Source organism: Balaenoptera acutorostrata, chromosome 5 (assembly GCF_949987535.1).
Source record: "Balaenoptera acutorostrata chromosome 5, mBalAcu1.1, whole genome shotgun sequence".
Classification (NCBI taxonomy): Eukaryota; Metazoa; Chordata; class Mammalia; order Artiodactyla; family Balaenopteridae; genus Balaenoptera; species Balaenoptera acutorostrata.
The window spans coordinates 131,431,561-131,503,649 of NC_080068.1; positions in this window are offsets into that span (position 1 = coordinate 131,431,561).

A 72,089-nucleotide genomic window follows, 5' to 3' on the forward strand; every position below is an offset into this window, starting at 1 on the left:
GACTAATGCCACTTAGTTATAATTTGAAGTATTTGGAATATTTTTACTTTGTTAATACTTGGCCAGAGTGCTCAAAATAGAGATACGTGTCAAATGGAGCTTTGTGTTATATGCCAGTAGATTAAAGGTCTCTAATGATTTGGGAAGAGACAGAACATGCTGTGGTTTGGAAAAAATTTACCTAACCTTCAGGTTCATTCCTTCTTTTTTTTTAAATTATAGAAGGAGTATTATAGTGCCTTTCTCTATGGTGCCAAAGGGCTCATCATAATGTCTGCAAATTATATATATTTTTAGATTATTAGACTGTTATATCTGCTCTGTCAGACCTCAGTCTTTAACATAAAATCTATGCATGTGAACAGTTTCTCCAGCTCCAGATATTTATCTCTATTTTTGCAATCTCCTTACGTTAGGATTATAGTCCTTTTGAGTAGCTGTTTAAATCAGGTATTTTTGTTTACTAAATTACTGCTCTAGTGTACAATATCCCTTTCTTCCCCATCAGTATATCTGATTTGTTGGATCTGTAGTCCTTATTAGGTAGAACTGATCTAACCCCAGTCTCGTTTTCACTTACCGCCTGTGTGACTTTGAACAAGTCATTTACCACTTCTAAACCTCAGTTTTTAAGTCTCCAAAGTAATGAGGTGAAACCCAGTCATCTCTCACATGACCTAATCTAACCTCCAAGGACCAGTATGCTGAGTTTCTAAGATTCTGGTAATACTAGTATAACTAATACTTACTGAATACTTAATTGTGTGCTAGGCACTCTTTCTAAGTACTTGTATGAAAGCCTTTAGTCTTTGTCAAAACGATGAGATGGATATTATAATTTTTCATTTTATAGGTGAGGAAAATTAGACACAGAAACGTTAAGGAACTAGCCATGGGTCACACAGCTTAGAAGTGGCAGAGCTGGGATTTGAATGCAGAGATCAGGATCCAGAGTTCACTTGCTTACCGGCTGTATCAGAATCCTTTTTTGGTAGCTAGCTACGCTTCCTGTTGGAGCCAGCCTTAGACAAATCACAAAGTAGACCATGTTCCTTCTACTCCAGAGGGCATTTTCCTTCTTACTTCAAGTTTGTCAAGTGCCTCATGCTGCTCCCCCATATCCAGAGCTTGCCACTCTGAAACTTTTCCATGTATGGAAGAGGTATGCACTTCTTCTGTTTCCAACCTTGAGTGCTGTTTCTTTAGGATTCTGCTTTATGCTGAAAAACTGCTAAGCAAATTCAAAGCAAGGGCAAAACAACATGTTTAAAGGGGAGAGATGTTTCAGAAAGAAAAATATCTTTCTCTGAAACTAAATTTAAATATATATGTCACTACCTGTGTGATTTAGCATTTGACCCATGTCTGGGTTCTTTTGACACATACCAGTAAAATTAAGAATTTTTTCATGTCCCTTTCTGCCTCCCAGTAAAACCAGAAATGGATGCCAGATGTCTGCCTCTTTTAAAACATCCTGAGTTTTCTTGGGATGTTTTAAATTTCACCTGGATCTTTGGTGCTGCATTGATATGTACCTTGAAAAGAGAAGAGTGTGATTTTTTTTTTTTTTTTAATGAATAAATGCATTGTATTCACAGACTGCTAATCTGGAGTTCACCCTTACTGTTCTGCTTTTTTCTTTTTTAATTTTTATTTATTTATTTATTTATTTATTTATTTATGGCTGTGTTGGGTCTTCGTTTCTGTGCGAGGGCTTTCTCTAGTTGCAGCAAGTGGGGGCCACTCTTCATCGCGGTGCGCGGGCCTCTCACTGTCGCGGCCTCTCCTGTTGCGGAGCACAGGCTCCAGACGCGCAGGCTCAGCAATTGTGGCTCACGGGCCCAGTTGCTCCGCGGCATGTGGGATCCTCCCAGACCAGGGCTCGAACCCGTGTCCCCTGCATTGGCAGGCAGATTCTCAACCACTGCGCTACCAGGGAAGCCCGAAGAGTGTGATTTTAAGCATGCATTCCTTAGAGTCATAATTAGAAATAAAGCTAAAAATTAAGAACTTTCCATTTTAAGTTGTAATATCTTTATAAAAAGTCAAGAAGGAACATTTTATTAAAGTTATTTTACTGAACTAAGACCTAAAGGGGTTATAGTTTAAATAAATTTAATATACTTTTAGTCCTTGAGCCTTGTAATTGCAAGCTCACTGAAACACAGTATTAATTTAAAAACTCTTGCAAAACTGTTTGATTTACACCATTCTTGTTTTGTCAAGTTTGTGACTAGATAATCCTTTAGAGACAATTTTGAACTATTTGAACAAGCCTACTCTGAGATCATGTATAAACAATTTATTTATGTGTCATTATACCATCCACACTATTTTCTTTTCCTTTGCTCTTTATTTTTCCAGAGGATTATAGCAGATGTTTTAGATTTTGTGAGAAAGGTCAGGTTGTTCTCTTCTCTAATTGCCATTAGGAAGAATTCCAGTGAAAAGCTATTTGTTATACTATGCTTAGACAGTTGCATTTATACACTCGAAAATCAAGTTTACTTTGGGACAGTTATGGATGAAGTAATGGCTGCATTACTTAAACTGTGAAGAGTAGGAGCTCTTGATCCACAGTAGAAATAAAAATTGAAGTGCTTCTTTGGTACCTTGTGCACAGCTTCAATCTTGGCACTATTCACTCTACTCACGTTGCCCATCTCCTTGTCTATCCCTTTGTTACACTGGGAGCTCCTCAAGACAGGAATTGTTTTTACTCAGGGGAGCATCTGCCTTTCTCAGCACAGAACCTACACCACCACAAGGTACTCATCCAATGTTTTTTTGAAGGAATGAATAAATAAATGAATTAATTTTTTGCCATTTCAATTAGTAAGTCACATTTATTTTTCTAGCAAACCAGTTACCATATCATGGGTGGGCATGGTGAGATACATTCACAATCTGTTTGTGTGTGTGTACATGTGTAAGAAATAATGCATAAGTATTGAGAGGGATGGTGGTTTTGTAAAGGTATAAGATAATATGTAATAGAATACATATGTAATTGAATAACATAATAAAGGTGTATGATAGATTTGGGTGGAGAGAGCACCTATTTAGGCTATAATTTTCTGAGAAATCAGAAAACGAAGACATGATTTTATATATACTAGTGAAGGCTTGGTTTAGTTTTTCTTTTTTTGTGTGTGACTTTTGAGTATTTTTAGCAAGTAGAGAAAAATCAATCTTTGAGGACCTGTTGTGTTTGGGGAGCGGTATAGCTAAGAAATCAGTACCAAATAACTCTGAAGATGTGGTTCCAGTGGTTCTGTTGTAGTAAGGATACTCAGGAAGGAAAGCACCCTCAGCTGGTCAAGGGGCTGATGCCTCACTGACACATCTACATCTTGAAATTTCTCTGTCTTTGATCTAGCCTGACTTAATCTAACTGGACTAAGCCTAACTTAGTCATCTTAGACAAGCTTTATACTTCCTCCCAGTAAGTCATTTGTTTCAAAAGGAGGGAGCAATTTATGCAGCCTACAGAAGATGTTCGGTTTAATTTATGTTTTTATTTAGTTTTTTATTAATAGAGATAGTCCTCGCTAGTTTTCAGAATTCAACAGGAATGACTGTTGGTGCGGAATAATGAAAGGCATGATGATTAATGGGAAAACTAATAAATCTTATTGACAATTCCCCAACAATTTTATGGTGTCTTCAATAGTACCATCCTCATTTGTAATTGTATTTAGTTTTGATACTTGTCTTTCTCCACTACTAAACAATGAACTCTTTGAAGGCAGGGTCCACTTTATCTTAGCGCAGCGCCTCATTGATTGAAAGGATACCTGAGGTAAGATAGAACAAGAATATAGTTCCTATTGACAAACTGCTTGAAATTAAGCTTAACTTTTGTCTAATGCAGTCGTCTCTAATCATATGATTATTGCCCATTGCTGGGCTGGCAATGATCGAGACTGCACTTTGTGATACAGTTTAGATCTTGTCAGGTCATCTTAAGGTGAGGTCTATAAAAATTAAGGAGTTCTTAAAACCTGGAATAGTTCAGACAAACCATGGATCATTGATCCATGATCCTTGGTTACTTCCATAGAAATTCAGTTGGAGAGGTTTTACCAAGTAAACTGGCACATGCTACTCTTCTTTCGCCTTAATAATATCATAGTAAATTCTAACTCATAGCTCCAAGTCTACTTGCTTTCATGCAAGTGAATTCTATAACTATTGTGTGTCAGCTCAGTGACTATAAAATAACCACTGACAGAGAATGAAATTACAACATAGATATCTCAACCATTATCACTTGACTTTGTTTTTAGTAGATAACCTAATCTTATTATCTGATAAAGGGCAACCTGGATCCCATGCATTTTTTTCTGAGAAAAAATATTCATGCAGAAGTAGGTTTCAGGGGACTTTTATCATTAAAACTTTTGCTAGAAATGACCAAAAATCAGGACATTGGAAGGTAATTCCATATGAGATGATTATTTATCTGTGGTTTCTCAGCGCCACTCCTGTCATACTTTTCTCTGTCTGCACAAGCTTGGCTCAGATTTTTAATGTACATTTTCCAGGATCTCTTGCCAGCTTGCCTGCTGCTATGTCTATCGATAGGGGATATTGTTAGAAAATCAGAAGGCTAGAAATTGGGAAAACTTCCTGTTTTGGGCTTCAATGACATTGCAGTTGTTGGCAGTCCCTGGAATTTTCTGGGAGTTTCTGGAGCAGCAGAAGTGGTGAAGTGACTCTGGGCTCCAGTAGCCTGGATAGGAAAAAAAAAAAAAATCTTTTCAGTAGTTCCTACCCAGGTCCAGGTGGCACATATTTGACAGATCTGGAACTGACTACACCAGCATCTCTAAAGTGGAGTAGCAGGTACAGACTGATGGGTTCCAGCCTAGAAGTGTTAGCAGGCTCTGATTTCAACTCTCCTTCTCATTCTTTTCCATCCACCCTTCCAATATAACTCATTCCCTGTATTAACTTCCCTCTGTTTGATATACCTAGAGTGCATTATGGTTTTTTTGAGCAGACACTGTCCTTCTAGATATCTTTAGATGTCTATTCATTAAACAAAAAATTACCAAATACCAATGTGTACAGTGTGTACAAAGACATATGTATAAGCATGGCTAAATTTCTGTTTGTTTTGAGAATGAATCTCCAAACATGCTGTTGAGTTTTACATATTGTAAAAGCAAAGCCCATATACAATTGCATTATTTCTTGGTTCTCTCAATGATAATATCTAACTTCCATCACTGGGTTGTGAGCTTTGGGGGGATGAGAACTGTACTTTATTTTTATATTCCCAGAAATTAACTTAGTGACACAGTGACCCTTTTTCCCCCTTGTAATCCATTCTCAGACTATAGGCAGTGTGGTTTATAGAGTAAATCTCCTCTTTACTACTTTAGATCATTCCATGTCTCTTCACTGACCTTAGAATAAAAATCCAAGTTTTTTAGTGTGGCTTGCTTGGATCTTTAAGTTTTGAGCATTGTTTACCTTTCCAGCTTCATCTCTTGCCTCTTGATCAGACTCCAAACTTTTTGTTCTACCTGGACTGAACAACTTACAGTTCTGCCGAAGTCCCACACTGTGTCTCACCTCTGGGCATTGTCATATAGATGACCCTTTAAATCTGAACACTGTCTTCTCTTATTTCACCCCTGTTTTCCAATGTATTTTCCCTATGTGTGCATAAGTTTTCAGCTTTTTAAGTATTGTTTTTTCTTCATACTTTCCCAAGTCCTCCAGTCTGGCTTAGAAACCTTTCTAAATACTCCCAGTGCATTCTTCCCCTCTGTTATCATAGTATTTAACATACTGCTTTGCAATTTCCTGCTTAATTACATCACAGCATGTTCAATAGGACTTTTTGTTATGTAGGGATATCAGATAAATGCCTAAAGCTGAAGAAGATCAGTACACCTGCATTCTAAAGATGCCAGAAATCTGTTTCCAAGCTTATCATGCTTTTCAGACTTCCCTGTAATCCTCACTATCAACCCTACTAACCTTTAACCAACCTGCGTAAAGAGGAGTCTAGACATCCAGAGGAATGGATGGATGTCTTTTCTTGGTTGGAACAAGAAAGTCAATGAGAGATAGTGTGACATAGATCCAGAGGAAGTACTTTGAATTTTTATTTCTTATTTGGGAGAGAAGTAAAAAGGCAGTCTTTCTCTTTTCAGGCAAATTAAGAAAGTTTGCTGGTTGAGTTTATGTGTCAACTTGGCTGGCCACAGTGCTCAGATATGTGGTCAAACTTTATTTTGAATATTTTTGTGAGAGGTTTTTTTTTTGGATGAGATTAACACTTAAATGGGTGGATTTTGAGTAAAGCAGATTGTCTTCTGTAAGGTGGGTGGGTCTCATTAAATAAGTTGAAGGGCTGAATAGAAGGACAGACTGACCTTCCCCAAGCAAGAGGGAATTCTGCCATCAGACAGCCTTCAGACTTGAACTGCAGTATTGGCTCTCCTGGGTCTCTAGCCTATTGATCTTTGGACCAGAACTGCAGCATCAGCATTCCTGGGTCTTCAGTCTGCCAGCCCACCCTGCAGATTTTGGACTTGCCAGCCTCCTTAATCATGTGAGGCAGTTACTTAAAATATATACATCTATCTATCTATCTATCTATCTAGATATATATTTATCTTAATCACCTATTGATTCTGTTTCTGTGGAGAAGCCTGATTAATACTGAGGGTTATCAAGGGCTTGAATGTATGTGTAAGCGTGGAAGACTGATATCTCATTCATTGTCTGCATGTTTTCTGTGCTTCACTTGTAAGCTCACCCGAAAAGTAACAGAGTGGAGCACAGCGAGAGAGTTGTTGCCCAAGGAGGTCCCATGGTTCCTGAAGATTAGGGCCACTGAAGAACAGAAGACCAATGCCAACCGCTTTCCTGGAGCATTCTAAAGGCAGGATGTTTGTTGGCTGGAGCAGCCCGCTATGGCAAGAGGAGCAGAAAGGGCAGCAGTGTTGCAGTGTGAAGTCCTTCCATTTGGTGTGGCAAGTATTCCTGGGACTCCTGTGACCATGTAGACACCGTGGAAAAGAACCAGGCTCAAGAACTGCTTGAAGGCGCCCTTCTCAAGGCATTATACTGATGGAATAAGAAGATCTAAACAGTAAAAGTGATGCAGTATAATGTCAGGGCACAGATCCTCTTGCGGTCACTCAGCCTACACTTGTGCAACTCAAAATGTCTGTCACATAGGGTTCCTGCCACACAGGGGTGGATTATAACAGTGTCACATAAAACATTTGTTTTCTTTCCTCTTTTTACTCTTATAAACGGAATGAGCCAGAAGCTCCATGATGAGAAAGAGGAAGAAAACACCCTCAGCCTAGCCAAGGTCAGGCTTGTCCCAGTGGTATGATAGTAGGACAACTGTTTTGTATTGGATACCATGAGGTTAGCCAACTGTGAGGTTTGGGGGCACAGTACACGCAAGGCTTCTCACCACTGGTACAAATTTTAAATACAAGTGTTTACCTAAACCACTCTCAGTTTCAGTAATTTGTTAGAAGGACTCAGAACTCACTGAAAGATGTTATAGTCACAGTTATAGTTTTTTCCAGCTAAAGAATACTGATTAGAATCAGCCAAGAGAACACGTGCATAGGGAAGAGGAAAAGTACCAAAAGTGGAGATTCTGTTGTCCTTTCCCCATGGAGTCACAACAACATTACTTACTTGGCACTGATGTGTGACAGTATGTGTGGCGTACTGCCAACCAGGGAGACTCACCTGAGCCTTGTTCAGAATTTTAATTGAGGCTCCGTGGTTTACTATCCAATGGCTGACCTGAATCTCCATCCCCTCTGGAGGTAGAGTGGATACTGTGTGGCCCAAAGCCCTCATCATAAATCACTTGTTAGTCTGGTGGCCAAGGCCCCCAGGTAAACAAAGATATTCTTCTGAGAGATCACCTCCCAGATGAGACAAAGGCAAGACCTCTCTTTGGGTAAGGTTATATTCTTTGCTACACAGATATAAATTTTGATTTAAGAATTTCTGGTCACTGATAGGGACATGTAGATAGAACATGTTTGAATAAAGGCATTCCTTGAAAGCAGTTTTTACATCTATTGAATTTAGACTTAAGATATACATGCATAACTGGATTATTCTCAACTAGAAGTGAGCTCTGTGAAAATAAGGATGATATCTTTTTTGTCTCCACAGCCCAGCACAGATAGTATAGGCCCTAAAGAAATATTTGTCGAATGAATGAATAAAGACCTATCACAAAACACTAAGTAGACTATCACTGCAGAGCTATTCTGGTATGATACAAGTACTCCTGATGATCATGATAGAGTTATAAATGGTCAGAGCCTCAGTGATAAAGTCACCACCTTCAGTCTAAATAAAATAAAGAGAAAGAAGACTATGATATTCCATTCATTACCTTATTAGCCTTGTAGAGGTAGCAAAAATATCTAGGAGTTACTGTAGAGAGACAACAACTGCTTGTAAGTTTCAGATGCAGCCTTTGTCTCTTCCTTTTGTTTAAAATAATTTATGACCAGAGCCAAGCAGTTAATAACATAGGATTTATGTCCTGGAAGCTTCAAAAGACAGGTGATGCTGCTCTGGAAGGACTCTTTCAGGATGGCTTTAAGCCAGCGTATGTGTGGTGTGGCATGACAAGTGCATTCCAAAGTGTATAGAGTTCACCGTTAGTTTTTTATTTTTTTTAATTTTATTTATTTATTTATTTATTTATGGCTGTGTTGGGTCTTCGTTTCTGTGCGAGGGCTTTCTCTAGTTGCAGCAAGTGGGGGCCACTCTTCATCGCGGTGCGCGGGCCTCTCACTATCGCGGCCTCTCTTGTTGCGGAGCACAGGCTCCAGACGCGCAGGCTCAGCAATTGTGGCTCACGGGCCTAGTTGCTCCGCGGCATGTGGGATCTTCCCAGACCAGGGCTCGTACCCGTGTGCCCTGCATTGGCAGGCAGATTCTCAACCACTGCACCACCAGGGAAGCCCCACCATTAGTTTTAATACTGACATATGGGGACAGATTATAAAGTTTTGACAAAAACGATATTTTATGACTAAGATTCATGAATAATGCCTTTTAAATAAACTTCCGATTTTAGAATAGTTTTACGTTTATAGAAAAGTTGTGAAGATTGTACAAAGAATTCCCATATACCCTGTACCAAATTTCCCTTATTATTATTATTATTTTTGAAAATTTATCTTTGGCTGCTTTGGGTCTTCGTTGTTGCTTGCGGGCTTTCTCTAGTTGTGGCGAGTGGGGGCTACTCTTCGTAGTGGTGCGCGGGTTTCTCACTGCGGTGGATTCTCTTGTTGCGGAGCATGGGTTCTAGGCGCACGGGCCTCAGTAGTTGTGGTGCACGGGCTTAGTTGCTCTCCGGCATGTGGGATCCTCCCCGGCCAGGGCTCGAACCCATGTCCCCTGCATTGGCAGGCAGATTCTCAACCACTGCGCCACCAGGGAAGCCCCTTCCCTTATTATTAAGATCTTAGATTAATATGGCACACTTGTCAAAATTAATGAATGAATTAATGAATTAATGAATTAATGAATTACTGTTAATTAAAGTTTATACTTTAATTAAAGTTTATACTTTATTCAGATTTTCTTAGTTTTTACCTAATGTTCTTTTTTAGTTTCAGGATCCCACTTTATATTTAATCAACATGTCTCTTGAGGCTCCTCTTGGCTGTGACAGTTTCTCAGACTTTCTTTTCATTCTTTTTTTTTTAAATAGCCTTGACAGTATGGTCCAACTATTTTGTAGAATGTTTCTCAGTGGCATTTGCCTGATGTTTTCTCATGATTAAACTAGGGATATGCATTTTTGGTAGAAAGACCACAGAGCTAAAGTGCTATTTTCATCACATCATAAAAAAGGTGCATGCTATCCGCATAACTTATCACTGTTGACCTTTGTGACCTTGAACGCTTATTTTCAATGAGGATGGAAAGAAACTCACTGTGCAGTGCACACTCAAGGAGTGGAGAGTTATGCTTTACCTCTTTGAGGGTGGGTTATCCACATTATTTTGGATTTTTCTAGGTGAGATATTTGTCTGTTTTCCTCCATGTATTCAATTATTTATTAATATCAGTATAGACTCATAGATATTTATATTACACATTAAGTTCTAATCCAATCCTGCTTTATTATGTTGCTCTAATTGTTTTCTCTTTAGAAATTGGGACCTCATTCATTTGCCTTCCATGTCCATTTGACATATCTCTAACATGGTGTTTTTTGTTGAGCACTTCCTTAATTTTTGGCAGAGCAAGAAGATCCAGGCTTGTCGTATATATTTCTTGCCCCAGCTCTGGAGCTCCAAGGAGCCCTGGTTCCTTTTACTGGAGAATAGTAGTAGAAACCAAGTGCTTTGTGATAGGTGTGCTTGCTGTTGCTGGTGCATCATTTTTTTCTGATTTGTCAGTGCAAGGAAATATATGTATATATACCAACCTCTTTATATATACATATCTATAAATATTTCTATGTGTATCCATCTTCTATTGATATTAGGCTAAAAATGAGTTTGTAATATATCTGGCTCTAATCAATCCATTACATGTTTCATTCAAGCCTTCTCTCCTTGCTTATCACAATCTTCCACTCCAAAGTGAGAAACATGACTTACCTTCTGCCATCTATTTACTTAATTGTCCAGTTCCAGTACAGTGGTTTCAGAATTGCTAACCCATATCCCTATGGAAACAACTTTATTTAGATTACACTGCTTATATGTACTCCTTCTGCCTTTTTTCTTATAATCTCTACACTTCTACAAAGTTACAAGGGTCAGCATGTTTTTCCCCCAACCTGTTTAGTGAGATTGTTTCATACACGTGCGATAGGATTAGATCTTTTTGTTATAGTTCATCCTGGAATACCAGGAACTCCTAAATGAGTTTGCCTATGTACACTACATTGTACTCTTTGTGCTGTAGATTCTATGGGTTTTTACAAATGCATAGTATCGTATAACCAGTATTACAGTATCATACAGAATAATCTTACTGCCCCCCTGAATCCCATGTGCTTCACTTAGTCAATCCTCCTCTTCCCCCAACTCCTGTTCCATTTGCCATTCCTATGTTTTATCTTTCCCATAATGTCATATAAATGGGGTCATATAGTAGGTAGTCTTTTCAAACTGACTTTTTCTACCTAGCAATGTATATTTAAGAGTACTCCTTTTTTGTATATTTTATTCCACACAAATAAAGTCTAGATTTTTTCCATCTGTATTTAGGAAGAAATTTTATCTTAGGGGATATAAACTAGCTCAAAGAAATGTAACACACTGTGAAATTCAGACTATGCTAAATATCTTCTGTTTGCCCTGGCAAATCAACTTTTCACATTTCTCTTCTGTATTCGAATCCTGGAAGGCTGACTTGCGTGAAGTTCATTGATGGCCTCCTTTGTCCTCTGATCTTGAATAGACTAAGCCAATGCACATTGCACCCTGAAGCTATAGAAGACGAGACTTATTCTGAAGCTTTATAGGAACTTACTGGCTTTGATAATATTCCTTTAGCTGGCAATTAGCTGTCCTGAACCTGTCATTTTCTTTTAGCAAGACCTCCAAGCCATAAAGAGCAGCTGCCCTATACCACAATTCTCTCAATTATTATTGCTCCCATATCAATCACATGCAACTTTATTGTGATACCACTCATTCCAGTGGAATTACCTACTTATCGCCAGCAACGGGGTCTCTAAGATTGATTATGTATTCCAAAAATCCCACCTTGAGGATCAGCTTGGTACAGCCACTCTTGGTACCAATTGTCTTAGCCTGGATTTTCTAGTAAAATAGCCTGAGGCAAAGCACTCAGAGTTAAACATTAATTAATTAATTAGCTAGTTAGTTAATTAGACTTTTTAATCCCGGAGCAGTAAGAGTGAGGGGAAAAACAGAAGTAAGATAAAGAAAAAAAAAAAATCAAATATAAGCTAGTGTGTGACTGAGCTGCCATATTGTTTTACAAGAAAATACTACACAGCCAGTTGCTTGGTCACACACAATGTCTCTGGAGAGGTAGTATGATACTACTGTAATTTTCATAAGTCCATTGTGGGGGAGGGAGGCTGAAGACTTTATCTACTGGCTCCGCCTTGTCTTTATCTCTCAATGGTCAAAGTTCACCTTATAGGGCATTAATTCCCTTACACTTCTAAATTATGTTTCCCTTCCTCTTTGGGGAATCAGAGAGATTTAATGCCAGGTGCTGTGGCTCTTCAACTGAGCATAGAAATGGTGCTAGTAAATAAATCCTCCTTGGATTTATTCAGATAAGACTTGGGCACTGCAGCTGCTCTGCTTCCTGCCAAGGCGGGGGCATGATGCAGGCCAGGCTGTAACCCAGCTCTAGTTACTCCAGTTTCCATCTCCTTAGGTGGTGGCAGCTAGGGCTTTTCATCGAGCAAGTATCAGAGGGTGTTGATTGCAGGTGGGAATGAGGAAATCTCTGAAGACACATAAATTTGCTCTCATACAATAATGAAATAGAAAACTATTAAGAAAATTAATCAATGCAAAAACTATAGTAACAACAAATTATTTTTCCTTTCTGTCTCTTTCAATACTTTCCTAAATTTAGCTAATAAATTAGCTATTTATTGCATATTTATTGTGTACCAGGTATTCTGATAAACCTTTTACATATATTATCTCCTTTCATTTTTTTCAACAATGTAAGAAAGTCCCTACTTACTATTGCCCTTCTAAATATAATGAAGTTAAGACTTAGAGGGGTGAAGGAACATGCCCAAGTTTATATAGCTAGGAAGCAGTGGGGCTGGAGGAAATTTCAACCTAGCTAGTGGGCCTCCAGATCGTCTTTTCGGTAGAGATGTGAGCAGTGCACATGGTTCTTATAGATCTTGTTCACCGTTTGCAGTTTTCATCTTTATCTTCGTATAAAGCCTAGGAAAAAAAAACCCTAGAAAGCCTTAAGATAATAAGGTATATAGTACTATAGTAAGGTTAAAATTAAGATAACAGTATTACTTACATCATAGTTGTGATAAAGTTGTGGTAAATAAATTAATCCAGGAGAAAAGCTTAGTTTATTTCTGGTAAACAGTAAGAGCTCAGTACCAGTTAGCTATTACTACTCTTATTATTGCCATTATTATTACTATTAAAGTGGGTCATTTCTCTTACAGAAATCTAAGCATGCTGTATTAGATGGACGATGAATAAAGGTCATTCAGAAAGAGTGATGCTTCTTATACTGAGTGATTGATAAAAGCAAATTGTAGATGTTTCAGTCCTAAGGGAGGACATCGTGTTATCCTCCCTGTTCCCACCCTGGTCACTCTTAACTTGCCTCTCTTTTTTTTTTTTTTTTTTTTTTTACTGAATCCTAAACTTTCTTGACTCCATTTCATAGAGTCTTGTCCTCTGGCCTTGAGCTTTGTCTCTGTTCCCATTTTAAGACCTGCTTTCTGGGCTCTTACTGCTTAAATGAAATTGGGGACTCAATCCTGACCCATTTGGCCCATCAGAACATAACCCTGGTTTGTACTAGCTCTCGGCTTGGCCCTCCTCTCTTGAGGTTTTTTCTGTGCATTCCATGCAGTAACATATTGTTCTTTTCCTCTGTGATCCTGATATCAGCAGAGAGAGGGTCACTCAGTCATTCCTCACGCATTACTGAACACTTACATTTTGACCAGCAGCTTCTAGACTCTGAGCCTTGCGCTAAGCACTTCAGAGGGGTGCTCCTATTTTGCCAAGTGATTACACCAGTTTTAGAAAAAATTATACTTATTTCTTGGAATCTCGAGTTTAGAACTACACAGGCCCTTCTTGGTAATCTCTGAATGCCCAGAACGTTATCTAGGAACACAGACCTGGGCCCTCAATAGGGTTGTCAAACTTTGCAAATAAAAACACAGGACTCACAATTAAATGTGAATTTCAGATAAATGAGAATTTTTCAAAGTATGAACTAGATCCCAACGATTGCCTGAGACATATTTATACTAAGAAATTATTCCTTGATTATCTGAAATTCAGATTTAATGGAAGTCCTCTACTGTATCTGGCAACCTTATCGCAGAAGGGCACCTCCTGCCGCATTTATCATTAGAGACAATCGTTTAGGTCCCTGTTACCTGACAACAATTGAGAAATAGTCATTCCTCCTATAACTTGTTTTTATCTTGATCTTGACTATCTCCTTAGGGTGAAACTGTCCTAGGGTGACCTTACATCTTGTTTTGTGTGGAAAGTCTCACTTTGTTTCCGTTGTCTTGACACAATTGCTAACTATCCTCTTTCCCTCTCAGATGTGTCGTGGTTTGGATGATAAATTATATGGTGTCACGGATGCCTCATTCCACCCTCGAATTCCTGCTGACCCTATTGGTAAGTAAATTTTCAGCTTCTTTCCCTCAAAGCCACACTCTAATCTCCAGCAGGTGCCACCATCCTGATGAACCCTCACTTCATTTCCACAAAGCACCAGGTTGCACCATGCTGCTTAAGCTAACGTAGACAAATAAATGACTCCTGAACAACTTTCTGTACTGTTTACCATGTGTACAGAGAACAGCAGAACTGAGCAAATGTTGGATGAATTCAGTGAATATGGGCGATAACGCAGATGTCAGGTGAAAAGTATTCAAATGCCATTTGTTTGAAAGTATTTAGGTAATTTGCACTTCCGTTTGTAAACACGTGATGAAGATGATGTCTATGTATGATACACAGCACCAGTTGATTAGACTACATTTTTAGAGTAATTGTGCAGAAGTGAAATAATTTTCTTTATATTGCCTTAGGTCACTATTTCCATTTCACAGTGTCAACTAAACACAGTTCTTGTATCAAACAATAAAATATTCAGTCAAATAATAAAGTTGCAATTTTATTCCTATGAAATGTCAAATAACTTGAATGATTGATTTCTCCCCTTGATTTATCCATTTATATTATATTTCAGGTGTACATGTGTTTGAGAAAAAGTCTTATAGACACAGACTTTTATGCACACCCATAACAGTATGATGCTGAGTCAGAATCATCCTTTTATAAGCATCACATAAATAGAGTCAGGTCCCATCAGAAACAAAAATAACTGTCTCCATCTTTTAACAAAATAATGAGGGAAAAATGCTGCTCTTAGTTAATATGATTTTTTTTACATGTATTGATTTCATATAAGCCAAAATATAGAGTGTTCAAAACAGAAGGAAAAAGAACATCTCTCAGTAAGAATTCATACTGTAAATATATTTATTTCTAAATGTATCTTTCACTTAAGTGTTAAAAAGGTATTTAGAATTACTAGAGGAAAACAAATATGTCATTATATTTCCTTTATGTTAACTCATCCAATATAAATAAATGAAATGCATTATTATATCTTAGCAACCATGATTGGATTTTATTTTTAGATAGTAAGATAATAGTTGTCTTATTAAATCTAAATCAAAGGCTCTTTAGGAAAGCTTAATCTGAAATATTGCTGCTAATTTTACCAGTATTTTAATGACCTCCAAGGAAAAACTGTGAACATTTTATGAATATTTAGAAATAATGCAGATATTTCAAGAAGAAAAATGGAAATAAAAGGAAAAAGGCGTCATGTCATAGTTACTACATCAGTGTAGAGAAGGCATCACTAAGAAAATTCCAGGTGAATTGAAAATGATCTTATGAGGAGCAAACATTAAGATGACCCCGACTGTAGCATGGAGAATGGATAGGAGGCGGGTTCAAAGGCAGGAGAAGAGAGAACAAATTATAAACATTAAATATACCCAGTCTTTTTGTATATCAGTTTTTTTAATGTCAGTTATATTCAATAAAGCTGTTTTAGAAAACATTAAAAAGGACTATTGCAGTAATTCTAGTGAAACATGGTTTTGTTTTGTAGCAGAATGATTGTGGAAATGAAGATAGAGAATGATTAGATTAGAGAAATATTTTAGAGGTGGAATTTGTGGGTGTTGTTGAATGATTGAGTAAAGAGGGGGAAGTGTAGGGAATGCTGAAGAACCAAGAATGACTTCTAGATTTCTTAAATGAACAGGAAAAGAATGCTGGTACCATGTGTAGAAGGGGAAGCCTAGAGGAGGAACACATTTCTGGGGGTAGGAATCAAGAGTTCACTTTTGGACAAGGTAGATCTGCAGCATCACTGATCTTGCCAACAGAGCTGTTGGTTGACCTCAACATACACATGGTCTTTTATATCATGGGGGCTGATGAGATCACCTAGGGAGAGAACACGGAGAGAGGAGAGAAGACAGCCAAAGCCCAATTCTGAGGAGGGCAGTATTTAGGTGCTGTTAGGAAAGAAGGAATGGATTCAGGAGAGGGAAGTCAGGATGGTTTGGGGAAACCCTAGAGAGTGTGATGAGAAGAGAGAAGTCAAGAGGTTGCAAGGCTTCAAAACTCAGAAATCCATCTGGATGGTCTTGTAGGATAAGAATGGGATATGTGAATTCTTTGGATTCAGGAATTTCAGGATATTGGTGAACATACCAGTACCAGAGTTGGGGGACAGGTTTGGCTAGAAACCAGATTGGAGGACGTGAAGTGTGGGTTTGCGGAGAGGAGGAGGTCGCTGTGCACATATAAAGCATGGTCTGTGCTGTCATAGCTCTGCGGCAGGAGCACAGAGAAGGTCTGACAGTTCACGGAAGGCTGCACAGCTGAGGAGGTGACAGCAGTGTTGTGTCGGTACACCCGTCTAGCTTACTGTTTTATGTTCTGAGAGATACTCATTTAAAATACGTTTATGTGGAGTTGTGAAATGTGTTACACATCCGCTGCCTTCTTCCACTGAGGATGCCAAGCATGATGCAACTGTTGGTCACAGTGACTGCCTCTTTCTTCTCTTTGACAGGCTTCAGGTCTTCTGAGTTAAAGAAAGACACCGAACTTGTATTCTAAATGGTTTCAGATATCTATGCTTTAGACTTCCTGGGTGTGTATTCATGCGTGTATGCATGTGGGTGTGCACATGTATGTGTGTATGAGAGAGAGGAAAATGCGACCTGGGACTCAAATCCAGGTTTGTCAGCCTCCAAAACCCATGCCCTTTTCACTATTCCAGTCCATTTCTCTAACTAGTAATGAGACTTATTCATTCAATAAATATTTTTGATTACTTTCTAAAATAACAAAATAATCATGACAGCTAACCTACATAAAAGCTTACTTATGTGGGCAGGTAATGTTTTTAAGTACTTTATATGTATTATCTCATTGAATCCTCACAACAATCATATAAGATTCCTTTCTACAGGTGGAGCAATTGAGACTTGGAATGAGTATATAAATGTTTAGAGGTTCCACATCTAGGGAGGGGTGAAATCAGGTTTCTAACCAGGCTATTTTGCTCCAGAGTTCTTTACTCTAAGATACTACTAAAATGGAAATTTTGACAGGCAAATGGAAAAGGAAACGCAGAAAGAAAGTCATTATTTCTTGAGTGTAGTAAGCTGAGAGAGGTAAGCAAAGAGGCCACAGGGGGAGGCAATTGGCATTTCATCACTAGCCTTTTAAGCCCTGTTCAAGAGTTTGGATTTTAATCCAAGCAGTGGCAGTGCCTTGGTGAATTCCGAGCAGTCAGTGATGAGATTTGCTTCTAATCTCTGGTTGGCATCGAGCATAAAAAGTGAGCAGTTTCTTCTGTAGAAGTGTAATTCACATAAGCTTTGAAACAGCTATTATAGACATGGAGGCTTTTCTTGTCCTCATCTTATTTCTTAGACCCTCTCACTGTGTGATGTCTTGGTTAAAACGATAATTACGATTCCAACAATACCAAAGCTACAAATGCAAAAGCGGTTAATAATAGTAATCAGAAACTTGAAGGGAGAAAAGTAAAAGAAATCTCCACACAAAGTCAGCTTAAGTCATAGTTTACACATTTTTTTTTTTTTTGAATTCCTCTTAGGTTCTAAATAAATGTTTCATGAATGTGTTCAAATGCAACTTCTTCGGTGAAAATCTTAACTCCCCATTCAGCATTAGTTGCTGCATCTTATGTTTTCTCATAATAATCTGTTTGACTTCTATTTAACCAGTTATTATCCTGTACTATCATTTGTCTGTTTACATGTATAACACAGTTTGTTTCAGTTTGGTTCAGCAAAGATTTGTGTTGCACTTTCAGTGAAGTAGTCACTATGCTAAGGTCTCCACCTCATGTACTAAGTGACTTAGAGGCCTATAATCAACACTGAGTTATTGTAAATAGGATATGCAGATCTTTTAAATTTGTTACCTAGCAAAACCCAAGTATAATATATATGAGAAAATGGAACTCTTTATTATCCTCACTTGATGCACACTTTTTAGAAATATTTAATTCAGTCTTTAACTTTCTCTTATTTGTTGGTCAAATCTTGAATAATTCCAGAGTCAAGATTCATAAAGACAGTATACTTATAAATACATGCATATTTAAAAGGGCAAATATGTCTTGACCTTTAGAAAAGCAAATCCCTGAATTTTGAAAAGGAAGACAAGTTTTAACATTGTATTTTATCAGATAGATATAGCCTGTCAGTAAACTGATTGTCAAATAAGCCCTTCTACCCTTGCAAAATTGGCAAGAAAGAAAAATGTGTCTGTAGTGTTGATTGTCTTCTACTGGAAAGTATAATTATATTTCACTAGGCTAAGTGGAACTTAACGACTACCTGATTATGATACTCAGGAAGAAAGAGATTGTCTACTTACAAAGTTAAATTGAAGCATATTGAGTCTTCAGTTACAAGTGTTGACATTTCTTTTCAAATGCAGGCCTAGAAAATGTTTATGGTATAGGTAATCTGAGAATGAGAATATCTTAATAAAGGGTAAATCATTATAGAATAAATATAGAGAAAAATGGGTTACTGACCAATCTTCCAGTGAGTCTGAAGAGTGACTCATCTGATGTGAAAAAAACTAATTCTGAAGACACAGAGTCAACTCGAGATGTTGTACAGCAATTACGCCATTGTGACATTTATTCAGAAACAATTCTACAGAGACAGAAGAAACTAAGTGTTCAAACTTCTGATTTTAAAATTTCAGTTGTATTCAGTTGCTTCATAAAGGTATAATTTGTGTGTAAAATATATAAGAACCATCTTCTGTGGTGTGGAACTTTGTCTCAGTTTATGGGTCAGGGAGTTTTTATTTTAGGCAGAATCCTTGAGATTGGAATTTTAGACTCTAATTCAATCTACATGTTTTAAAATTATGGATATAGATGATATAAAATAGGAATTTTTACATAGTTATTACATTATAGAAGTTATTTTTTAAATTATAATAAACCCTTAGTGCCAGCTTTTCACATAAATGACTAAATTTTACTGGTAACTGGAGCTTAATGTTTAAATTCCCCAAGTTTATGCATTTTAAACAATATTGTTGGAAAAAAGACTTAAAATAATTTGGTTTTTTTCTTTTTAAAATAGAGGCTTCAAATATAACAGCTCTTAGAAACGATTCAGGAACATTGTTAGGAGCATTCACTATTAGGTTATAATACTCAGCAAAATTTATGATATGTTTTTCAGCTTTTCAGTCTCCCCATTTGCTGGCATACCATGGGTTGTCCATATTCCCTTCTATTATTATGTTTTCCTCTAGGAGAATCTCATTTCCTTTCTATTTTAATCTGATAAGTCCACTTAAGTCTAGATATCAGAGAATCAGCAGTTTGAGAATTTTGTCTTAAGAGAAAAGCAACTGAGTGGAAAGAGGTCAGAATTCCACTATTGGGTAACAATGAATAAGGGACTCTTTTATGACTCTAGGACGTGTGACATTGTCTTTAGTGTTTTTAGTTTTCTTTCCCCATTATATTCCAGAAGTTTGAGATCCAGAAGGCAGTTTTCTGGATAGCCAGGGCATTATTAAATAGTTAATAATAATTAGATAGTCAAAATTACTGTGAGAAATATCCTACCTCCACTAATTTAACATGTAAGTTATACTTTCATCTGTAAGAGACTTTAAAGTTTTACTTGAACATTTCTAAGTTATTGATTAGATGCTTGAAAAAGACTAGGAAAAATAATACAGGTTTGACAAATTACTATGTGCAGTTTCATAAGCAATGAACAAAAAACAGGCATTTTCACCCATCTTCGGGCAGATGGTGAATGGCAACAGCAGACATTTCAAATATAGATGTAGCACATATATATTGCAAACAGCTGTAATAGCTAAAATACATGCCAGAAGACTTAATCATTCTGGAATTTTTTCCAGTACATGCTAGCGTTCAAAAATAGACTTCTCTTTCCTACAATTGCTATAGAATTCTTTGAAATAGGCAAGTGCATCTATGATATAGGAACTTTGCTGTGTGCTGATTAGGCTGTATTTTCAAGGCTCCTTGACAACTAGTTGATTAGCAAAATTCTCATTAGTTATGATTTGGTATGCATAACTCATGACCAATGTGACTTCTTGTTTTTGCTACTGAGTTGGCTGAATCAAGTCTTTTGTTATGTGTAGACCTTGCCAGTACAAATTATCTGGGTGAAAACTAAAGAGCTGAAAAAACTGCAGATTTTATGTTTATCTATCTGTCATCAGGAAGAAAGGACAGCTAAGATTTTAAGAATATATATATATATACACACACACATATATATATATACACACACACATATATATTTATACACACACATATATATATATACACATATACATATATATACACATATATATATACACATATACATATATATATTTAACAGTTATATATATTTAACTGATGGTGAACTTACATTAATATTTTAAATTTAAAAAAATTCTGAGTATGTGTCTCTTAGTTGAAAGAGTCCTTATTTTGTTTGGAATGAAAGAAATAACAAAGTTTCTCAGAAGAGATAAGGAAATGTAATCTATATATATCATTTAAAAATTCTGGAAAAAAATTATCAGCAAACAAAGTCATCACTAAAGTTCTTAGACTACAGATATTATTAGCTTTCCTGGAGTCTTCACGGTAACTTAATTGTAAGAGAAGAAGGTACCTAGGTCAGCTGATATCCATTTGGCAGCAGAGTGTGGGAGAAGGTGCATGGGTTGCTGTCCGTGGATTTGGGTTAGTCCTGTCTGACATGTGTGACCCTGTATGAATTTCACCAAGTATCCTCATCAGTGAACTGGGGATGATGAAAATATTATCTTACCCAGAAAGGATTAAAAGAGTTGATGGATGTTAAATGAACTTTGTAAACTCCAAAGTGATATTGAAATGCTAGTTTATGTATTACTTAGAGGATGTGAGTCACCATTATTTCTCATTTTTCACAGTTTGATGACATTTCAAGTACATAAGAACTCTGGTTAGATATTGGTTTTTGTGTTTTTTTTAATTTTTGAATTTTATTTTATTTTTTTATACAGCAGTTTCTTATTAGTCATCAAATTTATACACATCAGTGTATACATGTCAATCCCAATCTCCCAATTCATCCCACCACCGCCCCCCCCAGCCCTCCGCAGCTTTCCCCCCTTGGTGTCCATACGTTTGTTCTCTACATCTGTGTCTCAATTTCTGCCCTGCAAACCGGTTCATCTGTACCATTTTTCTAGGTTCCACATATATGCGTTAATATACGATATTTGTTTTTCTCTTTCTGACTTACTTCACTCTGTATGACAGTCTCTAGATCCATCCACGTCTCTACAAATGACCCAGTTTCATTCCTTTTTGGCTAGATATTGTTGACATTCCCTTTTCTTCCTGTTGCAAATAATTTCTTCTTATTCTGCTCACTCTGTGATTATTGCTTTTCTGTACACATTCTTCTTTCCTATTTTACCTCTCCTGACCATACCCCAGGCATATCATGATTACCATCTTTATCATCTCAACGACCTCAAGATTTTAGGAAAACTTAAAGTCTGTACTTTTAATCATCAAGAAAATAAGGACTCATTTCAGAGTGGATATAAAGGGTCAAACATTAGGAAGAATAGATTATGGATGTTCTAAATCCAGCATTTTGAGGCTTATGTTTCTAAGGATACAAATTAAATTATGTGAGGTAATTATTATTTAAACAACACAGCTTTACTGTGTAGTATTGCTTTAGACCAACAAATGACTTAGTAATTCAACAGGATAGACCTAAAGGAAAGAGTGCTGCCAAAAAGGAAATCATTAAATACATTGGAATTCTAAATATAGAGTCATTTCTTCCATAATGTGGTATGTGTTTTCTTAAGAATAAATACATTATGGAATTTCATGAAATAAAAATAGCATTGGGGTGGAACTCAAATCCTATACAATTTTATAAGGAAATAGAGTTAATAAAAACATAAAATACTACATCTTACTTAAAGAATCTTAGATTTCAAATAAACACAGGAATAATACAGTAGATATAGATAAGCATTGCAATTTACTTTGAAAAAAGACATTAAGTTTGCTTGGTATAAATAAATGTAGTGAAATGTGGTATTTGTGGTACCTTCAAGAAATGGAAGGAAGGACATCATTATTATGAAGGCAAAAATTGTGTCACTGGAGTTGACAGATGGTTTTTGCTTGGTCTGGCAGATGAGACTAGATGCTGGGTAGTGGCTTTCCATGGCAGCCTTATGTCTGCACCCCGAATCTTCCATAAGCACACTTCAGTCCCCTTAGAACAGATGATGGTTGTGGTGTATCCAACCCTTGTTTCAGTTATTTTCCCACTCTGTCTTTGATGGTGCACATCATGGATTTCCTTAGGTCTGTTCCTTCGGAGCTGTAACATGCTCTCTCATTTCTTTCAAAAGGTTTTCTTACTTTAACTTCTCAATATCTAAGACTCTCTGATCTTTATCATATTTAGATTGTGTTATTTAATACTTTAACAGGAAAAGTACATAAACCCAGAAGTATAGCATAATATATACTTATAGGGCAATACATATAGATAAACAGATTAAGGAAGAATATAAGGTATATGAATATTTTGTGTATGCCTCTGCAGATCACTATGTTCGACTGGGTAGTGTGTTTCTCTTTCACACAGTGTTCTTTGGAGTAGGATGTATAGCCCCTTGTGAAAAATCAGTATGAGATAGCTGTTTTGCTGGGTTTTTTCTCCTGTTTATCCTCAGCATATTTACAAATTCAACCATTACAGATAAGCATTAAAACAGAAAGAAAAACAGTACCATTTTCTAAAGCATAAGGTTCCCCAAGCTGAATGTGATTGATTGTAAAGGAAATCCATGCATCATTTAAGAAGTTGGACTAAAATATTTCATTTGATAATTTATCAACAACTCCCCACACTGTCCCTATAGAAGATGAGATAAAAATCCTCTCTGGGTAAGATGGAGAGGCAAGAAAGTTAGATGTGGTAGAGGGTTCTAAGAAGATCTGTGCCTTGATACTCACTCCTTTCCTGGTATACTCTTGAGAAGGGAGAAAGAGATGACACCAACTACATCTGTGGATCTAAAAATAATGGTGAATCTGTTCCAATTTTCATTTAGAAACCTAGAGTCACGATGGCAAGAGAGCCAAGGGGATAGAATTGCCTGAAGGCAATTCATGCGGCCTCATCAAATGCTATGACCCCAAATAGTCATGAAAGAACACCTAAATATGTATCTGCTCCTGGGAAGGTGCAACGGAGTGAGAGGCAGTAGACCTGAAGTGGACGCGTGGCTGCAATGAGGTCTTGGTGGTGGATGGCTACATGGACCTTATAGCCAGAAAGTAGACATCTCAATTGATGTAGGGAAGCAGATATCTCAATTGATAACAATTTGGAGTGAGTGACAACAGCAGACACCCAGATGGGGTGATATTTATATTTCAGTGGATGCTCTACAGGCAGACAGTGGCAGGGGATGAGCTGCCTTCCTCTATTGTTGTTTTCTTTTTAACATCTTTATTGGAGTATAATGCCTTACAGTGCTGTGTTACCTCTATTGTTATTTATTCATTGAAGAATCAAACATTTATGGAGTACCTAGTATGTCTAGGCACTGTCAGAAAGTGCCTGGATCTACATAAGCCTTTAGATGGCATCCCACAGAGAAAGCATTAACTTTCTGTCATGCAGCATACCATATATTATACATATTTATTTTGTATTATCTGTGTCCCTTCCACTAGAATATGTGCTCCAAGAGAGGAGGAATTTTTAAGCATTCCTATTGCTTATTACAAAATCTAACACATAGCAGGTGCCCAATAATTACTGATTGAAACAAACTAATGACTCAGGAATAATGAAACTATGCAAACAGATATGAATTATAGAAAAATAAAAACTTGTTTTTGTATATCTGAGTTGATGGCCGGAAGATTACAATCTTCTATAGAGTCAAATAATACCATTCAGTCATAAAACTATCTTTATGTGTCTGTCTTTATGTATCTAAAGTAAGTGGCCAGTGAATGAAGGCAGAAAACTTTTCTATAGGTGTGCCCACCTAGTGTTGGGGAACACTAAGGAACACACTGGGGAACAATGTGCCTCACATGAAGAGATGATGATAATAATGATAATGATAATATAACAACAACTACCTTAACTGTCTTTCCATAGTCAACTCAATATTTATACATACATAAATCTGTGGAAGGATATCTTCGTTTGGTGTTAAGGTGGGAAGATGTTGTGTGTGTGTGTGTGTGTGTGTGTGTGTTAGTAGTTCAGTAAGGAGGAACATAATTAGTATGGATGGTCTTGACTGTTATCTAGACCTCTGCCACCCATTATAATCATTGCTAGCCACATGCAGCTATGAAGTACTTTACAGGTATCTAATCTAAATGGAAATATGCTCCAAGTGTAAAATGTACACTGGATTTCAAAGACTTAGTACAAAAATATAAAATATCTAAATAATTTTAAAATATTGATTACATGTTGAGATAATATTTTGCATGTGTCAATATTTGTTTAAATAAATATATTCCTAAATTAACTTCAACTGCTTCTACTTTTGACTACCAGAAATTTTAAAATTATGTATGTGGCTTGCATTATATTTCTACTGGGCACTGAACAGAATGGTCTAGACCATTTTGCTCAGACACATTCACTATTCTCACCTTCATACCTTGGACAAGAATATATTCCTGTCACTTGGTCTGACACTGTTGCGCAGTAACTGCCTACTTCCAGTTTGACCTTCTTTTGCACTGGGGAATAAAGAACTTATGTGGCCATATCATCTAACTATTCCAGATAAGCTCTAATTACTTCAGGAGTTCACCATTTCTAAATCACAGTTCAAAAAATAAATTAATTGAATGACTAAGTTTCCATTTTATATCTAGGAATTATATATGCTTCTTTATTCTTTAAGTTACTTATTTTCACTCTGGTAGGCATGCATTCTCTGTCACTGTATTAAACATAAAATTAGGAATGAACTCACTAAAAGACAGATGCTTGCTTCTTCCTTGGGCATTTTTTTGTTTAACAAATGAAACTTCAATTTCAGAGAGAATCATACATGGGTTGAGTATATTATAATTAATATAGAAGGTATTCACTTCCACATGGTTTCAATGGCAAAAGTAAGCAAATGGGGGGGCGTATAAAGATAGGACTGTAGATACCACAGGAAGTATAATTAATTCAGACGTTTATAAAAGAAATATATTTCTAACCGTTGCAGGCAGGGCAGAAGCTTACCCTCTTTAATGGCTGAACTGCTCTGAACTCTCTGATGCTATCTATCCAGAGTTAGTTGAAAGGATAGTTTCAAGAATTACATGACTAACACGCGCATTTAAAAATTCTATTTAGGAAAAAAGTTATGTTCACACAGGTCACCTAGACAAGCAGACTATACTAATCAAATCACTTGGATCATTACTGTAATTTCCACATCTTTGAATTTATATTGTGAAAGTTGTAAAACAAGAAAAGTGTATTTGGAGAGAGTTATCTGGTATATGTTCGTTTTAGCAAAGATGAAAACTAAAGAGGCAAGGTCCAGTGTTGCACGATGACAATGGAACCTAGATTAAAACTAAGGTTTTCTGGTCCTTAGATTTTTTCCTCAGTAGAATCTAAAGGCAGGAAAAAAGTTTCAAATGTCTTATAATCTCCACTGCTCCAAGGACCAAGTTATGTTAGAAAGATTAATTTCTTGTTAATTCTTATTTTTCTCTTTGGTCACCAATATCATGGTTTCTACAATTAGAAACATTCTGAAAAATGAAAAAAAGTTTTTTTCAGGCAGCAGTGTCTCTATTCATTTTACATCCCATTAGCTACTGCTTCCATTGCAAAAAGTATCAGAACCAGATTTGTGTTACATAGATGTTATGTTGTCAGTTTTTCAATGCCTGTAATGGAATTACAGAAACCAACAGGTCTTGAATTCTAAATTTTATTAGCAGTATTCACTTGGTTGACTCTGGTTTTTTTCTTCCTAGTCAATGAACACTTTCTCTGTTAAATATGATTGTTTTCATATTGCTTCATTAATAATTTCTCATTTTCCTTTAATACATACTATAACGTTAAATTTTCTCAAGTCACTGAAATGACTGACAATGGCTATTGTTTTTCTGTTTATCCATTTGTGAACTTTTAAAGTTTTAATTCTTACGATTGTAATTATTAGTATTTTCTCATAGGACCTTCCTTCTGATTTAGTTTTCTGTATGGCTTCATAGTTTTCCTTTCTCTTTCCTTCCCTGCTCCTAGGAGTCAGTGTGTTTGTTGTCATTGTCACTGGAATTAGAAGAGGAAAGGAATATAATTGCCTGAATTTGCCTTAATGCTTGCTCTGAGAATCAGATAATTTATATTTAGTTCTGTTTACCAAATATACTAGCTGCCTATTTTGTGCAAGACACTGTGTTTGTTATGAGAAGGTATAAATGTGAATGATGCTATCAAAAACTACAGATTTATGACAGAAAAACAGAATCTGCATTTTCTTTGCAGAGGCTGAAAGCCCACAACTTGTGTTTTTATTTCTTTTTACAGAAATTTAAACAATTTTCTTAGAATACAAAGTGAATAGCATTTTTACTTTAAAGATATATTTTTGTGCATTAATACTTAACATTTTTCCCAGTTTTACTGAGAAATAATTGACATGCATCACTGTGTAAGCTTAAGGCATACAGCATAATGATTTGATTTACATGTGTGAAGTGATTATCACAATAGGTTCATCCATCATCTCATATAGATACAATATAAAGAAAAGAAAGAAAATTTTAAAAAATCTTTTTGTGATGAGAACCTTAGGATTTACTCTCTTAACAGTTTTTCTGTATAGTATATAGCAATATTAACTATAATCATCATGTTGTACATTACATCCCTAGTACTTATTTATCTTATAACTGGAATCTTGTATGTCTTGACCATCTTCCTCCACTTTTCCTTCTCCCCACCCTCCCCATCTGGCAATCACATATCTGATCTCTCTTTCTATAAATTTATTTGTTTGTTTTTGTTTTTAGAGTCCACATATAAGTGAGATCATATAGTATTTATCTTTCTGACTTATTTCACTTAGCATAATGTCTTCAAAGTTCTCCATGTTGTTGCAAATGGTAGGATTTCCTCATTTTTTATGGCTGAGTAATATTCCATTGTGTATGTATGTATAACTTCTTTATCCATTCATCCACCAGCAGACACTTAGGTTGTTTCCATGTCTTGGCTACTATAAATAATGCTGCTGTGAATATGGGGGTGCAGATATCTTTTAGAGTTAGTGTTTCTGTTTTCTTTGAATATATTACTGGAAGTGGAATTCCTGGGCCATATAGTAGTTCTTGCATTCCAACAACAATATACAAGGGTTCCCTTTCTCCACATCCATGCCAGCATTTGTTATCTCTTCTTTTTGTTGAGGACCTTTCTAACAGGCATGAGGTAATATATCTCATTGTGGTTTAAATTTGCATTTCCCTGATGACCATATTTTCATGTACCTGTTGCCCTTTTAATATATCTTATTTGGAAAAATGTCTATTCAGGTCCTTTGCCATTTTAAAATTGGGTTATTTGGGATTTTTTGCTCACGAATTGTGTAAGTCCCTTATGTATTTTGGATATCAACTCCTTATCAGATATATGGCTTGCAAATATTTTTTTACCATTCTGTAAGTCTTCTTTTCATTTTGTTGATGGTTTCTTTTGCTGTACAGAAGCTTTTTAGTTTGATGTAGCCCCACTTTTTAATTTTGATTTTTATTGTTTGTGCATTGTGTTTCAGTTCAGTTATTGTGTTATAAAATTTCTGTTTTTATTTTTATTTTTTGTTGGTCTCTATTGCTTTGTCAGTGTTCTCCGTTTTTGTTCATGTATTTTTTTTCTTAATTTCATTTAGTTGTCTGTCTATGTGTTCTTGCAGGTCATTAAACTTTTTTTTAAAAATTTTTATACAGCATGTTCTTATTAGTTCTCCATTTTATACATGTTAGTGTATATATGTCAATCCCAATCTCCCAGTTCATCCCACCACCCCCCCCACACCACATTAAACTTCTTTACAAGGGTAATTCTCAATTCATTTTCTGACAGGTCATAGATTTCTGTTTCTTTAAGATCAGTTATTAGAGCTTAAGTAATTTCCTTTGGTGGTACCATATTTACCCTGTTTTTCATGATCCTTGATTCCTTACATTGATATCTGCGCATGTAAGTAATGTGGTTCCTTTTCCAGACTTTACAGGTTTGCTTTGGCAGAAGTGGATCTTCAGTAGTCCGTTCAGTTTGGGTTTCTGGGTGTGTCTGCTGGTATTGTCGTTGGGCAGGTGGGGCCTATTATTATGGTCTGTATTTTGGTGAAACAACTGTTCAGACTCAGAGGTTGGGGACTGGGCGTGTGCCACTGGCTGAGAACAGTGGGACAGGACTGCTGGCTTGGTTCCCTACCCAAGTGAGGCTGCAGTGTAGGCTTTGCAGTTGCTTGGATTCTCTGGACAGCCTTACTGAATGGTTGAGGCTGGGTGCTATATTCAGTTGTAGAAGGAGCTATGAATTAGATTCTCTGCCCTGGCAGGGGAGCAGGATGAAACCCTGGGCCTGTGCAGCTCATTGCTTGGGGACTCAAATCAGGCAAGAGTGTGTGTTGAATTCCTTGGTTGGGTGAGGCCATTGGTTTTGCTCTGCAGATGGGAAAAGCCATGGGCTGTTCCCTGTCCAAGTGCCACTGTAAGCAGGGCTGTTGAATGGACTTTGCGGTTTCCCATGTGCTCTGGTTAGGTTCCCTGCTCAGACATGCTAGAGGCCATAGTCTGTAACGAGTGGGACTACAGATTAGTTTCCCTGTCCAGGCACAATAGAAGAAGCAGCAGCTTTAATGCTGGTAAAGCTCCTTGTTGCTTTGACTCAAGCTGACCTGTGCCTCAAATTCCCTGGCTGAGCAAGTCCACTGGTTTTGTTCTGCGAACCTTCAGCTCTGGCTGCCCTTTTTTGGCTTGAGGGCTGCTGAGCTGCACAGATTCCCCATGTTCTTACCAGCCCTTCCGATCAGATAGGGCCAGGAGCCACAGAGGGTAATTGGAGCTATGTCTCAGCTTCCTTGCCTGGGTGGGAAGGAGAGGGGCCGCTCTAGGAAACTCTCGATTTCTCAAATAGGTTCTCTGGATGGGAGGTTCCAGGAGCTACCCTCAGCCTTGGCTATAAATTAATCCCCTTGCCCTTGCATACCATGAAAATTCTCCACACCCAGTACTGCCTTTGCTCTGGGGGCGATCAGCTTTGCCCGTCTGCCTCTGTGCTTGAGCGCCGCTGGGCCGCGCACTTCCCAGGTGTTCTCACCAGCCCCTCTGGCCGGACAGGGTGTGACTTAGTGCCTTGCCTGGACGTGGGCTCCAGGGATGGCAGAACTCCTTGTTTGAGGATCTGAATCAAGCAGCTCTGCACACTGCTGAGTGCCCTGGTCAGAGTGTGCCGCCAGTTTAGTTCTGCAGATGAGACAGGTTGCAGGCTGGAATTACTGCTTGGACAGCGCAGGTGCAGACGCCGTCTGTAAGATCCCTGTGCTGGTTGTTGCATCCCTGCTCCCTGCTCTGTCACAGTCAGATTCCCCTGCAGTCCCCGTGGGTAAGACCAGAGTGGTGGCTCCCACAAAGCCCGGGCAGGGCTGATTGTTCCCCTGGGGTCTCTTTTCCCAGAGGCTCTGGGGGGACCTCTCTGTGCGGTGCTGCAACTGAACTGGGGGAGGGGCAAGACAGTCAACATTTAGCTGCTTCTCTTACCTTCTAATGCAGTCTGGTGTCTTGTTCTTGAATAGTGGTTAGTTGTTCCTCTTGTGAGGGGGAGTGAAGTCAGGAACAATTTACGTGACCATCTTGGTGACATCGCTCAAAATTTCTTTAACACACACACATGCATTCCCCCACTCCACTTTTCAACTTTCAGTTTGTGAATAACGCTGATCATTCCAATAACTTACACTAAGAAAACCATTACAGCTAAGTGTTTGTCTTATACCTTATGAAACAAGCGTGAATGAATAAAAGAAAGCATGGAAATTTAAGGGAACACTTGAAAATATCTGATTTATATTAAAAAGTCATCACAAAGACTGAACATGCTATTCAGGAATTACTCAGTGCTTTCACCCCAGGTGTAATTTGCTCTTTTAAAATATAATAAGACATTTTAATTTGCAGCCAGGTCTGAACATGTTTTGTTTTGTTTTGTTTTAAAACTATCGCCATTCCCTGCAGCTAAAAGATAAATGATCAAAGATGGGAATAGTAATTTTTATGACTTCCTTTTTTTTTTTTATAAATATGTGCTTTTTTTTTTTTTTAATTGTATAGCTACTTTATTTATTTATTTATTTATTTTTGGCTGTGTTGGGTCTTCGTTTCTGTGTGAGGGCTTTCTCCAGTTGCGGCAAGTGGGGGCCACTCTTCATCGCGGTGCGCGGGCCTTTCACTATCGCGGCCCCTCCCGTTGCGGGGCACAGGCTCCAGACGCGCAGGCTCAGTAGTTGTGGCTCACGGGCCCAGCTGCTCCGTGGCATGTGGGATCTTCCCAGACCAGGGCTCGAACCCGTGTCCCCTGCATTAGCAGGCAGATTCTCAACCACTGCGCCACCAGGGAAGCCCTATGACTTCCTTTTTAATTGAAGGTTGCATTGAGGCAGCTTAGTAACTGTGCTTAAATGTTAAGTGGAGTTTTCCATCTCCATCCTAAATCTCCATTTTACCCCTGGTAAATAAAACCATAATAGTATATAGAGTTGTTGATAACCAAAAATTAAGTTTCTAGTTTTGCTTCCCAAAGAAAATGTATTAGCTATGGTTATATCTATTCATATAGAATGAAATGGACAACTTAGACACTTAAATGGGTATTTCATTAAAAGTTTTTTAAAAAAATTAAATAGTAAATAGCTAAATTGTAATAGCCACAGTATCTTTTTATAGATGATAGCTAATGCTGTTTCATACTTTCATACAGCAGGTGTAGCAGAGTCATGGTTCATCCCTCTGCAGAGTATGTTTTAGGTCAGACTTCAATCAGGCAGCTCTGTTCTAGACCCAGAATATAGTATTTCCCTTCTTGGCCACCAGGGCAGAATGAGTAACAAGCGTTTTATTGAGGAAAGCAGGCAGGAAATGCAGAGTGCCAAACCTAGACTTGGAAAGCTATAAGATCACTCACTGCTCATAAGTAACCAGCGGCAGTCATTTTTGAGAGCAGAAAGAAGGAAACCAAAGTCTCCTTAGAAGTACAGTTGGTAAAAACTCTGAACCTAAAGTGAAATATAAGCAATCATCTTTAGAAGAAATGATTTTGCAAGTAATAAGTTCACTGATATACTAGTGAAATGACATACTGATGCAGGTAAAGGTGGGACAAAATGCTATTGAGAAATAAAATGAAAATTAAAAAGTATAAGTGGAACCAAAAGGTTTTTAGCTAAATTCTTTAGCTGAATTAAGGCATTTCATTAGGTCTTTACGAATAGAGATAGGATATTTATTTTATATTTTATAACCCCATCTTCCTTATATTGAGTTTTATGTAATTATGCTAAAGCCAAGTGGTTAAGTGTATAGTAAATTCTACGTGGTTTTCATTTCATAAAAGGATTTCAATCACTCCCGTACCTCCATAAAGTCCTAACTCAAACAGCCCTCTAGAGATGGAGTAGGGTCAGATAACTACAGCAGTTCCCAGCAGACAGCCAGTTAGGTCTGAGTTACTGAGCTAACTTACAGCTTTTAGCACTGAACCCCATTTATTGTTTCCTTTCAACCTTTATGGAGCCAACCAAATTAAATATTTGACACAGAAGCCTTTAAAGCAAAAACCATTTATTGGATGGCAGCAGTCAAAACACGAAAGGGAAGCTAGCCCTTCTGGGATCCAGAGATACGATACCGCTCAGAGTAGAGGTGTCTCTAGGTTTGATAAAAGGAAACAGCAAATAAATTGGAACGAATTTGTCTTTGACTCGTTGTGGTTGCCTGACCAGCCTGGGTCTCCATGGTGGTTTTCCAGGAGAAAATATGTGAGAGTGGAAACGGGTCTCATTTTAGTATCAAGGGAACCCTCACCTTTTTGGTTTTCTGCACTTAGCCTCAAACTGCGCAGCAACGCACCTGGGCCCTGTGTATACAATGGAGTCAAGTGTCAAACTGGCCACTTTATCCATTTACCCTAATGTTGAAACGCTCTGACTGTGTCCCTTTGGATTTCGTCTTTGCTTTATATTTGTTGGATGAAATTACTTGACGTTTTTCATGGTGACTTAATGTGGACCCTTGCACACACGCAACTCCCCAACACATAGTTTTACCCAAGCAGGGCTCCTTGACCTTTATTATATCCAGGGAAGACTTCTGGGTTGTCTTTGTCTCCTTCTAATCCGAGGCAGGCCAAAACATGTAATGTTTCTCTGATGTTTGACCAACAAAATTATTTAATTCATCTTATTCATGCACAGTGTATACATTTCAACAGACATAAAAAATGTGTATACTGAAAAACATACCTTTCTCTTGTTCCCATAACCCAATTTCCCACGTTCCTCTTATAAGAGCAGGTTCTGTCATAGACTGATACGTCACTGACATCAACTTCATCCATAACTTTCTAGAGACTCTATCAACTTTTTTCTTTCTTCTCTCCGTCCCTCCCTCCCTCCCTCCCTCCCTTCCTTCTTTCTTTCTTTCCCACCATAGCATTCTCTACATGCTGCTCTGCAACTTGCTTTTTGTTTAACGTAACATTATGTCTTGGAAATTGTTCCTTATCAGTTTATAAAGTGACCTAATTCTTTTAACGGACACCGTATTCTCTTGTATAGATAAACTTTAAAGTATTTATCCAATTTCTTACTGATGCTCATTTATGTTGCTGCCAATATTTTGTATTACAAATAATACAACGCTGAATATTTCTGTACATGTGTCTTGTAGCTTTTGTACCTCTAGAGGTAAGATGAAGAAGTTAGTATATTTATATTAATACTACCTTCTACCTTCTTTTCTCTTCTCCCAGCTTTTAAAATTTCTAACATTTCCCAATACTGGATTTATAGTATTTACATTTGCTTCAGTAATAATAACCTGTCCATTTGTTCTAGTCTTAGTCTTACAGTTTAACAGACTTGGTGCTCACCATCAGTCCTTTTGACATTGTTTCTTCACTCACTCCTTATTTAACTGAAGTTGGTTCTTCAGTAGTTTCTTCAGGAAGGCATCTTGAGAACTATATTCCCTGAGGTATTGTGCATTTAGTGTTGTTTATTCCTTTTATATTTGAGTAACAGTATGAATGCTAATTAAATCCTTGGCTCACACTCTGCTGATCTCTTCAAAGACTTAATTGCTCTACTAGATTTTAGTATTGGATTTTGCCATACAGAAGGAAATGTGACACCAGTTTTACTTATTTCTGATTTAAGTGACTTAACCTTTTATTCTGGATGTCCAGAGAATTCTTTATTTATCTTTGATGTCCAATAAATCTGTAAGTCTTTATATTATTCTTTATCACTTATTTATTTATTGGTTTTTTTGTTGGTAGCATATGATGCACTCTTCAAACCTGTAAATTTAAATCTCCTTTTCTTTTAGGAAAGTTTCTTGAATTTTATTTTTGTATATTTGCTCTGTTTATCATTTAACATTTTTTCTTTGAGGACTCCAGCTATTCAAATGTAATATATTCTTTGCTTTTCCTCCACATATAGCATTTTTTATTATCCCTTTTATCATTTTCTTAATCCTTTGCCTTCCATGTCTTTTACTGCATATTCACAATTGTCTGATATCCTTCTTGCTACTCCCAAAGTAGCCTTCATTTCCATGATAAGCTTAGTTTTTATTATACCCCTTTCCTAAATTGTGCCAGCTTATTTTTTTTTCTCTTAAGTTGTCTTGTCCTTCATGTTTCCAATCATATTTATATGAAGCACTTAATATGTGCCAGGCACTATTCTAGGGGCTAGTGATAAAACAGTGTAAAAGGAGACAAAAACTTATCCTCTCACAGAGCTTACATTATAGTTGGCTTTTGTATCTCTGCTATGATTCTGTCTTATATATGTGATTACCTCATTGAATTTCTATAAAATTCAATCCAATATTTTTATCTGCCCCATGAAAAATGATTCTTTTGAGTACAGTTTTTCTAATATCTGTTTTTCCTTTTTCTTTTTAAATTTTTAGTAGCCCAATCTTATACAGATGTCTATTATGGGTCCTTTTATCACTCATCTTTGACTGACATCATTAATTCCTTCTAGACCAATTATTTACATAATTTTTTTTGAGGGGTGAGAGAGATATCAGATCCATGTTTTAGTCTAGGGGTCAGCAAATTATAGCTTTAATATGGCCCATATCCTTGTTTTGTACAGCCTGTGAACTAGCAGTGGGTCTTATATTTTTAATGGATTGGAAGGAAGAGAAGGAGGAAGAGGGGGAGGAGGAGGTTGTTACACAGACTGTATGTGGCCCACAGAGCATAAAATATTCATGATCTCATCCTTTGTCAAAAAAGTTTGCCAGTTCCTATTTCATGATAACAGCAGTTCTTGTTGTGAAACAAAATAATGTGTTAATGAGTTTGTTAGCCTTCATTTATTCCAGGAAATTGAGATTAGCAGTGCAAAGGAGCTCTCACCAATCTCTCCTCTAGCTTGCCTCAGAAACAGTCTGCTTCCTTCAAGTATGGCTCTGTGTGTGTATGATTTATCTTTCAGCCTCTATTTTATTCCGTTTTTAGAGACAGTACTAAAGTTGGTCAGAAAATATTTTGCTACCAGCCCATATATCATATACAAATTTCATTTATGCAAATGAAAGATTGTTGATATTGCTTACAAGTATATGTCACTTGCTTTGGAAAATAGTGCTCCGACGCCTTTATCTGAGACCTACAGCCATGGGTGTATTCTCAGCGATTGTTCCTACACTTCTTTTGTACTTTTTCTACATTTTGCAGCCTTCACTCATGTATTGTGATTTGACGTACAAATGTTAAATCAAAGGTATACAATGGATTTCTATTTCTTATTCTCTTAGTTGTATTTATATGATTATTCAATGGAGAAAAGGAAAACACCTACCTTAGTCCCATATTTTAAAATGTCTACATTTTTATAAACATATGATATCTTTACTTTACTTTATACGTTGTCAGAAAACTTTCAGGAATAAAGATAGTAAAGTGAAATAGTGAAGAGGATAGAAGTGTAAGCTGATATTACTGTGAATGAACAGTAAATTCTTATCAGACTGCCTCATAAATATCTAACAAGCACACAATGCTATTTTGGTTGCACACCATGGCAAATCCTTCAAAGTCCTATGTGGTTGGTTAATTAAATTCCACGTAATGATTTAAGTGATGAGAAGAATAATTTAAGAAAAATGTGAATGAGTTGAATACTCTAAATATCAGAGTTAGAGAGACTTGTTCTGTAAATCAGCAAGTCATCAGTACCTACACTGTTTAAGGCACTGTGCTAGATGCCAGTTTATTCTATACTTGGCATCAAGCAGATCATTACACTCTACCAAAGGCAAGAGGAAATGGTTTCAACTAGAGATGTAATTGATATAAAATGAATCACTTAAAGTGAGAGGTTAAGAAAAAAGAACATATACAGGGAAAACTCTGCAATAGTAATCCTCTTTCGTCTGTAGTTTTTTTTTTTTTTTTTTTTTCTGCAAAACAGCTCAAAGGTATTGTTATGTGTATCTCTTTTTTTTTTTTTTAACTTTTTTTTTTTTCCACACACACACACTGTATTTTATTTTTACAAGAGATAGATAGACTGACACCAAGCATTGTACATGGATGACCACAACAAAAGCAACAATGATTGCAATTACCAAACATGAAACACACTTATACTATGTCATAATATTGACATTCAGTCCAGTAATCCTCCACTGTAACAGCTCCTTTACTTTGCAGTGAAAATTGATTTGTATATTCTTTTCCTCTGAGTCCTTGTGGGATTTTTTTTTTTTAATTCAGACAGAAAGTCACAAAAATTATACTCATCCTCATCAGTTCACTCAGTCCCATGTAATTAATTTCTTTTTTTTCATCTTGATCTTTTGTTAGCACTTTTATGAGTTCATCAGTTTTTCATTAGAGTTCTGAAAATGCTTATTCATTCAGTTCAGCAGTACAGTCAGTTACCAGAAACCTGTACTTGTCAGAGTCTTTTCCATGAATTTCTTGAAGATGAAACTCTTTTATAGGAACATATTTGCAAAATCATCAGAGTACACCCAGAACTGTCTGTAAATGACAAAAGACTTAAAAATGACCATGGTTAAAGATTTGATGAAAGTTCATAATAATGCAGTTGACAAGAAAATTAGTTATTTCTGAGATATACATTTTAAAGTAATAACTAGGATTATTACTTATAACATTATACCAGAACATATAAGATTTTTAGACGTTTCCTGTAATGTCTGAAACATTTATATTAACATATTTCCATACATATTTCCATACAAATACAAATATAAGATTTTTAGAAATTTCATGTAATGTCTGAAACATTTATATTAACATATTTCCATACATATTTCCATACAAATACAAATATAAGATTTTTAGAAATTTCATGTAATGTCTGAAACATTTATATTAACATATTTCCATACATATTTCCATACAAATACAAATATAAGATTTTTAGAAATTTCATGTACTGTCTGAAACATTTATATTAACATATTTCCATACATATTTCCATACAAATACAAATATAAGATTTTTAGAAATTTCATGTAATGTCTGAAACATTTATATTAACATATTTCCATACAAATAACCCAATGAAAGTTTAGTATTAGTTGTTTTGTTTGTTTTTTTATACTGCAGGTTCTTATTAGGCATCAGTTTTATACACATCAGTGTATACATGTCAATCCCAATCGCCCAATTCAGCACATCACCATCCCCACCTCATCGCAGTTTTCCCCCCTTGGTGTCCATATGTCCATTCTCTACATCTGTGTCTCAACTTCTGCCCTGCAAACTGGCTCATCTGTACCATTTTTCTACGTTCCACATACATGCATTAACATACGATATTTGTTTTTCTCTTTCTGACTTACTTCACTCTGTATGACAGTCTCTAGATCCATCCACGTCTCAACAAATGACTCAATTTCGTTCCTTTTTATGGCTGAATAATATTCCATCGTATATATGTACCACAACTTCTTTATCCATTCGTCTGTTGATGGGCATTTAGGTTGCTTCCATGACCTGGCTATTGTAAATAGTGCTGCAATGAACATTCGGGTGCACGTGTCTTTTTGAATTACGGTTTTCTCTGGGTATATGCCCAGTAGTGGGATTGCTGGGTCATATGGTAATTCTATTTTTAGTTTTTTAAGGAACCTCCATATTGTTCTCCATAGTGGCTGTATCAATTTACATTCCCACCAACAGTGCAAGAGGGTTCCCTTTTCTCCACACCCTCTCCAGCATTTGTTGTTTGTAGATTTTCTGATGATGCCCATTCTAACAGGAGTGAGGTGATACCTCATTGTAGTTTTGATTTGCATTTCTCTAATAATTAGTGATGTTGAGCATCTTTTCATGTGCTTCGTGGCCGTCTGTATGTCTTCTTTGGAGAAATGTCTATTTAGGTCTTCTGCCCATTTTTGGATTGGGGTGTTTGTTTCTTTGATATTGAGCTGAATGAGCTGTTTATATATTTTGGAGATTAATCCTTTGTCCGTTGATTCATTTGCAAATATTTTCTCCCATTCTGAGGGTTGTCTTTTCGTCTTGTTTATGGTTTCCTTTGCTGTGCAAAAGCTTTGAAGTTTCATTAGGTCCCACTTGTTTATTTTTGTTTTTATTTCCATTACTCTAGGAGGTGGATCGAAAAAGATCTTGCTGTGATTTATGTCAAAGAGTGTTCTTCCTATGTTTTCCTCTAAGAGTTTTATAGTGTCCAGTCTTATATTTAGGTCTCTAATCCATTTTGAGTTTATTTTTGTGTATGGTGTTAGGGAGTATTCTAATTTCATTCTTTTACATGTGGCTGTCCAGTTTTCCCAGCACCACTTATTGAAGAGACTGTCTTTTCTCCATTGTATATCTTTGCCTCCTTTGTCATAGATTAGTTGACCATAGGTGCGTGGGTTAATCTCTGGGCTTTCTATCTTGTTCCATTGATCTATGTTTCTGTTTTTGTGCCAGTACCATATTGTCTTGATTACTGTAGCTTTGTAGTATAGTCTGAAGTCAGGGAGTCTGATTCCTCCAGCTCCATTTTTTTGCCTCAAGACTGCTTTGGCTATTCGGGGTCTTTTGTGTCTCCATACAAATTTTAAGATGATTTGTTCTAGCTCCGTAAAAAATGCCATTGGTAATTTGATAGGGATTGCATTGAATCTGTAGATTGCTTTGGGTAGTATACTCATTTTCACAATGTTGATTCTTCCAATCCAAGAACATGGTATATCTCTCCATCTGTTGGTATCATCTTTAATTTCTTTCATCAGTGTCTTATAGTTTTCTGCATACAGGTCTTTTGTCTCCCTAGGTAGGTTTATTCCTAGGTATTTTATTCTTTTTGTTGCAATGGCAAATGGGAGTGTTTCCATAATTTCTCTTTCAGATTTTTCATCATTAGTGTATAGGAATGCAAGAGATTTCTGTGCATTAATTTTGTAACCTGCAACTTTACCATATTCATTAATTAGCTCTAGCAGTTTTCTGGTGGCAGTTTTAGGATTCTCTATGTATAGTATCATGTCATCTGCAAACAGTGACAGTTTTACTTCTTCTTTTCCAATTTGGATTCCTTTTATTTCTTTTTCTTCTCTGATTGCCGTGGCTAGGACTTCCAGAACTATGTTGAATAATAGTGGTGAGAGTGGACATCCTTGTCTCGTTCCTGATCTTAGAGGAAATGCTTTCAGTTTTTCACCATTGAGAATGATGTTTGCTGTGGGTTTGTCATATATGCCCTTTATTATGTTGAGGTAGGTTCCCTCTATGCCCACTTTCTGGAGAGTTTTTATCAGAAATGGGTGTTGAATTTTGTCAAAAGCTTTTTCTGCATCTATTGAGATGATCATATGGTTTTTATTCTTCAATTTGTTAATATGGTGTATCACATTGATTGATTTGCATATATTGAAGAATCCTTGCATCCCTGGGATAAATCCCACTTGATCGTGGTGTATGATCCTTTTAATGTGTTGTTGGATTCTGTTTGCTAGTATTTTGTTGAGGATTTTTGCATCTATATTCATCAGTGATATTGGTCTGTAATTCTCTTTTTTTGTAGTGTCTTTGTCTGGTTTTGGTATCAGGGTGATGGCCTCATAGAATGAGTTTGGGAGAGTTCCTTCCTCTGCAATTTTTTGGAAGAGTTTGAGAAGGATGGGTGTTAGCTCTTCTCTAAATGTTTGATAGAATTCACCTGTGAAGCCATCTGGTCCTGGACTTTTGTTTGTTGGAAGATTTTTAATCACAGTTTCAATTTCATTACTTGTGATTGGTCTGTTGATATTTTCTGTTTCTTCCTGATTCAGTCTTGGAAGGTTATACCTTTCTAAGAATTTGTCCATTTCTTCCAGGTTGTCCATTTTATTGGCATAAAGTTGCTTGTAGTAGTCTCTTAGGATGTTTTGTATTTCTGCGGTGTCTGTTGTAACTTCTCCTTTTTCATTTGATTTTATTGATTTGAGTCCTCTCCCTCTTTTTCTTGATGAGTCTGGCTAATGGCTTATCAATTTTGTTTATCTTCTCAAAGAACCAACTTTTAGTTTTATTGATCTTTGCTATTGTTTTCTTTGTTTCTATTTCATTTATTTCTGCTCTGATCTTTATGATTTCTTTCCTTCTGCTAACTTTGGGTTTTGTTTGTTCTTCTTTCTCTAGTTTCTTTAGGTGTAAAGTTAGATTGTTTACTTGAGATTTTTCTTGTTTCTTTAGGTAGGCTTGTATAGCTATAAACTTCCCTCTTAGAACCGCTTTTGCTGCATCCCATAGGTTTTGGGTCGTCGTGTTTTCATTGTCATTTGTCTCTAGGTATTTTTTTATTTCCTGTTTGATTTCTTCAGTGATCTCTTGGTTATTTAGTAACGTATTGTTTAGCCTCCATGTGTTTGTCTTTTTTACGTTTTTTTCCCTGTAATTCATTTCTAATCTCATAGCGTTGTGGTCAGAAAAGATGCTTCATATGATTTCAATTTTCTTAAATTTACTGAGGCTTGATTTGTGACCCAAGATGTGATCTATCCTGGAGAATGTTCCATGTGCACTTGAGAAGAACGTGTAATCTGCCGTTTTTGGATGGAATGTCCTATATATATCAATTAAATCTATCTGGTCTATTGTGTCATTTAAAGCTTCTGTTTCCTTATTTATTTTCATTTTGGATGATCTGTCCATTGGTGTAAGTGAGGTGTTAAAGTCCCCCACTATTATTGTGTTACTGTCGATTTCCTCTTTTATAGCTGTTAGCAGTTGCCTTATGTATTGAGGTGCTCCTATGTTGGGTGCATATATATTTATAATTGTTATATCTTCTTCTTGGATTGATCCCTGGATCATTATGTAGTGTCCTTCCTTGTCTCTTGTAACATTCTTTATTTTAAAGTCTATTTTATCTGATATGAGTATAGCTACTCCAGCTTTCTTTTGATTTCCATTTGCATGGAATATCTTTTTCCATCCCCTCACTTTCAGTCTGTATGTGTCCCTAGGTCTGAAGTGGGTCTCTTGTAGACAGCATATATATGGGTCTTGTTTTTGTATCCATTCAGCCAGTCTATGTCTTTTGGTTGGGGCATTTAATCCATTCACGTTTAAGGTAATTATCGATATGTATGTTCCTATGACCATTTTCTTAATTGTTTTGGGTTTGTTTTTGTAGGTCCTTTTCTTCTCTTGTGTTTCCCACTTAGAGAAGTTCCTTTAGCATTTGTTGTAGAGCTGGTTTGGTGGTGCTGAATTCTCTTAGCTTTTGCTTGTCTGTAAAGCTTTTGATTTCTCCATCAAATCTAAATGAGATCCTTGCTGGGTAGAGTAATCTTGGTTGTAGGTTCTTCCCTTTCATCACTTTAAGTATTTCATGCCACTCCCTTCTGGCTTGCAGAGTTTCTGCTGAGAAATCAGCTGTTAACCTTATGGGGGTTCCCTTGTATGTTATTTGTCGTTTTTCCCTTGCTGCTTTCAATAATTTTTCTTTGTCTTTAATTTTTGCCACTTTGATTACTATGTGTCTCGGCGTGTTTCTCCTTGGGTTTATTCTGTATGGGACTCTCTGCGCTTCCTGGACTTGGGTGGCTATTTCCTTTCCCATGTTAGGGAAGTTTTCGATTATAATCTCTTCAAATATTTTCTCTGGTCCTTTCTCTCTCTCTTCTCCTTCTGGGACCCCTATAATGCGAATGTTGTTGCGTTTAATGTTGTCCCAGAGGTCTCTTAGGCTGTCTTCATTTCTTTTTATTCTTTTTTCTTTAGTCTGTTCCGCAGCAGTGAATTCCACCATTCTGTCTTCCAGGTCACTTATCCGTTCTTCTGCCTCAGTTATTCTGCTATTGATTCCTTCTAGTGTAGTTTTCATTTCAGTTATTGTATTGGTCATCTCTGTTTGTTTGTTCTTTAATTCTTCTAGGTCTTTGTTAATCATTTCTTGCATCTTCTCAATCTTTGCCTCCATTCTTATTCCGAGGTCCTGGATCATCTTCACTATCATTATTCTGAATTCTTTTTCTGGAAGGTTGCCTATCTCCACTTCATTTAGTTGTTTTTCTGGGGTTTTTTCTTGTTCCTTCATCTGGTACATAGCCCTCTGCCTTTTCATCTTCTCTGTCTTTCTGTAACTGTGGTTTTTGGTCCACAGGCTGCAGGATTGTAGTTTTTCTTGCTTCTGTTATCTGCCCTCTGGTGGTTGAGGCTATCTAAGAGGCTTGATGGGAGGCTCTCTCGTCTGTAGTTTAATTTTCTGTGGCTTCAGTTAACTGCAATCATCTGTGGTCTGAAAATATTAAAAGGAAAATTCCAGAAATAAAAAATTCATACTTTTAAATTGTGTGTCATTTTGAGTAGTATGATCAGATCTTGTGCTGTCCTGCCCGGTATGTGGATCATCCCTTTGTCCAGCATATTCTGCCCATTAGTCACTTAATAGGTATCCCAGTTATCAGATTGACTGGGGTATTGCAGTGCTTGTGTTTAAGTAACCCTTATTTCACTTAACAGTGGCCCCAAGGCGCAAGAATAGTGATGCTAACTACCTATCGATAATTACTTTAAACATGAATGGATTAAATTTTCCAATCAAAGTGCTTCCTTTAAGTGAAAAGTTAAAAGTTCTCAACTTAATAAGGAAAGAAAAAATACCGCATGCTGAGGTTGCTAAGGTCTATGGTAAGAATGAATCTTCTATCCATCAAATTGTGAAGAAGGGAAAAAATTCGTGCTAGTTTTGCTGTCATACCACAAACTGCAGAAGTTAAGGCCATAGTAAATAAGTGCTTAGTTAAGATGGAAAAGGCATTACATTTATACAGCGAGATATTTTGAGAGAGGGAGAGAGAGAGACCGTATTCACATTACTTTTATTACAGTATATTCCTATATTCTATTTTATTATTAGTTATTGTTTTTAGTCTCTTACTGTGCCTAATTTATAAGTTAAACTTTATTATAGTTATATGTATAGGATAAAACATAGTATATATAGGATTTGGTACTCTCCATGGTTTCAGGCATCTACTAGGGGTCTTGGAACATATTCTCTGCAGATAAGGGGAGACTACTGTATTTGAAGTAATGAGGACCCTGGGAGTAAATAAGATAGTGAAACTATCATGACCATTAACTTTTCTTCTAAGGCTCTTGACGCATAGGGAGAAAAAATTAAGATAGCTAGATGAGTCCATTTGAAAGTGTAAATGGAAAAAAAAAAGAATGAGATTAAGTTCATATTGGAAGTTTGTTTTAGCTGTTCTTCACACATATTAACCTACACAGTGAAGTTAAAACCCTTTAAATTGCAGATTGTGGATGTTACTTGAAATCAACTGGACTTTGATTAATTTTCAACATTTTGCAGTTGCAACGTGTTTCCAATATAATTAAAAAGTAAATTTGTTCTGTGTTCTCTCTCCCACCCTCATTTTCATGGAGGACATGAATTCTTAAAAAATTTGCCTGGTAACATTTACTTCTTTTCTGCTCCATGAAGGAATATAATTAAAACAGTGAAAAGCATTGAGCTTATGGTTCATAATGCACTAATTCATGATCATGTATTAGCATTCTGATTAAAGTAAAATACCTCAAGAAACTGGAGAAAGATTTCATTCTCACCCTTCTCTTTATATGTTTGGTGAGTTCTGTGATTCAGGCAATGTTGCAGCCGAGAGGCTATCGTAAGTGAATGCTGCTTAGAAAGCTATTCAACGGGAGTTTTTAAACAGCTGTTCCCAAGCTTCATTAAGACTCATTATGAGTTGTCATGTAATGGAGAACTTATATTTTTTGATGATCTCTGCATACCAGTAAAGATAAAAGTATGTCTTAAGGCAGAACTAAAAAGAACAGAAGTTGGTACATATTAAAAATAGATTACTAAAATGCCCTAGTTAGCTGGCACAGACCTTAAAAGCTCAGTACAATCATTCAGATTTAAAGGGAAAGATAAAAAGTGACTAAACTCACTGAGCTTTTAATACATCAACTGTTATATTTTTGGGAAAAACTCTATTCTTTTATATGAAAGGTACCTGGGGGCCCCAAAGATTGATCTGCACCTCTCATGATGGGAATTCAGAGAGCTGGCATGGTCACGGCTGAGAAAGGCATCCTGATGGCTTTTCTAATTGTTACCTTGGTTCCAAATGCAGGTAAGAGTCACATCTTCCCTCCATGCATCACACCCCAGACACCTTTCTCACACCACACAAAGTGAAAGGTGATTTCAATTCTTGGTCAAAGCATGAGGATCATTGATACATCTAGTTCTGTATCCACAGGGATCTCCAGAATGAATATATACATAGAATGAACTTGGCAAGATGCATTTGCAGGGGCAGGAGATTAAGGATATTGGTTTGAAGTTTCAGAGGTGTTTTTTATAGAGCAAGCACACTGTTTTTTACTTACATTGTCAATAAAAGTAGCAAAGATTTTAAAGGGATGTCTTTACAGTTTGTGAAAGGTAAGAAAACACCAAGTATCCATATCAAATGTAAAAATTGCTATTAATTTGAGTAAGATGGTAGGGGTAATGAAAATTAATGATGGTTATTTTAGCACTCCAAACCATTACCTACAACTGCCATTCTTCCATCAAATGTAGCACTTTCTCACAACGAGCACTGTCACCGTGAGCAATCCTGTCAGGGCCATCTGTGTACCCAGGTCTTCATGGCCTAGTGTCACCTGCAGCCCTCCTTCTCATACCCAGTCACACTCATCCAGAACTCAGTATCCCTTAGAAAAATCAAGAAAATGCCAAGCAAATGTTTTCTTTTGTGAAGAGGAGACAATGTTTAGCAGGTCCACTGCACACTTGCCAGTAGCAAACAGAAGAACTGATTGCCATGAAGTTCAAGACAACTTGGAGCTGCTCAGAAAAAACATTCCTTCATGACAGAGAGCCAGACACGCAAGTGGTTTTAGGAAGAGTGCTTTGGGAGCTGACAAGTGCATACAAGTTTATGTGGCCACAAATGCTGCAGAAAGCTGAGCATGAGGGTACCATCTAAGAAAGCGTGCAGAGGCAGAGTAAGAATAAGCTAGGTCTGTGTGCACAGCAGTGTAGGAAAAAGCGTCACGTCTCTTTTACTCCAGATTAGTATGAAAGGGAGAGAGTTGGTGTTATGTGGAGAAGAGGCTGGCTCCCCGCTAAGGAGCAAGGTCAATAAAGGGAGAGTGGGTAAGAAGAAAAGAATATTTCTCTCGGTTCTTGAAATGTGCTCATATTGTAACCATTTTGTTTCTGAAAATCTTTCCAAGGTAACTGATTATCTTTTTCAAGTGTTGCAAACCAGATTACTGAACAGCTTCATATTTGATAGTCTTCAAACCAATATCTTGATATCGCCAGTAGGTGTGTTAAGAGTTTGGGGACACGGGAGAATTTAAGGAGCATTTGCCTATTTAATGTACTGAGGAGTTATCCAGGAAGTATAGGAGCTTCTTATTGGAAAGTTCTAATTGCTGTTGAGACTGCTCACAGATTAATTTGAAGTGGCAAATGGCAATATTATTCTTTTCCTAATCCCAGTGCAGCAAATCTAATGTTCTCCCTCACAACAGGCTTTCTCTTCTTTCTATTCTCTCATCACTGCAGAACTTTGAATAGTATCTGCAGTTTCAAACCATGCTTTCATACCTATTATTTCACAACCCGGTGAAGAAGGTAGGACCAGAATTACAATCCTCATTTTATAGGTGAAGATACAGGTCAAGGAGGCTACGGGAATTGGGCAGGCCATGCAGCTAGTTAGCCACTGACCTGGAACTTCAACACAGGTGTCCTGAATCTAATCTTGAAAGCATGTCCTTTCCAGGATTACACACTGCCACACACCCAATTATAGAAGAGGAGATTCCTAAGGAAGAGATGATCTGTTTTTGTTCAGTCTGTTTTCTAGGATTCCTGAGAAGATTTTTGAGATCAAGCCTAGAATGATAATGATTAATTCTTGCCAACTGAGCAGACATATTTTGGAAGTTCCTGCAGCTATTTTTTGTAGTTGTATTTTATTTTTTTTCAATTATTCCTATTATAAAGAAATTGCCTGTTAAATATACAGTGCTTTTAATAGTAAGGCAATGTCTGCATGACTAGCCCAATATGTGAAAAGATGACAGGCAATTTAACTTGGCTGTGTAGACTCTGGTTCTGTCTTGTGATGGATAATACTACCTTAGTTTTATGCTGCATTTCTTAGTGTTGCTAAGGATTTAACAAACTGTGCATGGCTATGTGAACAACTTGTTCTCCCCATGAAAGGTGGCAAGCACGCTGTGATGACAATACCATGCAATCAGTTTTCAGGATGGATCCTCTCTATTCTGGAAGCAGCTACTGAAGTAAGAATGGAACAAAATGGAAAGGGCTTTGTTAAAGTAAAATGGGACTCGGATGCACGGAGTCCCATTTTGCGCATAGTCTCTTTTACTTAGTAAAGAGACTATGACCTCTTTACTAAGAGGTCATAGTCTTTCATTGTATATTCTTATAAGGTTATCCCTGAAGGTTAACGTACAGGATTTTTGTTGCTTTAAATAAGTAGCAGTGGAAATGTTTTTCTTACATATCATGCCTGTGTTTCTCTAATGAAATTGAACAATTATTTTGCCATGCTTTTCCAAGCAACCTTAATTTCTCCACATGACAAACTCTTTCTTTTATTTCCCAAGTAATTCAGGCTTCCGTTTTGATAATCCTTGAGTTCAGAAGGAGATGGGATTCAGATAAATATCATTTAAATATAGTTCGTCATGGGCTATTCACTGGAATAGGTTTTATGTCCTGTCTGTAGTATTTGACTCACCATCAAAGGTGCAATTTGTTCTCTGTGTTTTCAATTTAGTGTATCCCGAGTATTACATGGTGTGTTAATTTGAAATATGAGTACCACAGGGTATGGCAGGAACCACAGAATTTAATGTGAATGAATTGGAGTCTTAGGACCATGAGTCAGACCAGCCTTTGCCAAGATGTATTCAGTAGAACAGATCCTGTAGTATGAAGAAGGTGGGTAGGGATGAGAGGGAGGAAGGATATTTGAGAAACGCTATATGCCTCTCTTTGCAATTAGTAATACCATTAGCATATTAATGGCCTTAAGAATTCCTAAAGTGGATAATTTTGTTTAACTTTGTTTAATTCAATATTTCTCAAATTTATTTCAGTCAGTCATAAATATTTCATCGAGTTTTTATTACAGGCCAAGCTTTCTTTGAGAAAAACATGTAAAAATCCTTGTCCCTATGGAGCTCACATTCCAGTGGAGGACACAGACAGTAACAAATAAATATGAAAAATAAAAAGTAAGTCAGATAGTGCCAGGTGCTACGGAGATTAAAAAGAGAGAGAGAGAGGGGATGAAGGAGTGGGGTTAGAGGTGGAAAAGTTGGATATTTATTTAACCAGAGAATCTGTATTATAAATGAGTAATACTTATTAAGGCCTGCAGAACTAGAGTCTGCAGAAAACACTCTGAGAAGCAGTTGTATCCTCAGTCAAGAACCTTGGACAGCTCACTTTCTAGGTGCCTGTTTCACGTTTCTTTATAGAACATGATTTCTTTAAAAAGTACCCTATATCCTAAATGTATTTTTCTAAATTTGGCTAACAGTACCTGTGATATGTGAGCTAGTGCTGACACAGTACTTAAACATTTTAAAACCAGCTTTGTCCTTTGAGGGAATAAAATAGGTAACCAAAAGTCAGATTAATAACCACTAGATGTCGGTGTTACCATTGGGTAACAGATATGATCTTAAACCTCCTTAGCAGGCATGGTTGACCTAGATAATTTACTGCATAAGTAGATATTAAAAATTACCTTCCGAGTTTGTTAAAATATAACTGCACAACTTTCACAAACAGTTCCTAGATGATAAAAACAAATAATTTGGAACAAGATTTAAAGAAAACATAAGAATGTAGGCATATACCTGTTGCTCAAGCTAAACAGTTAATTGAAACACATTTTGTTCACATTTCCTCAGTGTCAGTTAATGTATTCAGGAAATCTCTCCTGAGCAACTAGTATGTGTCAGGTTCTCGACTAGGCACCAAGAAGGGTAAAATTAATAAGCTAACGTCCCTTAAAACAAAGGTAGTTAATGACATAATGTCACTTATATTGGTCAATATATAAGGTCAGTACATTTTTAGAGATACACATAAAGCAGAGGGAGAAGGATGAAGATAAAGGAGTGACATAACCAGCTATGTAGACAGTTCAGTGGCAGTAAGGAGGACTGATTTGCAGGGGACAAGTCTGGGGGCATTAAGGCCTTAGGGGACTTAAGTTGGCAAATGTTTATATTGACTTACTTCACAGACAAATTAGAAGCCGTCAGGTAGTAACTCTGTCAACATCCATCAACAAATCTGCAAAACTACCTGCATATTGACTATTCTTCTTTCCTCTCCTTTTACTATGGCATAGGTACCTCTTTTTCTATGGAAGGCTAATGTGTCTACCTGTCCTTTCGCCCTCATACCCTCCATCAGGGGCCTTGTGGCACTGAGCCTCCTTAACCTTCAAGATCTTCCTCTTTCTCACGTTCCTTCCCTTCAGGATTTATGCTCTGTCATCACCAATCCTAAAAAACAAAACAAACCAAACTACTCAACCCACCTATCCGTGAACTTCCGCTCTTTCCACAAAACTCTTACAGTTGTCACCTAAAGGCACTGATTACACTTCCCACTCACTCACCCCTCAACCAGCAGCAATTCACCTCTCTTCACACAGACTGCTCCCACCAGTGGCTACCATGTCTCCAAGTTCAGTAAAGCACTTTCATCCTTTACTTTGATGGTTTCAGAGCATCTGCCACTGTTGAACATTTCTTACTATTTGAAACATCATTTTTTCACAGCACTACATTTTCCTGGTTTACCTCCCTAATTATTAGCACTGTTTGTCAGACATTTCATTGCCTTCTCTTCCTCTCAGTTATTTAGTTTAGGCTCCCTTCCACCTCCTGGCCCCCATTCTCACTCTTTGCACTTTATCCACAGGTCATGCTTATCTGCCTTGCGTCCAGCCCAGTTCTCCGTCATTTCTCTCCTAGTGTCTTCAGATCCAACCTATTACAAATTAACATCATTTTCTCTTAAAACTTGCTTCTTCACCAATACATTCCAACTTTCCTGTTGTTCAAATTAGAAAGTTTGACATCATCTTTGATTTTTCTTCTTCTTCTATGACTACATCCAGTAAATGCACATACGCTTAAACTTATTTATTTACTGAGTGCCTACTGTGTGCCAAGTGCTCTGGATATGGTGGCAAACAAGGCATGCAGATCCCTGACTTCATAGAGCTTACAGATGAGTGGAAGAAGCCAAGAACAAATAGGACAATAAGTTACAGACAACAAGTTGTGATAGATATTTTGAAAAATATGTCGTGAATAAAAGTATTTAGAGTCTAACACTAAACAAGGTGTTCAGGGAAGTGATATTTAAACTGAGACCTCAAGGATGGTAATAAATCAGTTATGGAAATTGGGGAAATAGTGTTTCAGGCAGAGGGGAAACATGTGAAGGCATTAAGGTGGGAAACATTTACCACTTGTTTGTATCTCTCTGTGCTCAAGCCTCTAAATGCTTAATATGGTTAGTAAAGCCCTTTAGGGTTGTGAGCCTGACTTGTCCTAGCCCTACTTCTTGCTCTGGCACTTCAGTCAGTCGCTTTGTTCACATTGCAAGGGGCTTTGTTTAGTCCCCCCAATATGCTAAGCTCTGACTTTGAACCCTCCCACAAGCTTTTCCCTTTGCTGCTGGGAATGATCTTATTGGACTCTCTCCTTTATTTGGCTCGTTTAGACTCATTCTTCCGGTCTTCTCAAGGGCTGGCCTTGCTTGACTGGCAGCTCCACCCCCATCTCCTGGTAAGAGACTGTCTCACAGAAGCCCCTATGCTCCTCTTTCATAACTAGTTTTGCTCTTGTTTAGTGTTAATCTTCTACGCCACACTGTAGACTCGATGAGAACAGGGACTCTATCTGTATTTTTTAAAAGTCTTTATCCTCAGTGCCTAGTACTGTACCTGCCATATTATAAGCACTCAATAAAAATTTGTTGCATGAATGAATGAATAGAATGAATGAAAAGATATTTAAAGATAGGCAGATGTAGGGGGTCAGATGATCACCCACAGGTGCTACCCATATTGATGGACAAGTTTATGTGGGAAAGATATTTGGATCAGTTTGAGAAATTTTGGATTTAAGTTTAGGAGTCAGAATCTTCATGTGTAATATTCTCATTAAAAAAAATACAAAAAAAACCTCATTTGACTCCCCCATCCTTCCTCAGCCCCCATTTCATTTCTACTGTTCTTCTTGGAGAAAAAGTCCTCAAAATAGCTATCTCTAATTTTCTTCACTTCTGATGTTCTATTAACCCATTTCAGTGAGGCTTTTGTACCCACCACTCAGCAGGACCTGCTTTTATCATTGTCTCTAATAGCCTGCTTGTTTCAAACCCAGTGGCCCATACATCTTACTTAGGAGCACTGATACTGTTCATCCTTCCTTCTTTCTGGAAACACTTTCTCCTTTGGCCTCTGTGTTCTCTTCACACCACACTGTTCTTCACTTTTTTGCTAGATTTACCTCCACTTCCCAAACATCAAATATCGAGGGACCCGAGGTCTCCATCCTCAACTTTTCTCTACCTGTGTGTTTTATCCAATGCTCCAAATGCTTTGAGAAGCATCTATTCCCTGGTGAGTTCCAATATCATATGTGTAGCCCTGATCTGAGTCGGGAACCCCAGACTCACCTATTCAATTTTCAACTTGACATCTGCACTTAGATGCTAATTAGACATCTCAAATGTAACACAGCAAACGGAACTTTTGAATTTCCTCCGAAGTCTGCTCCTCCAGAAGTCTTTCTCATTTCAGTAAATACAACTCCTTCTGCCAGTGGCTTAATCCAAACATCTTAAAGTCAATTCTTGACTCCTCTCTTGCTCTCACATCCCGCATTCCATCTATCCCAATCCTAAATGCTCTGATTGTGAAATATGTCTCCTCACCATCTTCCGCATGGTGAAGTAGGCTAACCAGTCCCTTGATTCTGTCCATGTCCCACAAAGCCTGTTTCTGCACAGCAACCAGAGTAGTGTTTTTTACAGAAGTTTACCAGATCATAATACCTCTGTTTACAAAATCCTCCAGTGGCTTCTTAGCTCACTTTGCCCTTACCATGGCCTTCAAGGCCCTGTATGATCTATCCCCAGTCCACCTTTCTGACTTATCTCATTGTGTTTTCCTTCTTGGCAAAGTGTACTCTAATCACGTTGACTTCTTTGCTTCCCTTCAGTACTCCACAACAACTCCTACTTCAGACCCTTCGCATGGTCTGCTCTTTTGCTGGGGACACTCTCCAGATATTTTAACATGGCTCACTCCTTCCTTTAACTCTCTGTTCAAATGTTACTTTATCTGAGAGTCTTTCTATTAATACCTCATCAAAAAGAGACTTTCCTCACTTTCTGTCCTACCCACCTTAATATCATAGTACTTACCATGTTTGACACATAATATATTTCTTTATTTTAGATAGTATGCACATAATAGGCACCTAAATGAATTCAATCAGAATTCTGACTAGAATTTAGACTTACGGTTCAGATTTAGATAACCTATTATGTTTCCTTATACATGATTCAAACAAGGCAAAAAACTGAAAGCTTTTTCATATGTGTCCTGTTCTTCAGATGGCATGTGGACTTCTAAGGATAATTGATTATATGATAGGATTATGTGGTTCCTCATTTTGCGAAAAATTTAAACTCTTTTCTTCCATGTCTATTCCTGTGCTTTTTCCCGAGGTTACCCTGATTATTCAGACTTATTTAACCTTCTGAGCTCATTCTTCTTATTCTTTCAGTTTGGGGCTCCCTGAAAGTTTATCTGCATAAAGAAGGAGCAGCAGCCCTGTCAGTAACTTAGTTTTCTAAGCTAGTCTGATTCTTCTAGAAAAATCCTAAAAGGGTTTACCTCACTTTTTTAACCTCATAACATTTTCAGAACAACATAACATAGCAGAAATAATTTGTAAAGAGTTACGCAGTAATTTCCCAACACCTCTCAACACCATGTGCCAGCTGGTGCTCTCAGGGTGAATGGCTGGGTAATGGCTCAGTTCCCAGGGAGAAGGAAATGAATATCTAAGCAAGTTTTTTGTTTTGTTTTTCAGTGCAATTAAATTTCCTTAAGGCAGACACTGTTTTGTTCCAGCCTTTTTTTTCCCCTGGGCCTAGGATTGTGCCTTGCATTTTGTGGATATGCTAAAAATAAATCTAAGTAAATGAGTGAATAAATGAGTTAAAATTAGCAAAAGGAGTTCACATAAATAGAGAAGCAAGGTTGTTTTCCCGAAGGAGTGTTAAATATGATGTGTGAGATATGGGTCTTAAAACGTGGTCAGGATAAATAAGCCATGGGCTTTGTTCACTCATTTGTAAAATGGAGACAATGATACCTCATAGGACTTGTTGCGAGGATTAAGTGAAATAGCATGAAATACGTGGCGCATACCGGATACTAGATAAAAGTTAAGTTTTGTATTCAGTCCCCACCAGCGCCCCCCCCCCCGCCTTCTTATTCTTTGGGTCATTATGTAACAATACTAAGGAGTAGAATATTTATTTTATTGGGAAGAATAATGGGATTAAAGATAGAATTGAACAGGAATAATTATTTTCTTGGGCCATTTCTTCTTTGGTTACTTCATAGTTTCTCAACCTTATTTTGGGCTAGATAATGTTTTGTTGCGGTTTCAGGTTGTCTTTTGCATTATAGTATCTTTAGCTGCATCCCTAGCCTCTACCCATTAGATGCTCACAGTAGCCTCCCAGTTGTGACAACCAAAAATGTCTTTAGATATTGCCAAATATTCCCTGGTGGGATTGGGATAGAGGTGGTGGGAAATAACTCCCAACTGAGAACACTGATTTACTGGGACCATGGGATGAATTAAAGAGAATTTCCCAATAAAAGGGTGTCCTACCAACCTTAGAAGAAAACGTGATTTAGGCTGGACCCTAGGGTGACACAAGTAAGGAGGGGGCTATCTGATATTGTCATTTTTCTCTCACTTCTTCCTGCTTAGGGGCAATAAATGCAATTCGTGCTTGTTGTTGACTTTGGTTCCAGTTTCCTGAAACCGGCAGTTTACAGTTGATATTCTGGTATAATTATTAATAATGCTCCTTTTTATTCTCGGAAGTGTTCCTGTTTGGACAGTAAGTTGTATGGTCACTTTAGCTTATGTAGTGACCACTATTCTAGATGCTGGAAATGCAGTGGTAAAAACGTACCCATTTGGAGCTCATATTACAAGTGGGGAGGAAGAAAATACATGTGTTGTGCGATGTTGGTTAGTTATAAGTGTCATAAAAATGCAAAACATGGAGCGAGGGAGTGCCAGGAGTGGGCTAGGATAACCCTTTGAATAACGTAGCTGGGAAGACTTCTTCCAGTAGTGCCGTTTGAGTATAGAGACCTCATGATGTGCGGATGTGGATCAGAGTTCTTACGGCTCTCTCTAATCTAGACTTAAGTTAAAGGGGCAAAACCTTCACTTTAGTTTTATTTTCACATCATGCACATGAATCTCCTAGGCAAATCCAGGTTTTCTATGGCCTTAAGATTATACAATGACGATGGAGCACTATTAAAAATGTAAAATTACAAAATGGCAATCAGATGAGAGGCCCTAAAGCTTAATAAGCTTCATTAGTTTGATGCTTAATCCACTTCTGGGGTCAGAGCTAATCAGGGGACTGGGGGCAGAGCCCTGTCTGGAAAAGAAGAATGAAAACTTCCCTGAGGGTTTACATCTCCTCCAGCAAGCAGGGAGAGTGGTGGGCCTGGTGAGAGAGGGGAGGGTCCTGAGGCATCACTAACACCCCAGATACCACGTTTTTGCATAATATTGACTATTTATAATTTCTTATGTCTGGGTTATACTACCCCTACCCCTCACCAGTTACCCACAACATTTGATTGTGGGTCAGCAATTGTTTGTCATTTTGTGAGATAGTCCACAAAGGAAGCTTTGAGGAATAAGTGATTTTTAAAGTGTCATTAATGTCTCTAATGATGGCTGACAAGTAATTAGCCTCAAAAATATTCTAACCAAGTGGGCTGAGCAGTTAAACCTGTTCAGGAAAAGTAAAGGATGTCTCATTTGATAAGAAAAGAGTAGGTTCCATGCAGTTTATTCCGTTAAATGAGCTACTTCATTGTAGGCAGATTCAGAAGCTCTTTGTTCTTTCTCTTAAACCCCATAGCTTCGCACTATGGTCCTATTCGAAATCGGTCAGCTGAGGTCTTAACCATAATACCAGTCTTATCTTTTCAAAAGGATTGGATCAAAATAGCTTAGTTTTCATCTGAGTTTAACAGGGAAAATGGCCTGTGGCTGTCACTCTATAATGAGAACTTTCCCTAGTGGCCAGCACTAAAGAATACAGTGATGTGTTGACTTCACGTTTATCATCAGAAATTCTAATCTCTAAATATGTAAAAAAAAATCATAGCTCTTTAGAGAAGTGATATGAGTTAGTAATATAATTCACTGTTTCACCTGTGAGAAGAGCTTAATGAGAACTAAGTATTTCTTCAGACTAGGTCAAAATCAAGAGCAGTGGCTCATGTCGTATATCCTTAAACATCAAACGCTGCTCCAGAGAAGCAGTGTATCATGGAACAAACAGTTTATGTTCATGACAGGCTGCATTACTAGATATTATATTGGGAACAAAACAAATCAAATTTAGGCATTTGTACAAAGTTTGAACAATGGAATTTTCCTATGAGCTCTGAATTAGTATTTCAGCTACCAAACCAGAACTACAGTCTTTGTTTTCACATTTTTTCTTACATTATCAACAAGCGTAAAAAATATTAGTAGTTTTTGATTTGAAATTTTCCCTGATGGAAGTGTGTCCTTTAATATGCAAGGAAGGTGTTTGTGTTTGTCTTCTTTCTGTCTGAAAACTTGGAGAAGCTGAGTTTTTATTTCTACTTGGTAGATTATTTTACTCTGATATTTCAGTTGGCATTTTTTCCCTCTATCTTCAAATATGTTAGCATGTAGAATTTTGGAAATATCTTCACCAGTGCAAGCATTGGTTTCGTTATGACACTGTGCATATTTATCTGAGTGAGAAATGGATCTGAAAATTGAATGTGATTAGAATAATCACTTGTAGTAGTGTCAGTCTGCCTAGATGGGAATATAAAACAGTTTGGAATTTCTATAAAAAATGTTCTAAACAAATTGTGAGCAAAGCTAGCATGTGGCTACCTATGTATACACGTGTGTATGTAACAATTACAGACGGGAACTACTTCTCTATGTACTGATTGTGTCACAATTCTGCAGAGAATTAAAGTATCATACAACGGTACCAGGTACAAAATTTACACTTGGTTCTCTATTTTGACATACGTTTTCCCTAAAATTAAAAAAAAAAATGAACCAACTCTCTATGATTTAGTATCTATACTGAATTTTGAGGATTTCAGTATAATTAGGATTACTAGGTGGTTTAGGTATGAAAACACATTTAAAAAAATTGAATATTACATAATAATATATATATAAGCAAAAATTTAGAAGAAAGCAACATATTTAATAAACAGGGCTTTTGTTAAATAAGTTACTCCTTACACATAAAACTCTTTGAGGCACAGACTCTTAGCTCCTTCCCTTTATCTATTCCTCCCTTCTCACTTTGTAACAGAATCCCAGATACTAAGTGGATACAAACACATAGCTAATAAGTAGACATTTCTCAGAGTACCTTAAACTGGTGTGACTAAGTTCTTACCAATGAGGTGTAAACAAAGTGTTCTATGGTGCTTCTGAAAACTTTTCTTAAAAAGGAGGGGCCTTGCCTCTCTTCTGCCCTTTGACCAACTCATTCTCTGTCATATACGTGTGATGATTGGCGTTCTAGGATCCATCTTGGTTGACAAGGCTGAAAGCAACATCTCAGAAATGGCAAAAACTTGAGCTTGAAGGGGTTCAGGGTGTTTATGGACTTTACAGAAATGCTCTACCAACCTCGAACTATCAACCTCTGGACTTCTTTTGTGTGTGAGAAAAATAAAGTTATATTTTGTTTGAACCACTGTTGTTATTATTTTTTGCACGTGGCCCAGTCTCTTCCCAAATGGTATGAAATATAATCATTTAAATCCTGTTTTTAAAGAATATTTAATGGCATGGGGAAATTAAGGTGGTATGTTAAGTAAAGTAAATAAATTAATTTGTTAATTAACAGACAAATAAACCAAGCTGCTGACAGCTTTTATCATTTTTACTTTCTTCTTTATACTTTTGTGTATTATTAAAATTTTCTAAAATGAATATGAATAAGTAACACTGTAAAGAACATTTTTGTACATAAAAGTTATATACATTGTTGCTCACTTCCTTATAAAAAAAGTAGTCCACTTAGAAGTGCAGGGTTAAAATGATTTTTCATACATTTTGGCAAATCAGTATCTACAATGATTTAATCTAATTTGCCCTGAAGCCAGTAACATAAAGAAAATGCTATTTTCTTGCTTTATAACAAAAGAGTATTATTCTGAAATGTTAAAAATTTGACTATATATTAGCCTCATGTTTTTTCACTTTTTTATTAAAATTTGGATTTTTCCCTATAAAAATTATTGGTGAAGCATTAATAACCTGAACTAGATGTGTGAAAGAAATAGAGGAGTCAAAGACGATTCCAAGGTTTTCAGCTGGAGCAACTGGAAGTATAAAATCTGATGGAGAGTGGAAAGTGTAGAAAGAATCCTACAGACTAAATTTGGGAAGCATATCTGAAATTTAGGCCTTTTTAACAAATGGAAGTATAATTGACCTACAACACTATGTTAGTTCCAGGTGCACAACATAGTGATTCGATATTTCTGTACATTACAAAATGATCATCACAATAAGTCTAGTTACCATCTGTCACCATACAAAGATATTACAATATTATCGACAGTATTCCCCATGACTCAAAAATTTAGTCTTGAGTATGTTAAATGTGAGATGTCTTTTAGAAATCCAAGTGGAGATGTAGCATGGGAAGATAGATATGAGTTCGGAATTCAGGAGAGAGGCTTAAGCCAAAGATATAAATCTGGGATTCGTCTGCTAGTAGATGATATTTAAAATCATGAAGTGGATGAGAGCATCATGTCAAGGAGCATGTAAAAAGAAGAGATGAGAAAAAATGAAGCAAGAGAAGAATTAAGAGGCTGTGGTCTCCTGGAAGTCATGTGAAGGATTTGCATTAGGAAGAAAGGCATGATAAAGTCTTTCAAATGTTGATGACAGGGCGAATAAAACGAGGGCACAGATGTATTCAGCATGTGGAAGTCATTGGAAACTTAATGAGTGGTTTGGTGAGGGGTGGGGACCAAAGCCTAATAGGAGAGGGTTTAAGGGAAAATTGTAGGAGAGGAAACTTAGAGTGAATATAGACTGCTCCTGCATGGAGTTTTGCAATAAAGGAGAGGAGAGGAGTCGGGGCAGGAGCTGGCACAGAAAGTGAGGTCTAGAGAAAATTTTTCTTTGTTTTGTATTAATATGGGAAAAATAACATGTTTTTATACCACTAGCAGTGATCCAGGAAAGACAGTAAAATGAATGAAGCAGGAGATAGAGGGAAGAAGGGCTGGGAGTATATCCTTGGAGAGAATGTGATTAAGTATGCATGTGGAAAGACTGGCTTTAGAAAAGAAGAGTTCACTTATAGGAAGAGGCAGAAGGGCAGGTTAAATGGGTGCAAATACCAGTAGGTGGTAGATATAGGGGTGCTTGTTAGCAGACTCTCCTTACTGATTGCTTCTATTATGTTCAGTGAATTGAGAGGCAAGTTCATCAACCGGGGAGTGAGGGTAAGCAAAGAAATGTTTGAAGTTTGAGGAAAAAAGATCAGTGTGAAATATGAGCTGGTGATAGCGGAGAGTGAATGGACCAAGGAAACACAATATGAATGACAAGAAACACTAAGGGTCCACCTGAGGTTTGTGGTCATAAATTTAAAGTGGAGCCAGTCAGCATGGTTATGTGTTTTTCTTGAGTCACTTTCAGCTGCTTGGGTGCAGGCATGAAGTAGGCTGAAAATTGGATTTAACCTGGATTGTGGTTTAGCCAAAGGAGTATGAGGAAGGGAGAAATGACCGAAACAATTTTGTGAGAATTCGAGAAGATGAATATAGTGAATGTCCATGGAATTAAAATGGAGTAAGGAGAGAAGGAGGCATATTGAGTGGGTGAGATAAAAAGAATCAATGAATTGAAAATCCCATTTGGATAGAAAGATTGTAGGATTTAGGATACTAAAGGGAATGAATTGGAAAGGTAAGGGATGGTTACCTCAGGTATAACCGCAGGAGTGAGTAGCTAAGGTGGGGTGGAAGACAGGACAATAAGAGGAGTTCAGGGAACTGAATTTAAAAAAAAATCTTGAAACTTGATTATTTTATAATTTCATAAACTTTTAATGATAAAGTTGGAAACTTCTTTAATATCATCATGTATGAATTAAGGAGTTAAGGCTGTAAATTTCTGTTAGCATCCGTTTAGGGAAAGAAATAGGATATCTGGATTTTTTTCCTAGAAATGAAGAGCTGGAAAGTAACACTAATTTTGATGATAGTTTGATATTTTATAGGGTTGAACCGTACAAAATTGCCGATATTCAACTATCTTTAACCTATAAAATGGCAATTTCCTATGTTTAACGTATTATATGTATATGTATGCCTACAGTTATGTACGTGCATCAGTAAGGTAGAATTGCTCAAACAAAAGTAAAAGAAAAACAGGTCTGAGATTCTGTTTGTAGAAATAGACTTTCTGAAAAAGAAACATGAGTTTCTCTTTTAAGAAGAAGAAAAATTAAGGCAGAGCAGGCAGACAAGAAATGATTTTCATTTTGTATCTTTACAGTCTTCCTCTCTGGGCTCATTCTCAGCAGATTCATTATCAGAAGCTAGATGTCACTGATATTTTTAATATTTTGGTTATAAAAATAATACATGAACACATCTTTATTTTCAAAAGATGCAGACAGTATAAAAATTTATGTAGTAGAATATGAAAGTTATTCTCTCCTTTTCCTTCCCAAACTTCAGCTGCTTTTCCCAGAGGTAACGTCTGCAAAATGCTTTTAGTCTCCTTTCTATGCGTTGGTCTGTATCTAGCTATATATATAAACACATGCCTCCCCCCTCCTCCTCCTCCTCCTCCACTTCCCCTTCTCTTCTTCCTTCTCCTTTCACATAAATGGAAAAATAATACAGGCATATTTTTTAACTTGAATTTTTCATTTAGTGATATGTTTTAGAGAGCTTTCAACACCAAAACATACAAAGCTACTTCATTTTAAATGGTTACATTTGTGCAATAGTATTAATGGATCATAATTTATTTAACCACCTCTATTTATGGATTTTAGCTTACTAGAAATAAATGATGATAATAATCCGACTTTCAAGGAATATTGTGATAGCTGAAAATGTTAATATATGTAAAACATTTATCAGAGTACCTGGCATGTAGTAAGCACTCAAGCTAACACTTGACAAGGAGAATTTCTTGGCTTAAGAACACTCTCCTGCACCAGGACACTTGAAGCCCATCTTATATGGTTCTAGTGTGGCCCCTTGAAACTTAAACATGATGATGGTCTTCAGTAAATGAGTTGGAGATGTATTAACTATCTTGTCAGCATATTGAAGAAGGGGTCAGAGGAGAGGGAGGAGAGAATATTAGAATGTATTTTTTTATGGGAGATTAAAAAACCCACTACTTTACCAAAAAAGTCCAGAGGACCCTTCCTTCAATGAAGTAATGAAGAATGGACTTGTGAGGAGAGCACGAATACGGTCTGGGAAGCTCAGTGTTTGTTATCTTCTGAAGGCTGGTACTAACAGTGGAGTAGACTGCCATGGAACTGGACTCACAATGATAGATTCGTGGGAAATCAGAGGCCGAGAGGCATTTCTTAGGCACTGGAGGTGAGTGGGATATAATTACTATGATGGTCAGCAGGGTTAGAGTGGTAATCTGGTTGCCTTAATCTACAGTGATCTCTGGCAATGACTTAGACCCTGGTGTTTCTAGGGTGAGAGAGATGGGCAATCAATTAGGGTATTTCTTGACTTGTATAAAATATAGTAATAAAATAAAATAAAATAAATAGCAGGATGGAAGGAATCTGTTTCTGACACAATGAAAAATCCAGTGCCTCACCCTGGTTCAGAGAGTGGGCCTGTTCTCACTCCTAGATGTAATCAATTGAAGAAAAGGCCAGGTCTCCTTGAGGAGGATTTTGCAACATCGTTACAAGAATATACAAAAAATATTCCCTTATTTTCCAGTGAGACCTGTGGCAATTAACCAGGTTGACTGCATGTAGGAGGAAGGAGAAATTCCTAGGTTTTTGAGAGATGTGGGATGCAGAGTTTCAGTTGACACTGATAATGAGAGATCCAGAATGCTATCACACCTCCCCAGTTAGAGGTAATAAATGGACTCACTGATTAGTAAATCCAAACGAGTCTATAAGCCATCCTATCCCTGGTCCCCAAATGGAATTTCAGAGATTGACACTTCCCTTAAACTTAAAAGATACAAGGGTGGTGGTTTTAACATAGTCCCATTTAGTTCGCCTATGTGGTTTATACAAAAACAGATGAATTATAGCATATGTGGGTAAATCACTGTAAGCTTTACCAAATTGTATCAGCAATTGCTGCTGTTGCACCAGATGTGGTATTTTTATTGGAGCAGAAACATAACCTCTGGTACTTGATGTGTGACTATCGATCTGGTAAATATGTTCTTTTCAATCTGTATCATTAATGAGGATAAAAATGGGAAGGACCACAGTACATATTCACTTTGTTTCTCCAGAGCTATGTTATATACGTGGTTCTCTGCCACAACATAGTCTGAAAAATCTTTGATAATTTCGACATTCTACAAAATTATCACTATATTGATTATCTCAAGAATCAGACCTGATAGAAAGGAAGTGGCCAGTACCCTGGATGCTCTACTAAAACACATGTGTAAGAGAGGATGGAAGATGAGTCCTGTAAGATTCAGGGACTTGTCAAATAGGTGAAATTTTGGGGAATGGTTTGGGTGGGGGGGGCATGTGAAACATCCCATCAAATTAGAGAACAAATTGTTGCACCTTCTACTCTTCAACTCTGAGAAAAATGGACAGTGCTTGGCTTGGTACACTTGGACTTTTTTGAATTTTGGAGGCAACACCATACTTGGGAATAATCCCTCTAATGGCTATTTGATTACTTGGAAGAATGTTGGTTTTGTGTGAGGTCCAGAGAAAGAAAGGCTTCTTCACCAGCTCTAGGCCATTGTATAAACTATCCTGCCCTTCAGAGTGTATGACCCAGCAGGTCCAATGGTACTAGAAGTAAAAAGCCCCATGAGAGAGCTGTTGCAATTCACCCAGACACCTAGAAGAAGGTGATGCCTTCAGCAGCAGAAAACTAAAAATCAGATTTTGGGAGGCTGTTGAGCCCTTTTAGAGACTGAGTCCCTTTTCATGATGCATCAAACAACCATGAGACTGAAGTAACCTAGTAGAAGGGTTTGTCAGATCCACCAAGTAATAAGGTCTGGCAGATACATAGCAATTTATTGCATGATGGAAATTTATAGTAGGGATTAGACCCAAACAAGATCAAAGGACAGGTAAACTGATGCCTCTTCCTCCGCTTATACTTCATGGAACATTCCTTTTAGCTAGCTGATGGAGTAGCGGAGAAATTTGGCCCTGTAGACTGGCTCAGTAGTCTAGTGTGAACCAGATGGAATACTGGTGCACTACAGGCCCACTCAAGGGTAGTTCTAAAAGACATTGATGCGAGGAAATTATTTCATTGGGCAGAACTGTGAGGAGTATACCTAGTTTTCCACTTTATCTGGAAAGAAAACTGGCCCGAAGTAAGACTATGATTTCCCATACAGCAGAGCATGGCTTTGCTTGTTGGTTCAAGGCAGGGGTTGGCATGTCCCGAAAGCTATACCTGCTCCATTGTCTGTTTTTACATAGCCTGTGAGTTAAAAATTGGTTTTATATTTTTAAATGGTTGGAAAAAATTCGAAAGGAATAATATTTCATGATGTGTGAAAATCATATGAAACCCAAATTTCAGTGTCCATAAATAACATTTCATTGAAACACAGCCACACATTCATTTATGTAATATTTATGGCTATTTTTGTGCTATGGAGGCAGATTTGAATAGCTGCAACAGAGATTGTATGATTCAACAAATCTAAAAAATTTACTATATGGACCTTTTATAGGAAAAGTTTATGGACTCCCTGGTCAGTGGCTTGGGAGAAGAATGACTAAACTATTACAGGCAAGGATATTTTTAAAAGAGCTATATGGATGAACTCATGGGGATGGATGCATGGATGTGTCATGCCAATGCCTATCAAAAAGAACTCACTGCGGAGGAGACATTGAACAACCAGTGGACAGGATGTTTCATCTGCTAGATGTGTGCCACCCTTCGTCCGCAGGCACCTTATTGCTTACCATAAGGGCCCATAAATTGAACAGCCATGGTAGCACTGATGAAGGCTATGCATGGCGCCAGCAGCATGGGCTTTTACCCAGGATGCTGCAGCTGCTGTCACTACTAAATGCCTGATCTATCAGCAGCAGGGATCAATTCTGGGTTCTTGACGTGGTACATCACTGAGCAGACCAGCTCTCCATTTAGTGTCAGGTTGTTATAGAAGATCCTTTCCAGCCTGGTGGGGGGAGTGATTCATTATTACTAAAATTGACACTCAGTCCCTATATGAATTTACCTGTTCTGTGGTAGTGTAGTGTACTTGTAGTGTAGAACACCACTACGTGAGTTTGGAGAAAGTCAGACTTACTGATACGGGATACATCAAAACAAATCCTCAGACATGACTGTGGGATCTCTTCATCAAGCAGCCAATCTGATGAGTAGATCCTACTCTTTGAAATAATCTATTTTAATCTCAGCAATGGCTGCTTGGAAATGATGTACTGTGTAAAATTAAACGTCCTTCAGGATGCATTATATGATTTGACCAAATATTTGAGGCCATATCTTCAATACCTAGAATATGTGGATTCAAGGACAAAGGGGAGGAAATATGATTGATCCTTCTCAATATGACTTCAGTGACCCACTCTAGAAACTTGTGCTTTTTTCCCCCACAAATCTAAGGTCTGTGGATTAGAACTTTTGGTTCCCAGGCTTCTACCAAGGATACAGTTAGGATTTTACCTTCACTAAAGTTCTGACTATCGATGGGCAATTTATAATTCCCCTTTTTAGGGCCTGACAAGAACCCTAGGATTTAAGCTTGGGAATTCTAGAATTGGTGGTAGAGAAAGGAGAATATTATGACTTGCACTTGGCTATCGCTCTGGGTACCATAACTTATTCCACTAACTCTTTTGTATCAAGCATTTTTTAAAGACTGTGGCTAACCACCAGTTTGAAAAGTTAGTGACAGAGTGGTTTTAATGTGGGACACCGATGACTAAGAATGGTGCAAAGAGTAGACTGCAGCCAGTGCTTCAGTGTGCTGTCACATCTCATTGATCTACATCTGATTTCAACCCTAGCATGTTGGAAAGTTCTGTGCACACTCAGACTCACATGGACATAGCACTGCCGTAAGTGCAAGCTGTGCTTTTCTCCCTTCTTTCTGAAGTCATTGGAACACAGTCAGTGTGTAAGTCAGCCCAGAAATATGGGGAACTTAGTGCTCTGAGGGTGACCCTCAACCAAAGTGGGGCAGGAAACGGTATATAAATGTTCACTTTCCTATCTTTTTTCATGAGCAGTTTGGGGAGGCATTATGGGAAATTGAGACTCCATTGCCTACCACATCAGCCTCCAAAAATTCCATACCCTTTACATTCACTTTTCTTCATTTTCTGTGTCCCATTTCCTTACTCCTGTTCTCTGTGATAACTTTCAACGTAAATTACCTACATTGAAATGTCTTTCTCATGCTCTCCTTCGCAATAATTCAAACTAAGACAGTATCATCTGAAATATTAAATTTTAAACAGTTTTTATGTGGTCAAAACTATTATTCTTTTCCTTTATGGCTTCTGTGTGTTGTGCTTTGCTTATGAAGCCCTAATTACTTTAGGATTATAAAAATATTTGTTATATTTCCTTTTAATACTTTTACAGTACATTGTCTAACCACTGATCGATCATGTACTTTTGTCTATTTTATGAGATATGAATTCAGTGTTATTCTTTAATAAATATAGTCAACTATCCTCTCACCATTTTCTGAACAGTTCATTCCCTTTACAAATTGATTTTGAATGTCACTTGTATAATATACACGATTCCTACATAAATTTTATTATGGTTTATTGGTCTATATTTATATCACTGTGCTCATATCACGATATTTAATTATGTATAGTATATTTTGATATCTGATTGGGCAAGTTCTAGTTTTAGTGCTTTATTTTTTCATAATTGCTTTGACCATTTCTGTACACATTCTGTTCAATATAAACCTTACTATCAGCTTTACAAATTCTATTTAAAAATCCCTTTGAGGTTGAGATTATTGATATCACATTGAATTTATATATTGATTTGTGGATGTATAACATCTTTACTGAACTTTCCCATTCAGGAATTAATCTACTTAGGGTTTCTTTTTGACCCTTAGTACAGTTTTACTCACTTACTTATTTTCTTACTCTACATACTTATATTTCTTGTAAGGTTTATGTGTATTTTATAGGTTTTATTTCTTTTTACATAGTTTGTTAATGTGATCTTCTTTTCTATTGCAGTTTCTAGTTGTTGGGGAGTGTGTAGGAGATGTGGTGTACTAGAGAACTATTGCTTTTGTAAGTTGACATTGTATCAGGCCGTCTTACTGAAGTCTCTTATTTTATTATATTTTTTTGTTCATATAGGTGGATTTTCAAGGAATATAAATTATATCATCTGCAAGTAATGAGAATTATTTTCTTATTTTCTATTATTTTTACACATGGGAGAGTAGACACGTGTACTAAATGGACCATTTTCCTCACTGACTTTTAAAAAATATTTCCAGATATGGACCAAGCAAATTTTGAGTCTATATGAAGATAAATCCTGTGTTCAGGAAGACTAAAAACTGAAGCTAACATATAAGAATAGGAATCCAGTCAGGAAACTGAGCTGGGGAAGAGCCAGGAGTCAGAGAGTGACCAGAATCTGGTCTCAAGACACAGTAAGAATCAGCAGGGATCAAAATCAAGGAGCAGAAATTCAAGCCAAGATACAGGAATGCTGAAAAATTATTCCTTTTCTGTGACAGAGTGTTTAATTTGAAAGGCAGATATGAGGTGATCAGAGGTTGGAATGTACTAGCTGGGAATTGAGGTATTGCTAGAATCATAACAGTGGAAATCTATAAGGGATAAAGAAGGTAAAGGTCCAACTGAAACGTTCAGAATGCTCTCTACTTTTGTGGGATGTCCTTTTTTCCCTAGTCGTCGTAGGGGCTATAAACACACTGCATATGTAAGTTTTGCTTTTTTCCCTTTCTGTGAAGAGTTTGCACAGAGAGTCTACCCAGGATTGCTGTTGAATGGCTAAGGCTTGGATTTAATAATTGACTGCTAGTAATAAGCAAAGTAGAAACCCTGTAATTTTTCGTCACTGTTAATTATCATTTTGAGTAAAAAGGTGAAATCAGTCTTAACCTCCCTTCCAAAAAAAGATATGATTTTTTTTTGAGAAGTAGAGTAATATAACTACCAATCAGCTTCCTTATTTCCATAATATCAGGTGATATCTGTCAACTCCCAGCTTGAAGTGTAACTCAAGAGCCTGTGACTATAGTACTAGCTTAAGAAAATATTTATAATAGTCCTATTACTATATATTAATAATATAATTTAGAAAATATTATTTCATATATATTATCCCCATGTTTATGTTTATTTATTGCAAGCATAGAGATAGACAGGGTAGACCATATTAATTGTTCAGAAGAAGAAAAAATTCTTACACGTGGATGAAATGATAGGAATGAAGTAGTACCAGCCATACTAATTAAACTAATACAAATGAGTATAAATAAAAGTATGAAATAATAAGGGTGTATTTTCTGACATGGCAGTATAGTCAAAGAGACTCTGGGAAAAGTGCCATCAGCCCCATTAAATATAAAACCAGAAAATAGTTTCAGTCACCCTTGACAGAATAAGAAATGTATTGGGAAAAGCCAGCTGCGTAGAAAATTTGAAAGGAGGAATTGGTGAATAGAGAGGACAATCAATGAAAAACTATTATATTGAGCAGGTGGTTCACTAGTCTGTAATAAGTAGAGTGAGAATAATAAAAATGTTTGTATTCAGTATTAACAAGAATATGGCTGCGGCTTCCCTGGTGGTGCAGTGGTTGAGAGTCCGCCTGCCAATACAGGGGACATGGGTTTGAGCCCTGGTCCGGGAAGATCCCACATGCCATGGAGCAACTAAGCCTGTGCGCCACAACTACTGAGCCTGCGCTCTAGAGGCCGTGAGCCACAACTGCTGAAGCCTGCATGCCTGGAACCTGTGCTCCGCAACAAGAGAAGCCACCCCATTGAGAAGCCCGCGCATTGCAGCGAAGAGCAGCCCCCGCTCACCGCAACCAGAGAAAGCCTGCGTGCAGCAATGCAGACCCAACGCAGCCAAAAATAAAATAAATAAATAAATTTATAAAAAAAAAAAGAATATGGCTATAATGGAAAATGATCTAAAATAGAAAATCGTAGAGAGAAAAATGAGCAGCAAACATAGATAAACCTTCATGTTTTATTATATTGAAAAGATGAGTTTTAAATGAAATATTAGTAAAAATAAAAGGGAGATGACTGAAAAGTATTGATATTATAGAACTGTAAAATTACAAGTATATTTTAGTGAGAATGAAATTCTAGAAAAAAGTTTATGACCTTAACACATTACAAACTGATTCATCATTGTTAACTCTGCTATGATAAATACCACCATGAAAAATTATGGTTCATCCATTATTTTAAAGCTTTTGGGAAAAGGTCTTATTTGTATATCAAGTATGTAATGTGGATCAGTATGTAATTGTTGCCAATACAAGAAAATTTAGGGTCAATTGTAACAAATAAGTTTAACATTGACCTTTAATGCATTGTTTTCTTTAGCTTATTCAGGAAAATCTGTGTACCATACACTTGAGTATAGAGAGGAATTTATTCTTTTATCAGGAAGCATTAAAATATTTAGTGCTTTAAGGTTAGAGCCAGGGCCAAAATTAATGAACAATTTGCAAGTTTAGCAGTTGTAGCAAGATTCAAATTTCTTTTCAAAAGATAGAATTGAAATGATCAACACCTATGAATAATTAGCTTTTATGCAAAATAGTAATTGCCAGAACTCTCGGTATTTGGGAAATAACTGTTTCTCATTTTGACAAAGTGAAATGTACATAATTGGTAATGCATTGCAATTTACTTCTCCAAGAATTTATCTATGTCTATTTATCATATCTTCTTTATTCCCTGTCAAATGCATTATAAAGTTATACTAGCTTGATCATAATTGGTCCAGAAGTGACATTTTATTTTATTTTAGTTTTAGTTTTTACTTTTCTAGAAGTTTCGTCAGCTCTGGGAGGGATGTTTTTTTTGTTCAGATAGAGGTGAAATCTGTGGGGCAGAAGCTCCCAGGACTTTATCAAACAGAAGGACCTCATGTTTTCTGCTGGTCACTTAGTTGCTACCAGTGAAGGAATGAAAGGGTACTTCCTCCTCTAGAATTGGGCCATAGTCCTGCAGTGTGGAAATTTTAGAATGTCAGCTACATTCTGAAGTGTCCAGCATCTCTAAGCTAATTTCACCACCGTAAATATGTATCTTGTCTGACAAATTTTCAACTTTCACAAACACGTATATATTCAGTACTCAGAGATAATGTAGGAAATATCACGACAACAAAAGAGGTAAGAGAATGGTAAGCACATAATTGAGAAAGGCAAATCATAACATGACGTTACCAAACTCCTCTGAAAGATTTAACAATATTTTATCGAAACTATCTATGAGAAAATGAAAATCAATGGTTTCCTCTCAGGTAGTATAGGAATAGTTAATAAGTGACATCACTGCAAATCAATGGCAGAAGCAGAATTAGAAATAAGCCACTCATTCTTATACTTTGGATATAAGCAGAACAAAGATAATGAAAAATAGTCTGTTCTTTCGTAACGCTGTAGTACATTCCTAAGAAACCACACGTTATCAAAGTTGCGTTATAAAAACTTTAACGAGAAAAAAATGATTATGAGATAGAGTTTCAGATTTGAAATACAACTGTTTAGCTTTTAAAAATTAAGTATAATTTGTGGTTCTATTTTGTTATCATAATTTACAATTAACATTCTGGTTGATCAATACTGACAAAAAATAACTTAAGCGCCACTAAGAAAATCCTGAAAATAACTCTAATGAGGTCTTTGATCAAAAGTAATGGGCATTTCATAACAATGAGGATGGGTACAATTACAAAACAAACAAACAAAAACAAAACAAAACAAAAAATCTCCAAAAACAAGTGTTGGTGAGGATGTGGAGAGGTTGGAACACTTGTGCACTGTTGGTGGGAATGAAAACTGGTGCACCACTATGGAAAACAGTATGGCAATTCCTTACAAACAAACAAACAAATAAATGAATTTACCATATGATCCAGCATTTTCACTTCTGTGTATGTCCCAAAAGAACTGAAAGCAGGGACTTGAAGAGATACTTATAAAGCCATGTTAATAGCCGCACTATTCACAGTAGCCGAAAACCAGAAGCACCCTAAATGTCCATTGTCATATGAATGAAAAAACCAAATGTGGCATATACATACAATTAAATATGATTCAGCCTTAAAAAGAAGGAAATTCTGACACATGCTATAGCATGGATGAACCTCGAGGACACTATGCTAAGTTAAATATGTTAGTCACAAAAGAACAAATACTGTATGATTCCACTTATGTGAGGTACCTAGAGCAGTCAAATTCATGGAGACAGAGTAGAATGGTGGTTTCCATGGACTGGGGGAGGAAGGGATGGGGAGTTTTCTAATGGGCATGAAGTTTTCAGTGTTTCAAGATGAAAAGAGTTCTGGAGATTGGCTGTACAACAATGTGAATGGAATTAATACTACTGAGCTGTACACTTAAAAATGGTTAAGATGATAAATTTTTTGTTAAGTGTATTTTACAAAAATTTAAAATTTTAAAAAATGTTACAGGTTTTTACGATTACCATTAGCACAAGCATAAATACATCATTGCGTATATGCATTGTCATTACTATTACAGCACAGTCCGCACTCAAAGGTAGACAAAAATCATGAATTTACAATTTGATCGCTCAGCCTCTCATCACCAATGTTCTCAATTATCAGGTAATGACTAATAGCAGCCTCTATAAAACAAATTCCAGTTCAGAATTAATCTATTTTGTTTGGGGCAATTTGTATTATAAAGACTTTTACACTATAGGAGAAATATTTTGGCTGAAGTAATTTTGTATCTGGGCTTTCATTTCAATGATATGTAAAATGTTTATATAAGAATACTTTGGTATGTGAATGGCTACTTTGTAACTAAATACTCCACTCTGATTTCAGTCCCAGCATTTGCTTTCATGTTTATGATTACACTGGGACCCAGTGGTTACCTGAAGTGACAGCATTTTTACTTTTATATATTAGAGGACATTATTGGCTGCCACTAAATTGATATATCCTAAAATTAAAAAGCTAATACATATTCTACATCTACTATTGTATTCATATCGAATTACTTTGACCAGTTATTTGAAAACCTTATTTTTTTGGCAGTAATTTACAATGGGTAGTCATCTTCATAGACTATGGCTTGATTTTTAAGTTATTCAATCAATTCAGACTTTGATTTAATACCACAAAAATAGCATAGTATAACAGAGTAACTGTAACAGGCTAATGAGTAAAGAGAGGCAAATTTGATCTAAGAAATGATGCATCTGAGCCAGAGAAGTCCAAAGAGCTCCACAAAGAATTTTATAAAAGGACGTTTCACATTTGTTTGAATAGTGAAAAGCAGTGAAAGAATAACTAGAGAAGTATTAGTTATGCTGAGCTCAGAAGACCCGTGCCTTAGCGTTTAGTACCATATTTGCATTGCGTGAATTCTGTCTTTGTGGGTACTCACCTGTATAATTGTTCTATTATCAGTAAGTGTAATAGCATATTCCCAGTGAAGAATTTTTGAGATGATATTTTGAACATTTCTTTCAGAATTTTCATGTGTATATTTTGGTGTACATTCTCAGATTGGTTCATCATGATATTGAATTAGTATATAAAAGAAGCTCATTGTTTAGTTTCAGCAAAACAGTATTGTCCAAAATATTAAACTAGTACTATTAATTTAAATTTTATTAGGTGCATTATTGTGTTTGTATTTGATTTTCATATTTTTATCTATGAACTATAAGCACTAGAAAATTACTGCTGGCTTTATGTTTATATTCATTTAAGAAATATTATAATAAAAATAACAAGTTAATACTGGCAGCCTGCCAGAATTTTTACTTTTAAAGGGTGGATGCATTTGTACACGAACTAGGATACAATGGAATATTCTCATGTTTAATGTTAGAGAATATCATCCCTGTGTCTTTTGTGTTTTTGTAATGTAAAGTTACTTTGTCTTTGGGAATCACAGTGAACTTATTCATCCAGAGCTATGTTTCATGATTCTTAGAAGAAAGACTAAGGAAGTTATAACAATATGAAAATAGATATGCAATTATATTGATACATAGAAAAGACTACTAGGATTTCAGCCAATCGATAGATGATTAAAAGATTCATCTATGATGAAAGGCATAAGGTATTTGATAAAGTACTTCTTTGCAGTTAGAAGTGACATTCTAAGAAAAATCAGTAGTACACTCATTTTTAAATTTTGCATTTAAATGATTTGGACAAAAGGTTTCTCTCAACCTATTAGCCATTTTAAAAGGCTTGGAATGAGTTTAAATATTTTGAACAGATCTAGATTGTGAAATAGGTCTTCAGATTTTGCAGCCAAAAATAAAAGATAGAGGCCAAAGGGTAAAGGACAATATGGCTTAGACTTTAAATGGAAAGAGAACAGAGACAAAGAGAAAATGATCTGGCATTATGTGCTCGCATCAGTGGCAGTAATTAAGCTTTTCAGTATCATTAGATATGATGACAATAATTTATAGCCTTTCATGGTGTTTCACATGCTAGGCATACAGAAACATATGATAGCAGGACCCTTAATATTTCTCATTGTTATTTTTTCTATGGAAATAATGTGATTCAATTGTCATGAATTGGGGAGATACACAACACAAATTTGGATCCTTATCTTCAGAGGAGAAAAGATGGAATGTCTTATGCCTTTTAACCATCTGCAAAATATATGGCAGTAGTAAAATGCTTACAAGATATTGAGGTGAATATTTCTAAGAGTACAGTATTTAAATTTATTAAAGTTAATTTGGCATTATATTAAACACTGAGTTAATGTACCATCAGCCTAACAACTGAACTATAGCATATTATGCCATAGTGTTAAATTGAACCAAGATATTCCAGGTTTTGATTGTGGGAAATCAGTCATGAATATTTTCTAATGCTGTGGTTAGTGCAGAGGAAAATTCCTGCATGGATACTTTGGGAATTCAGTCCCGGTGACAGGAAAGAGTTAAATATGAATTTAAATGAATATGATGGTCAGCCTTAATGGATAACTATGTTTATTTTCTCTCTTGAACATTAACTTAAATTGAAGATCCA